General features: G+C 37.9%; 1 pseudogene; it reads right to left on the bottom strand.

The window, feature by feature from the left end:
- Nucleotides 1-43033: 43033 nt before the first annotated feature.
- Nucleotides 43034-43146, bottom strand: LOC123941051 (annotated as a pseudogene).
- Nucleotides 43147-72089: the final 28943 nt, after the last annotated feature.

Genomic DNA, 72089 nt, shown 5'->3' with positions numbered 1-72089 from the left:
GGTGTTTTGTAGACATGCAACCATGGGCAGGGGAAACTGGAGGAAGACATACTCTTTGAAGGAGAGCACTGTCTATGAGAGCAGTCCGCTCAGAGTATACCTCAGCAAGGGACTATTTGTTTTCATTTCAGCCCTCAACCACACCATATCTGGCCATTTAAGTTCCAAAGAAAATGCAATACTACAGGTGTTCTCAGGATAACAATGGCCCAAGAGATGGTATGTTTTCAGTTATGGAAGCAGCTAAAAATTCGATAGCAAGGGACATGATTCCAAACCATTATGTTGTTATAAAATTCTGGCTGATTAACATAGGAAAGTCTTCTTAACTATTGGTTAATCCACATGGGGAGATAACTTAAAAAGAATGGTTATGAATTTGGTCCAGCTAAGTTCCCTCTTGATATCAGGCTCTAGGCCCTACTGTAAGGTACCTTGGACTATTTTTCTTAGGGATATATGTAAGGTTTTAGCATATATAAGGTATTATGAACCTCTGCATTATTCTTAAGAAAGTCTGCATTTATCTAAGACCTACGTGCTACAGTTTTATGTTTATTATCTCAAATTCACTTTATAATCTTACAGTATTTTCATATTATAAATAAATAATTTGAGGCTCAGAGAGGTTATTATAATCCAAGACCAGACACTTATTAATATAACTGACCTAAAACTAGAACTGAGTTATTTTTGGTTGCATGGATATTATATACTGTATTATATACTGCTGCCTCAACACAACTACCATGAAGGAAAGCTAAAACCAATGAGTAGTGGTAAGCAGGACATTTATGAAAGGCCTGTGTTGTACCTGAGTATAACCCATGGTACTAGGCCATCACTCTTGAGACTGGTTCATTGCATTTAGTTCTAGGTTCTGTTGTGGGTTTGTATTGATGGGCCGGGGGACTGCCATATTGTTCAATGACTGCCTATTTTTGAATATACTTACTTTTAAAATATTTAAAAAATTTTTGATGGGGGGAGGGGCAGAGGAGGAGAGAGAGAATCTCCAGCAGACTTCTTGCTGAACACAGAGCCAGATGTGGGGCTCAATCCCAGGACCCTAAGATCATGACTTGCTGAGACCAAGAGTCAGATGCTTAACCAACTGAACCACCCAGGTGCCCCTGGATATAGTTACTTTTTTCCTCCTGGGGATCTGGGAACAGAGTCACTGGGCTACCTTGTATCCATCTCTAGGGACTGCCTATGTGCCTTTCCACTTTAACATCTAAAGATTTAAGTACCTCGTCCTCCTTTGCCACCACATTCTTTCATCCCCACCCAGAAGAATTTTTGCCTACATGGCTTCACTTTTCTTTCAGAACTGGAGTTTTCTATGGTGGACAGACTGGCTGATATCTTAAGATTTGATGGATTTTTTGGTGAATAACTTTAAAGTATATAAACTTGTGGTAGTTAGATTTGAATTCCAGGAGAGACTGAAGACTTTGCCCCTCACAAGTTCCCACTGCAGTCTTACCAGGAGAAAGAGCTCAGATATGGACCAAAGACAAAACTGAATTTTTAAGGACACACAATACTGCTAAATAGGATGAAATTTTAAGAAGGAGATGTAAAGCTGTCATAATAGAGGCAATATTCTCTAAGTCACTTTAGATTCTATTTTGCTTCTTTTTTTTTAGCCATGTGGAAGTGAAGGACAAAAATTGTACAGTGATTAAAAAAAGTGTGCTCCACGGGGCACCTGGATGGGTTAAAGCCTCTGCCTTCGGCTCAGGTCGTGATCCCAGGGTCCTGGCATCGGGCTCTCTGCTTAGCGGGGAGCCTGCTTCCTTCTCTCTCTCTCTCTCTGCCTGCCTCTCTGCCTACTTGTGATCTCTGTCTGTCAAATAAATAAATAAAAGCTTTAAAAAAAAAAAGTGTGCTCCAAATTGGAGGCATCACTGTGAACTCATTATTTACAGCGTATTTCTACGTGTGGATGCATGCACATGTGCTCATATATGCATATATGTGTTTGTATATATGTAAGTATATGTGTGTATTTGCGTAAACATGTGCATATATTTCCCAACTCTGTCTGCTGAAAAGAACTACAACCGAAAAGACCCCTATAACAATGAGCATGCCCAATGCTCAGATTTTGGTCCCTAATACATTGTTTACTAAAAGAACAGAGATGTCTCAGGGAAATGGATGCATGTAGGACTGGGGCATAGGAAGTTCTGGAGGATTTATGCCAGAAAATAAGGGAATGTTTTAGAAAATGATGAGGATATGTCATAAAGGTAAGAGAATGCCTGAAGTGACTTCTAGTACTCAGAGATGGAACAATTTGAATATCAAAATAAATAAGGAGAGTATGAATATAAAACCAGGAATGAAAATAGAAATCCATAAAACTATACTGGTAGTAAATAGGTAAGTAAATAAACAGAAGAAAAGGAGGAGGAGCTCTTACTTGGTACAGAATGGCAAGAAGCTGACTGGTAAATGTGCAGGCATCGTTTTATAAACATCTTAGTCAAGAATGGTTCAGGAAAAATCATCAATGAATGCTAAATCCAAGGAGGGGGGATTTTGATGAAGAACAACCTATTTTCATATTCTTAAACTGATTCCCCAGAGACTGCTTATTAGTGTCAAGGGGAATAATTGTAAACTATATGGTGTAGAAATCAGATCACACCTTGATTAGATAAACAAACTGAGCAAATAAACATTGTATACTTCCAGAATGTGCTACCATGAGAAGAACATAATACAACTTCTGCATATTCTGACCGGAAATGTGTGACTTAAATGTAATTATAAGGACACATTAGACAAACCTCAAGTCATGTATTTTCTGCTAGAAAGAGAGAAGGAAGAACTCTGTTCTTCAAAATGTCAGTGTCCTAAAAGACAGAAGCTGTGGAAATGTTTTAGATTAAGAGATCAAAGTAACATGATGACTACATGCAAACCTGGTCCTAGACTGAATCCTGTACTAGATGGAAAAGAAAAAAAAATAACAAAAGACATTTTTAGGTCAATTGGAAAAATTGGATTATATAGATTAGGTTAAAAATTTATGTTAATTTTAATTTATTGAATGAGAGACCTGTGCTGTGGTTCTGTAAGAGAATATTCCTGTTTTTAGGAAACAGGCACTGAATCATTTAAGGGAAAAAGGGCATGATGTATTCAACTTTCTTCCAAGTGTTTCAGGAGAAAAATATCATATATAGTGTCCATTGTACATAATATTTAAAACATTGTTTATATGTAGGGTGAAGAGAAAGTGAGCAAGCAGGAATGCAAACAAGGCAAACAAATGTAACTATTAACAATCAGGATCTGGGTAAAGAATACATCTGTGTTTTTGTACTATTCCTATTCTTGATAATTTTTTGTATGTTTGAAATTATTTACAAACAAAAACTTGAGAGAGAGATAATTCCAGCCTTGGCTGTTGTGGTTCCAAATCTGGTTATTTACTAGGTATGCGATTTTAAACAAGTTTTGTAGTCACTCTGTGGCTCAGTTTTCTCAACTAGAAAGTTAAAATAATAGTACCATCCCCATAGGGTTTTTGTGGGAAATAACAGAGATAGTGAGAGTGTTTATTACTATTGACTTGGATGTCTTTTCATTAAGGAGGTGCCCTAGCCTTGAGAGGTAAATTAGGAACTTGGATGAGGCTTGGGGTTTGTGGCATGAAGCAAGATACTGAGGTAGGTCCCCAGGCTAGGACCTCTGCTAAAGGTGCATGAGGCATGTCTGGGAAAGGAATCCTCTTTGTCCCAAGTTCAGAGATTTGGGGGTACAGCTGGAGGTACTGGTAAAGAGTGAGCGTACTTAAATATCTGCTTTAATTCCAGCAGAAGTGGTGGTGACTCTGATATTGTCAGCCAGTGAGATCATGAGATTGAGGAGCCTGGTGATCTTTCTAGAATATAAAGACCAGAGGACCAGAGTCTTTTGGCGAGGGAAGGTGAATGTTTCCCAATAACAAAAGCAGCAGTGAAAATAATAAGTTTGATGCGTGGAAATAGGACAATTATAAATAAACCCGGTACAAGTTCTCCCCAAACAGAGGGTGCCTTGTGAAAAATTCTGTCAGCTAACAGGATGCTTAAAGGGCAGTATCAGGCAAGAGGAGAAAAATGTTGGCAGTGTGCTGGAGAGGTGGAAGGCCAAATCTGTTGTGCCCACGTCGGATTCCTAATGTGGATAGTTTCTCTCACAAACTCCTTATTTGAACACAGCTTTAGCAGTGTTATGATTAGAAACATAATGCATTCCACATGTGCCTGGAAGCTTGAGAGGCCACATCGCAGGGATTTTGGTGGTGCCTGCCAAGGCGGCCCCCTGGAAAGCCACCTTGTGGTGACCCTGGCTCGAGTCACACTCCCCCTAGTCATGAATAATAATTCTTAGAGGGGAGCCAGGCAGGAGCTTGACCATCTTGTTTACTCCTCATCTCCCTCAGGACTGGGTGAGGGGAGGAGCATGGAAGAGGGCAGTGGTGTGTGACTGAGAGTGTAGGGAATCAGGGAGTAGGGAGAGCCCTTATGGATCCTTTCTCTTCCCTTTTGCCACCTCGCTGCACCCTGAAGCTTTCAGTTGGTGTGTTATACTGCTCAGTGGAATAACCCTACCTCATCTGGCCAGAGGGGTGTGATGAGGAGGAGACCCAGTCTTATACTGAAACGCCCCAGCTCAACTGCTTCCTGGCTTGGGACTTGGGAAGAATTAGCCTCTCTGGTCCTCAGTTTTCTCAGCGGCAGAACGAGGTAATTTCTCCAGGCTTATGAGGAAGGGAGGAGGTGACTAGCATTAAGGATCTAGAACAAGCCTGGCTTCAGAAGGTGTCCAGTAGACAGTTGAGTTGTCAGCATCATTCTTGAGCACTTGAGTAGAGGTTTGGCCTTCTCTTTCTACCTCAGTGTCTTGCCTCCAGCTCCCTGGAGTGAGCACAGATCTGTCATTGTACGTCCATCCTGAAACGTCCATCAGCTGGACGGTTTGTATTAACTCCTTTTCCTTATGGCTCTAATGGTGCTAATGTTAAAACTTGCCTCCCTTTTAACCCTCTCAAATAGCAAACCATGCTGTATCTGCTCATTCCTAGCATAATTAATATTTAGCATTTTGGTAGTATGTCTCAGCTTAAACGGTTATATAGCAAAATCATGCTTACACCTGATTTACATCTCTTTCTAGCCTTCTAAATGGTCCGCCTTCTTTTTCTAGGACTCAAACTGACCATTCTTGAACAGAGAAGAGACTTAGAGAAGTTTTAAGGGTCAATTAAGTCTGATGTTATTGTGTGTGTGTGCGTGCGCGTGCACAGATTATTAGGTTTATTTTGAATGAGACCAGACCTTGTTGTGAAGTTGTTTTCATGTTTCCAGTTGAGCCTAAAGCCTTTATGGTCTGAGTGAATTATTTTCTTATCCTGTACAACAATATGAAGCCCTATGAGTGCCTGTCTGGTTTGATATGTGGATAAAATTCCCTTTTATCAATTGCTAGTCAGAAGTGTAACAACAAAATAATTGATTTAGAGTCAGAAGATCTTGACTTAAGTCTTGGCTTCACCACTTGCCAGTTCCCTAAACTCAGACAAGTAAATTCACCTCTCTGAGCCTCAATTTCATCTAGAAAATGGAGATAAAAATATCCCTGCCCAGGCCAGTGCTGAGGATTAGAAATGGTAATATACAGGGAACATTGGTAAAGTGTAAAGAGCATGCCAATGTTCATTTATTGTATTTATTGATTTTTTTTTTCCACTGTGCAACTGAGGATTTTCAGAAAAAGGAGAAAACATAACTTCTGTTTTCAATATATGGTGATTATTAAGTTAGACCTTATGCATTTTCGTATTTAATCCTACCTTTTCTGCTGATGGCTGTGGCTTAAACCTTTATGCTTCTCTACTAACTTAATAATATAACAGTATCTGTCTCTTTTGAAAGGACAAATGAGCCAATAGATAGAAGAACATTTTACACTCCAGGGAGGAAATGTGTTCAGGACATCTAAGGTAGCGCTCTTATTGTTAGCATTATTCACCTGGATCATTTTTGTGCTGATACAGTAACATTATCACCACCCAAAGTGGAAAAAAAATAAATTATTGATGGCTTTGTATACTCATGCTGGGTTCCAGAAAAGGTTTCTGAATAGCAAGGACTTGAGCTGAAGTCTCCAAAGGAACAATGAAGCACAGTGGAAAGGAGACCTGTGGGGATCAGTTTCCAACTACATTGTGGCAAAATGAATAATTCAAGAATACAGTTTTGGGTTAGGTATACTTTTCAGCATCTTTCTAAACCTCTCTTTCTACCATGGCGAGATCGCATAACTATTCAATATCATGTCAAGGAGTCTTTCTTGATTGTTGTGTTGTATGGTAGCAGAGTGAAGTATGTGATGTTTCAAATAGATTACATTATGTTTGTAATGTAAAAATAGTTATCGAAATTGTGATCCCTAAATACTTGAGAGGTAAGCGTTAGGAGAAGGATAGGAAAATGAGATCCATATGTGACACAGCCACACAGATCATGTGTGAACATTTTGGTTAGATACACCCTTTCTGTAATTTCAGGCAATCTCATTTTTTGTAGCCAGTGATGCCCTTTATAACATTGCTTAGATAGCTTCACTAAATTTATTTATAATTTGCCTTTTCCTAAAAGGATTTTCAGAGATTTAAAAAGGAAGACATGCACAACTTGTTAATAACACATATATGTATAAGAAGTGGGAGAAAATGTTAACCACTAGGCTTTTTCTTGGGGGAGAACTGTTTTTAGAGTGCATTGATGACCTGCCCACAGGGGAAGGAGAAATCCCAAAGGCATACCTAAATAACCAAAGATGATGCTTGAGCTGCCACGCACAGGCCAAGAACAGAAATATATGTTATTCCTAAAGAGATGCAAGAGATTGAGATGAGCACAGGAATGGGTTGGTGACACAGGTGGGTGAAATTTCTAAGTGATGTGTGTTGTCTGACCTGGGTTTTCCCTCTGGCTCCATCACTTATAGACATCTGTGGTAAGAAATTTCCGAAAATGCTTACTTCTGTGTTTCTGGTGGCAACCAGTGAGGGAAACAAGCCTTGGCAACAGAAGGTGAAAGGAGAATTCTGAGCCAGAGGCTTGGAGGCATCAGCTGATGTCTGGGTTGCAGAGATACAGAAACAAAATGAAGTCCAAGAAAACAGGCAGGAAGTAAATTCCTCAGTAATTTGTAATTGTTAATGGAGGATCGTGGTTCCAGCTCTTGCTTGGAGTTTCCTGGCAGCCATTGTAGAAAGGATAGCAATGGTCAGCTCTGTATTTCTTGTTCTCAGGAAGGAAGATGCATACTATCCTCAGAAATTTTTTTTCAACTTTAATTTTGGAAGTTGTTTCTTATGCAAGGCTTTCCACAAAAGATCTCAAATGATATAAGGAAAAATGCCTTCAAAAGCAGTTTTATAGTTAATGTAGAAGCAGATTTATGTGGCTGATGCTTGAACCATCTTCAGTTGGAGTCTAGGGCATGGAACCTAGAACACAACCAGTGAAAAGAATTCTTTGAAGGAGAATTCTAAGTATATGAAGTCCAAGTATATGGCTCTCTCTAGTAGGTGCTTATGGGTGATGTGCCACATTGTCCCATCCTGGTTGATAAATCCAAGCCAATCAAAGTAATTCCTTTTCCCTTGCTATTGTCTCACCCAGGAATCAGACTATGACCTAATCCTGGCCACTGAGAGGCAAGGGGAGAAAATGTAGGGAACTTCTGGGAAAGATTTTCCCCATCTCAAGTAGGAAATACAGGAAGAGTGTCTCTCTTCTTTCATGGAACATTGTTGTCCATGAAGTGACACCATGGGAATGAAATCAGTACTCAGGATGGCAAAGTGGGTAAATAGTAAAGACTCTTCTTGAGCTACTGAGTCAGTCATCCTTGGAAATCGAGTCTTATGCAAACTAGTATGTTTCCTTCCTAGTTAAGTTAGTTTGAGTTGGAGATTGTCTTACTTGCATTTAGAAACATCTTGAGTGATATATCTTTCAATAATCTATCATCACCAAATGATAAAAAACAGTGGAAATCAAAGAAAACAAGTGGATGAAGTCATGACTCATCCTTTGGCTTGCCTGTCCAACCAGCCTCATCCTTGATCACTGTCCACCTCCAGATATATCTCTGTGCTCCAAGAACAATAAAATTGCTTGCTCTCACCATTATTTTGCTTGCAACAGACTATCCTTTTCCCAGGAGAGCTCCATTACCTCCCTTCCCTTGAGTGAGTGTACATATATATGCTCACATTCCAGCACCCATGCAACGTCTCCAGCCTGGCCTCTTCTGTTCAGCCTTCACTCTTTCAAATTCATTCAGATGCCATTTTCCCAGGATTGGGGAACAAGGGTCTCCTTTGACATGTACCCTCAATCCCTGCCCATTTAGGGTATCTGTGGTAAGAAGTCTTTAAATTGGCCCCAGTGATCTCTACTTCCTGGTATTCAAGTCCCTATGCAGTCTTTTTCCTTTGATATGAGCTGGAACTGTGAGTCACTTGTAATGAATAGAATGTAGCATAAGGGTGTGCATTTTCTCCCCAAGATGTCACTTCTAAGATTAGGTTACAAAAAGACTGACTTTTGTCTCCAGTACTCCTCTTTCAACCTCTGATTCCCTCTCTTGGACCATCAATTGCCAGAGACCCTCAAACATCTATAGAGAAGCCCACATGGTTAAGGAACTGAAGCCTGCAACCAACCAATGCAATGAGCTTGAGAACAAATCTTTTGAGACCTATAAAGAGTCACATAAGTGAGTTTGACAACACATGACACCACATCCCCAATTAAGCCTTCAAATTAGACTTGAGTCCTAGCTGACAGCATTCTCTTATGGGAGATAGTGAGTCAGAGGAAAGTAGTTAAGTCGTGCCTGGTTGCTGATCCAAATAATTTATGAGACAATAAATGTTTGCTCTTTTGAGCCATTAAGTTTTAGAATAATTTGTATTACAACATAGGTAATAAATACATTGTCCCTTTCCTGAGTTCCCACAAAAATCTGTAGTTCCCCCATTACAGCACTTATACTGTGTTATAATTGTCTGTTTATTTGTGTGACCACTCCACTAGATTGTAAATTCTTTAAAGATGGGGTATTGTCTGTCCAGTGTGGTACTGTATCTTCAGGAAATAATACTGTTTTTAATAGATACAATATGCTACCACTCACTGAATAATGATAGTAGGTTGGGACTCTATAAAATATGTGGGGCTAATATTGCTGTGGAATAGGAAGTTAGGTCAAGGAGATAAACACCTTAAATAAAGGCAATGAAATTAATGCCAAATTTTAGAAGTTATTAATTTAACAAATATGTAAACAGACTGAGCACCAATTAAGATAGTATATAAGGTAAAATAAAGTTTTAAATACCATACCCTTGGTAATATGCACTGTGATGTCTATTGTGGTAGAACCATCAGTAAGAATGATGGCATAAACAGATATAAAAACACTGACCATGTAACTGTCAGCATTGACCCTGGGATGACTGCCTGATTTCTCTGGGCCTCAGTTACCCATAGGTAAGGTAAAGGAGGCTTCATATATTCTTTTATTTTTTTTAAGATTATTTATTTACTTATTTGACAGAGATCACAAGTAGGCAGAGAGGCAGGCAGAGAGAGAAGGAGGGGAAGCAGGCTCCCTGCTGAGCAGAGAGCCGGATGCAGGGCTCTATCCCAGGACCCTGGGATCAGGACCTGAGCTGAAGGCAGAGGCTTTAACACACTGAACCACCCAGGCACCCCACATATCTTCTTAAAGATCCCTTTTAGCTCTAATATTCTAGTTTATGTATGAATCCATTCTGTAAACACCTACCTCAGATTATTTCAGATCTGTGGTCCTCAGTCTCTTGATTTTTCCATCCCACCACAGCTGAGGGATAAAATACACATCCCACTGAAACAGTGACTTTTTTTTTTTTCCAGCCTGTAGGGAGGAAAAGGATATATCACATTGTGGGCCTTTTGGAATTTCTTTGTAATGTGTATAGTGTGAAAAAGTTTCCTAGATCATTCTGACCTGCTTAATGCCTAGTTTTCAAAATCTTTGAGGTAATACATAATGACTGACCAACAAATTGTGGCCAACAGTCCAGGTATTATGCTGTTTGACAAAATGAATACAGTAGACCTTAGTGTATATTCACTAGAAGCTTAAAAGAAATAGCTGGAAAATAATCTAAGCAACAAGTGACCCATTCTAGAAGAGTTATGTCAGAATATGGATCTTAGAACACTATCACAAAGTTTCTTATTTTCCCAGGGGCTGAGGTACTTTACCTAATGAGCTTCTAAAACTGGCAATCTATCATGTTTTGACAATAATTTAGAAGGTAGTACCTCAAGGCATTTGCCACATGACCAGGAGGCTTTTATATCTACAGGAAGTTATTGTCAATATCCTGACTGGAAAACTCCATATTGCTCTAATTAGTTTATAGCAGATTCTTTTGGGATATAATAATAATGATAATATCTAGCTTTTGTTTAATTCTTTCATTTTTCAAAAAGCTTTCCATCTGTCATTGTGTTACCCTCACAGTGTACCATTTAAGTAAGCAGTGCCGGAGTCCTAAAAGTAACTTTTTCCCTGTAAGTTTACTCATTTCCTCATTCAGTATAGGCATTAGACCAGGATACAATGCTGAATAAGACGTGGCTGATACTCTTGGGGATTCAAGATTTAGGGAAGGCAAACATGTAAGCAGGTAATTATAGTGCTCTCACGTATTTGCTTTCTCTCACTATAGTAACCTGGGCATCTGTGGTCACCTGGCCCATATTTAGAACTACAGAGGAATGGTGGGCTTGTTCCAACAATGTTGGGGATTGTTCCAACATGGAGTTATTCAGTCCTCAACATGTTGGCAAGTGTTCCTTCATTCACACACAATTCCATGAGGGAATGTCATTCCTTCTCTGTACTTCTGGGTTCTGGTTCTTCCATAAAGATGTCATAAGTTCCCCCAAATTCAAGAGACGCATGGCTCACTGTTTAGCAATACCGTTTCTTACGGGTACTGATGTTGCTTTCACCCATTAGAGAGTCCATCTCTTAGAAGAAGCTCTTAAGTTCAAAAGCTCACTAAGGGAGATGTGTGAAGTTCGAATCTTCAGATGAAGCCTATGTTGTGCTGGAACCCATGTATACTGGCCCCTGAAAGCCAAATACACACATCTCTTTCTCACTTAGTGTTCCATTATAGTAGATTGATATCTTGAAATTGTCCAAGGTGTAGGAATATATTCACCACAGAAATTGGCAAACTCTACATATCATGACTGGTTTTCTCCCCAAGAGCTAGCTCTTAAAACATCTGCCAGCACACCTCTGACTGGAGCTGACTGTCCTTCACCTAGAGCTTGATTAAATTGATAGATTTGCTAAACGGCTCTGCATATAATATGCAAAACAGTCTCTTAATTTGGGTTTGAATATAATTATACAAACTGTATTAATTTCTTTTCCCATCCTCCTACATATGTGGGTTAAGACTCCCCTAATTTGGCATGTAAATTTATGCAAAATCGCAAACAATTTGTGTTTTATGGTGAGAACCCTGAAACACTAATAACACTGCAATCTTGATTACATAGACACCAAACCGATGCTCGTTCAAAACCACTCTCCTATGTTGCCACCTACGGAAAATCAACCCAGCTGAAATGAACTTTACTTCTATAATTGACAAATACCTGTCTTCCTTCTTGTTGGAAGAAATAAACCAAAAATAAAAAATAAAACAGAAAAATGCAGTTGTGCTCAAAGGATGTTGTAAATCATCAATTTAAACAACCAATTCTTTTCTCTGATACATGTCTACAACAAAATTGCTTCTCTGGAAGGATTTCCCTATTCCTGTCAATGGTCTTTGCTTTCCTAGTAAACATACTGGAAACTTCAGTGTCATCCAAGTGCTCATCACTGTCCTAGCTAGGCCCACAGAAGAGGGTCAATTAATATATGTTAAATAGATCAATTTCTTTATTCCTCTTCTTTAAAACCCTATGTAACAAATCAGCAAGTCTGCCAATACTAACATAGACCCTCACAACTTTTCCAACTACCTGTCTCCTACTTATCTCTCTCCACTTTCAAGCATTTATGCAACAGGATTTAGCTGAGGGTGTGTTTTGTGGCAAATACTAGGCTTGGGATGAAAGTGAACCAGACATTCCACCTTCAAGGTGGGAGAGACATAAATGGATAAAAAACACTCTGTGCATTATGAGAAGGGCTGTAATCATGGAAGATATAGAGTATTATAAAAGAAGTGGAAAGATGGATTGGGCTTATTTCAAGTGGGAGAGAATCTTGAACTGGGTTTTATAGTAGGCCTTGAATTTTGCTGTGGGAACAAAGTAGGGAAAAAATAATGGAGGAGGAAAGGAAAACATTGGTGTAGTTGGTTTGGGGTTAAAGCTGAGTCAGAATGCAACTGGGATTCCCTAAGTTGAATGATGCTTTGCCATTCTGAATGATCTTAGGCAACTTACCTCAACTCATTGTGCCTTAGTTGCTTCCTGTACAAAAAGTGATCATCTATCTTATAAAATTGTGAGGATTAATGGCTAATGAATATAATTTCTTAGGGTGGAGTCTACAATACTTTAAATGCTCAATAGATCCTACCTACTTTTCCCACTATTCCAGGCAAAGAGACTAGCCTTTGGAAAATTAAGGAGATGAGAAACTGATATGGTCAGGAAGGACAGGTTTGCATTACAGCTGGGTATAACACTGGGTCTTGGTTGAGGAGTGGTACAGGTGAGTCTGGAATGGCAGGCAGGAGTCTGGACTTAAAGGACCTTGTGTACCATGCTCAAATCTTTGAGCTTTAACCTGGAGGCGATACGGATCCACTGAAAGATTTTAAGAGGCAAAGTGACCATTCTACTTCTTGCTGCCAAGCTTAACGCTACTTTTATTGTCTTTCTCTTGCCCAATACTGTCAAAGAGAAAAGAACTGAATGTTTGTTAAAGATGGCAAGACAGATTTTCTGCAGTCTAGCTCAGGAGGGGAGAGAGGTTCCAGTAGACATTGAGCTGTTCTTCACCGAGACAAAGGTTTTTAAATGCTGGCATGTACTAAAGAAAAATATTGAAGGATGTTAGGGGGTGGTAGTGGTCAGTTTGATTAGGCCATCCGTGTTTGCCAACTGATGCTTAATCAAACTTATGCTCCTACCTTCCCACAGAGCCTGGACAGCAGGGACCATACCCTTCTTGATGATTACATTTCAAAGGCATGTCTCATTTGAGAGTCATTTTCCTGGGTTGTAGAAGATATATCTCAAAGGAACAGAGAAAGGATTTATAATTGCAAGTTTTCTTGAGAAAATGCTCTAAAGGAAGATTAGGGGCCTATCATTAGATTTTGACTGAAACGAACAGTAAATTCTTGTGTCAGTGTGAGCTTTCTCAGCCAGACTTAAGGGACTATGATCATCCTAAAGACAAGGGCTTGGGCTAATAGAAGTCATGCTAGTGCTTGTTTAAGTCTCTTAGATTGTGAGATAGACAAACTTATTTGTGTTGAGACTTTGCAAGTCCCATAGACCAAGGTTGAGGCCTACTTGAGAAGGCAGTGCAGAGGAACCTGATGGAAATTTGGTCAAGGAAAGAATACTCTCCAGTAGCTCTCTTCTCTGTTGTGGGGCATGCACTGGCTTACCTTTGCCTGGGAAACCTCATCAATCAGTCCCCTCCCACAATTTTATGGTCTACTCAAGTTCAGTTTGGAATGGCTACTCCCATGTCCTTTTCTCATTTTGATATTAGGACTTTTGCTTCTGTTGTTTCTTTTCTCCTCTGCCACTTGCATCTTTTTTACCTTCCAAAGCCTCACTCTGTGAAGGCCGTATCTCTATGAAGGCTTATTGGATGACTCTGGGCCCTTCTCTCTAAACTGCAATACTCAGTTTTGCCTCATAAATTAACACTGACTTATCCCATAGACTGTATTTGGAACATATGGGGGTTGGAAAGTGTACTGGGCTTCGAGTTCAGAGAGGTCCGGGTCTCATGTCTTCTACTGAGTAGCTGTTCAACCATAAGGACATCTTATCTCTGAGCTTCAAGTTCTTCATCTGTAAAATGGTGAGAAAACTCATCCCAGAACATTATGATTGATTAGAGATGTTATGTTTGTGAAAGTGCCTAACACAGTGCATAGCCCAAGATTCATGTGAAATAGATATTTATGGAAACTTGTATCACCTATGTGTATCAGTTGTCTCCCTGGTTTGATGTTAGGCTATTATAGAGCCAACAACATGGCTTATCTTTTTCTTTTTCATCTTTTTATCTTTATCAAAGTGTTGAGTGTGTAATAGGTACTCAGTAAACTCTGACTGAAGGAATTGATTAATTATAAGCTTAGAAGGAAGGGTTTGAGTCTTTTGCACAACCTGTGAGGAGTTTAACAAATGCTCAATAAAGAGATGAGTCCCCCAGACACGTACCAAAAACAACAACAACAACAACAACAACAACAACAATTAATTTATACAGTTCTAGGAAGTACTAGGTTAGTGTAAGGCACTTTCTGTCTTTCAAGGAGTCTCCAGCAGACTTTAAAACACTAGGACACACTAAGCAAAAGTCTACAAAAGAACTAGGAAATGGATATAACTATGGGTAACCCTAAAAAAAAATCTGGCTAAATTTCAGGTCCAGCATTTAAAAAAATGCAATCAGAACTGAAACTCCCCATGCCCTCACTCTCTTCGTGCTGGGGAGGCTATCTCAGAGTAATTAGCTTCTAAACATCCCTATATAATAAATGAATAGAACAGCAGACGCTGAGAGTGATTTATTATTCATCATGAATAGCAAGTGAATGAAATAATTTAACAATCACTAATCTCTAAAAGGGACCTACTCATTTTTAATCATCTTGTATGACATGTGATCACTCATTCACGCATATCCCCCTGAGCTCATCCTACTGCCAGGAAGGCTTTACGGGCAACAGAGCACTATTTATGTACTTCTGTGACATGAGTGTATCATTAGGTGGATATTGCAGCCTGTGGGATTAGGACCATGTTTTTGTGCAGTGTGACAACTTGACACAATCCATACACGTGTCACCTTTTGCATCCCATTAGTATCGAGGGAACCCACAGATGCTCACATGGTGTAGTGGTAATTATACAGCTCACAGTTCTGAGGGTAGGATTAGAAATGGCAACCATGGTGATGGATATAGATTGTGGTGGGTTTGTCACATGAGAGAGAATGCTAAGGGAATGGTTACCTGATGAAAGTCTTTGCCATGAAAAGTCTAACTGAAGCATTTCAATAGGGCTGGTAAATATTGTGCTGTTTATTTTTGAGACACAGGAGAAAGTAGACTCAGTATTTCAGTGTCTGGCATATTTAGAGAATTTGCTTTATCTGGATTCATCATTTACATATCTAGAAATTTAAGGACATAAAATCAAGTTTTGCTATGATTATAGATCCACATATCTCTAAAAAGAAACAAACAGAGAACAGAGAAGAAGATAAAATTAAATGAGAAGCCAGTTAAACTGGCCAGTTCATCTACTTGGGCTCTGGCACAAAAATTAGTAATGATGGTGACTAAGACTGCTATTATTTTTTTGACTGCCTGCCATATGCCGGGCACTGTTCATGCATTATCTTATTTAATTCTCACCACAATCAGTGGGCTGGGTGATATTATCCCTTTTTACACATGGAAAAATGCATTCACTCAACCTTTGGTTATATCCATGTCAACAAAACATCCTCATCCATCCTCATCCCACAGTGGTGCTGAGACTGCTGGTCCAGGCACCAGGCACTATGGGTGGTGATGCTAAGTGAGAGACACTGATATCATCCCCTTCTAGGAAGCAGCCATCATTCTGGTTTTGAAGTTAAATAAGCCACAGCTTTTTCTTCTTTTTTTTCAGGGTGGTGCTTGCTGTTTTGTTTTGTCCTTCATAAGTTCTGATATTAGGGTAGAATCAATATTTCTTCTTGTTCTTCAGAGATATTCATATTTCTTGCAGATTCTCTTTGGTCTTTCAAGTTAGACTATTCCCGATGAGTTATATTGGTTTCTCATTTGATTTTGAGCTACAATAAAGTAGTGATCTACACTCTTCCAAGCTTCTAAGACATGTCAGAAGACTGAATTAATTCGAAAAGAACAAGCAATATGGGCAGGATGGGAAAGACCATTCTGGTGGTGTTGACCAAGACATTTGGTTGGCAGTTTGGTCAGGGAGCACAAAGGATTATTAATTCTATATTACTTAGAATGTTTGAAGGTTATATTTAGTGTGAAAAACACTAAAGTATATAAGGTTATATTGTTCACAGGACCAGATCTGTCTTTGACTTGAAAGTTTACCTTTAATATAATGAAGGCTTTGTATGTCTCAGAATGAGAAGCAAGTGTCCTTGTCGGTGGGTATTTATTTCTATCAGTACAGGAGACTGTACTGATAGAAATAACGAAGGAGCCCTTGTGTATGCACCTTCTTCACATGAAGGCTTCTATTTTATAAGAATTGTATAAGATTTCTTGGTATTTTATTAGATTTCTGGCATTTTAAAATTTGATAAGAATTCTTCTGGTTATGCTGCCAGTTGTGTGAGGCTGAGCTTACCAAACCTTGGATGAAGTCAAATGCCCATGGGGAGCTAGTCGGGCCCATGGAGGCAACAGATTATCGGCAGAAGGAGGGAAGGTCTGTCATCAAGCCAAACTGGATCTGAGTTGTGACTCTGCCTCTATTGGCCACGAAACCTTGGAGAATCACCATTCTTGAGCTTCTGTATTCTATTTAAAAATAGGACAAAATTGCTGCCTCAGAGATTAATGTAAGGGTAAATCCTGTCTCCTGTGTAAAGGACCTTGCCCCAAATAAATGCTGCATAAGTTGTAGTTTCCTTTCCCCCTTTGCATGTACCAAATATGTGGCCATTTCAGATATAACTGCATGCCCCACTTTTCCCCATCAACCAAGGCTGATTTATGAGAGGAAGATGCTGATACACTTCATTAACAATGTTTAAACTCCATGTTCTCACCCTTGGGTTATGTCAGTGTTAAAGCAAACTGGTTTAGGAAAGGAAAATTGGACTTGAATCACAGTCTGTTTTGAAAATATAAAGCTTTGGATTTCTCCTCCTGTTTCCTCCCCTCACTTCTCTTTCCCCTCTCCCCCTCCTCACCTTCTTCCTCCTCCTCTTCCTTTCATGTTTTCAAAATCAGTCTTTATATTTAGATTAAAACTTTGGTAGACATTTTAAATTTGCAACTATATAAGTAAAGAAATATTTTTATTTTCAAAAATTGAAGGAACCTGAAAACCTTGTTTTATGTATTTAATTATATATTTTTTTCATTCACAAATTATGCCCACACCCATGCAATTCCTTACAGCAAGCAAATTCTGGCTTTCTGGTACACAATAAATTGCACTTCTCTCAAATGCTTCTTTCAGACTTAAGAAGATACAGATATGAAAAGCCAAAATGCTAGAATAAATTCTTTTCCTTCTTTTTAAGAAATTATAAATAGAATTTGTACAAAAGTATCCAAGATCATTCTTTCCATTTAAAGAACAACTCTGGAATCTTAGTTTTTCCAAGATGAGAGATTTAATAAGGTGAAAGTCCTCGATCTGATTTTGTTTTTCTTTTCCAGTGGGTTAGTCGTAGTTTTTCCCTTTAGCAATCCTTAGCGGTTCTGAAAACACTTTCAAATCCATCTTTTCCATTGGCTTTAAGTCTTTCAATTTAGGATTCAATATACTTATTTAAGAGGTGGACCACTTACGGAAATGGGAGAAGACTAGGATATGGAAAAGAAGTTAAGTACTTAAGATTTGGTTTCCTGAGGTTACTTGGAAAAGTAGAGTCAGAGCAAGAATCTGATCTTTTTTTCTTTGACTTGACAACGCAACTGCACTGCCTCTAACTGAAAGCTACAATGTGCTGAACCATTACATAGGAAAAAGGAGTGAAATTTCAGAGGTGAAGCCCAAGATAAGAATGATAAAATTACTCTGGGAGTTCAAAGACTATATCAAATCCCTTATATGTTTGAGAACCTTTTCTCCCCTGTGACATGCAACATTATTTTAGACTTCTAATGGTCTAGAACTCTTGCCATTTCTTGTCTTCAAGGTCACAAGCCAAATCTGAGGCCTTCATTTGAATGACCAGGAAACCAACTTTCCTCTCCATGTGGCATGCCCTTTGGGGACCACCTGTTAGTTGTAATGCACTTATTTGCGTGTATGAAGTCTCCACATTAGATGAAAACTTTCCTGTTTTTTGTTTTTTTTTTAAATAGAATTTTCCTTTTTGATGAGTTTGTACACTTTCTCCTCCCTAGTTCCCCACTGAGGTATGCCTTTTCTGCCTCTTTTGTAGACTTCTTGATAGCTTCGGAGCTCCCGGCTATATCTTTGAGGATGGTGATCTTCCAGAGGGAAACTGCAGCTCCATCTGCCTCTGTGAATAAAAGTTTTCTTGGAGAGGTTTCCTTTTCTCCTGTTTTTCTCAAACCAGTGTTTATCTCCTGCAAGTCTTTCCACATCCAGTCAGATCAGTGCAGGAGGGAAAATTGCGATTCCCCAGCATTGTTGTGTAGCATTCCTAGGTCCTTTGCAGCCTCTTTTCAGACAGGAGCTTTCATTGATGTTTTGTTTTTAAATCAAGACCAGATATGGATACATTTTTGGAGAATTAAAAATAAATAAAAATGTAGTTGTCTACCATAACCATGAGACCCCAAAGCCGAGGTTTGAATTACTACTAATCCGTTATTAAAACGTCCTTGGGGCTTTACCTGTGTAGAAGTTAAAGCACTAAAGAGGGTTCCAACACTGAAATTCCCCTGATTTCCCTCATTTCTGTCACAGTTATGACTTTGCAGCATTTAAGGTTGCTACTTAATACTTTAGTTTTCCAGTCTTATTGGCCAAATCTATTTAATTAATAGCCTTATCTTCATGGGAAAGTATAGTCTTTCCTCAGGCTTTATTAAGAGACCAATTGAGAAAAGAACAAAGAAAAAGTCTGCCTCAGGCACAGAAAATATAAAGAATCATGACATTACATTGAAGATGTTAAGTGGACTTTTTTTCCCAGTTCCTATTCTGTCTCACCCCCTCAACAGTACTCACTTTTATTGGATAAGAAAGAAAATACTAAGTAGTATCGGAGAAACTTCTATTTGGGCTTGATTTTTCTTTTCCCTATAGTAGCTGTAGAGTTTTCAAATAATTTGAATTGCATGAGTTTCTCTTCACAACATTTTTCCTTTTCAAATAATCTGGTTATTATAAGAGAAATATTTGGATAACCAACTGCTCTTATTTTTTCCCCTTTCTTCCTCCTCCTCCTCCTCCTCCTCCTCTTTGTCGTCGTCGTCGTCGTCTTCAAGGGCGAATTTCCTATCTAAGCAGAGCATCTCTGACATCCCTATGGGGAGGCATAAAAATGTTTATGCCAACTGTAAATTTTCCAACTTAAAATTCCTTAGGATATTATACAAAGCAAAAAGGAAAAGATGTAGAAAAGTCAACAGTGTCTTGGACGAAGATAAATAGAATTGTTCTTATTCTGGGCTTAGCCCATGGATTTCCAGGGTGAAAAGTCTGCTTACGAATTACTGGTATGATTCATTTCTAAGAATTTTCCTAGACTAATTTATTACTATAAAAATTAGCCAGTTTTTCTTAGTGATACTTGAGATTACATCTTGGATTAGTTTCTGGAAAAATATAGATTACACTATTCTTTGAAAAATTATCTTTTTGTCAATATGAACTCCATATTTTTGGTTTCTCTGTGGACCTTTATTTTTCCTGAAGAGCTTTGGCTGAACCTTTGCCATTTACTGTATGACTCTTTTGTTTACAATTTAGAGATCTGGCTGGCTGGATTGAATGCATCAAAAATATGCCTTCTGGTGATCAACCCTGTGATTTACTCTGAAGCAACAAAGCTTCTAGCTTCCCAATTAACAAGGAAACTTGTCTTTTCTTGTTAATTGGTTTGTGGAGATATTTTCATGTATTACAGATGCATCCTTAGTTTGCATGAATATAAGAAAATGTTCTTCTACCACTCATGGTAGTTTTGTGTGTGAGGATGTTTCCTCATCTCAAGGAATAAATGTAAGATTATCGATATGTTTTATCTCTGCATGAAGTCAAATTCATTATCATCTTTATTAGTGATACCAACATCATATTAGTTGTAAAACAGATTAATAATTCTTTCTCTCTCTCTCTTTAACTCATATGTACAGAGAATCCTATTGAAAAAAAAAAAAAAAGCCTACTCTTTAAGTATCAACTACCCTGTTGTTCCCAGGCCTGATGACAAAGACGGGAGCTTTATTTCACACCATTCTTTCACTAACGTGTCTTAAGAAACATTACCTAACTTGGAAGTAAGGCAGAGATGATGGTATGCCCTTTTGATGTCATATCAGAGTGCTGTTTATCAGGACCACCTGATGATTATTTGATCATTCAGGAGAATATACTTTTGTTTGACTATATCTAATAATGGATTAAAGTCCATTTTCTGTGAAGTTGCCTTTTTCTTGGTAGATTCTTATCTGGTAAAGTTACAAATGATTTCTGCCTGGTAGAAAATGTAACTCCAAATTTATGGTTTTGTTGCTTGATAGGATTTATTAAGCATCTTATTTGTGTAACCATCTTATTTATGTATCAAATCCCATCTAATTCAGACATTTTTTTTCTCCCATGCTATAACGCCTGTTCTTTACTTCTCCTTTGAAACATCTTTACTGCCCAGTTCATTCTCTCAATGAGTTGAATAACTGTTTAACACATGCTTATTTTGTATTCATAGGAGTTGTGTCTGATAACTCCTTGAAATCACACTTTGATGTGTGTCCAAGCTGTATATATCTTGCATTTATATGTGTGTATGTGTCCAAGATGCATATATATATATATTTAATGTGATAGTTTTTGTTTGAAAGTAATGCCAGGGAAGCAGTCATGAATTAGTTTAGACAAATGAAAACTTCATGTATGTCTATTTTAGGACCCAGCACTACTTCAAGGACAGACTGAGTCTCATTATTTAAACTATTGATTTTCTAACAGTATGTTAAGGAATTGTCTTGGGCTCCATGTAACAGATGGAGAATCCTTAAGGCATGCTACCCTAGTAGTGCAATTAGCAAAAGCTGAGTGAAGTGCCACCTTTATCCAGTGAGCTTTCTAAAGGAATTGTGATTACTGTGACTTGCATTAGAAAATTAAAAAAAAAAAAATCTTTTAATTTCAGGACACATGGGTGGCTCAGTTGGTTAAGCATCTGTGTTCAGCTCAGGTCACGATCCTCGGGTCCTGGGATGGAGAGTCCTGAAGGGATCTGGGGTCTTCTTCTCCCTTTGCCTGTGGCTCCCTCTGCTTGTGCTCTCTCTCCTTCTATGTAATAAATAAATAAAATCTTTTTAAAAAAATTCCCTTAATTTCTTCAACAACAATTTGGCTCCCAACTGGAATTGAGTTCATTTGTTGAAACCAACTAGTCAACCAATACATGGCAGTAACTTTTTCCTTTAACTAGTGAGCCATGGAGTCCTGTCAGCTTTCTTGTCATTACTGTTACTATTGCTTATTCTTCACATGATTAGTTTGGAAGAAATATTTTTAAGTGTTTTAGTATTTGATGATTAATGAATGAATGCTTAAGTCAAAACAATGTAAAAATGTAAACAGTAAAAAATTGTGTTTATCTTTATCTCCATCATACTACTACACTGTCTGTCCCAGAGCGAACCAGTCATTAGCTTTTTAAGGATCCTTCCAGATGCCGCTTAGGAATAAAATAGCAAATAGGAACGTATCCTTATTTTTCTTCCATTCTACATATAAGGTAGCAAGACCTACGCAGTGCTTGGCACCTTGCCCTTTACTCTTAAAATGAACATATTGGCCATCTTTTCATATCATTACATAACATACTCTCTCTCATTTTGGAATGCAGCATGGCTTTGTCAAGGTAACAAAAAAATCACTTGGGATAATTAAATCCCAAGTAAACATGTAAGGGTGTGCCATTCACTTCACTAACCATTTAATAGACCAGTCAATATTCTAGGTGCTGGAGGTAAAAAAATATCAGACACAAACCCAGTCCTTAAGAAGCTCATATCCTACTAAATAGAGCTCAAAACATCACTAAAATACAGTGCAGTTAGTGCTACAATGGAAGCATTTCTTAAATGTTGTGGAAGAGAATCCAGGGAGTGATTCATTCTGCCTTGGAGGTGTGGAAGAGGAGTCAAGGAAAGTGAAAAAACATGGTAACACTTAGACAGGGTCTTGAAATAGGGATATGAAGTCTTAAAGAAGCATTTCCTAGTCTAACTGATGGACCAAGTTCTCGATTTTTTTAAAAAAAAGAATTTGGCTATAATTATCCTTCCATTTTCTCTTATGACTCTGCCTTGGGGTATTGGGATACATCATTTTTTACTCTGCTTGGTATTTACATTTTTAAGTATTTGTGGCTTGTTTCCTTCTTCATCATCAGTGTGCCTGACGGGACGGAGATCCTTTCCTCTCCCCTGCTGCAGCAGCCACGCTTCTTGAAGACTATCATGGCTGTTCTCACTCTCTTCCTGGCTTTCCAGCCGAAATGACACTGCTCTGTATTCTGAAAAACAGATGTTCAGAAGTAGGCCTTTTCTAAATCCGAGTGCAAACAACTCCACGGTATAAGATTCCCTACCCTCCCAAAGACTCCTGTCAGTGAGGTTCATTTGCACTTTTCATTCCCAATCTACTTATCCCAGGGTAATAGCTTCATCATGGAGCTCTCACGCTAACTAACAGCTCTTCAAACGCCAACCCCGAGACCTCCTCCCGGTATGAACTGCAAGCCATTTATTTTCATTTGTTTACAGGATTTTCAATCTTTCAGCTGGCTTTTCAACCATGAGATAGTATCCATATAGATGTCAATTTTTATTAAGCTCCTAAGTAATTTTAAAGTCCCACACAAAAGGTTTTTCTGAAGTCCCTATACATCTGCTACTCTGCTCTCCCATGTTCCTTAATCATGTAATTCTCTAGAAATGACCTATCAAGTATGATGAAGTTCTTTGTGCACCATCTGCATTTTATTTCACTTCTTTCCTTTTTCCCCAACCCAGGTCTGAGCTCTGCAACCGCAACGGAACTCAGTGGTCAGGCAAGAGTTTTGGCTGGCCTTGTGAGACGCTGTTATCTTTCACCAACTGTGGGGACTCCCTGGGGCACAATATTTTTAAAAAATCTCTTTTCCCAAGATCCTTACCAGACTGGAAATTGGCTTGAGCTCTGCTATTATTCTCAACCCAGAGCAATTGGTGGAGAGCCTCAAGTACAGAGACAGGGTGCGTTGCCCTCTTGAAACTGCCGGCTTTGATTGAAGAGCTAGAAAATCTTATCCAGCTAAACAGTGCTCAAGGTTAAATTTCCCCTAAATGTAACAATTTCTTTGTGAGCTTCAAATGATATTAAAATAGCACCCTGTTAAATTACAACCCCCAACACTCCTAACCTCTTTTCTCCACTTTATTTTTATATTTAGAATTAGCTCCAATATGCCATATAGTTCACCCCAGTTTGATTTTGCTTTGCCCCCACCTTAATGGAAGCTCCATGAAGGAAGAATTTGTGGCCATTGTGCTGTATGTTCAGTGCCCAGACAGCATCTTGCACTTAGAAATTACACTCCCATACGGTAGGTGAATGGATAAATTAAAAAGTGCAGAAGGATTGCATTTCAGTTAATTAAATACTGTTGTTTTCCATGGTCTATTTTTTTTTTCTTTTTCTGGTGATGCCCTGCCTTTCCCTTCTGCATTGGTTACATTCTTTTGAATATTGCCTAGATACCTCTTCCCTTTAAGAAGTTTTTCTTAACAGACCTGAAATTTCAGAGAATAGTAGGGCTGTATTGGGTAACACAAATGAAATGTAGGAATTGCTCTAGGGTGCTGCATGGACTACCATATCCAGTGATAAAGTTCATTTAACGGGGAGATAAACCTTGTCCCTAGCCTTTTGGTCTTGCTTCTTTAAGGTCACTGGCAGTCCATTAGCTTCTGCTCATAAGTAAGTATGGCTCCTTTCCTCATTCAATCCTTTTCCCAGGCAAAGTAGATAGATAATCTAGAAATTCTAGTACTGGTCATCTCTCTCTTCTTCTGGGTCCTTTCGGACCACAGTCTGAGTGCCAGCGCTGGCCTCTTCCGATTATTGTGCAAGGCTCAAATATTTTCTCTTCTTGGATATCTTGGGTCGCTTTTCTTAACATACTTGAAATAAGCTTCTTTCTCTGACTGAAACCAAGATCAGTTTATTTGCAAATTCAGTCAAGGTTTGTGTTGAACAGGTAACCTGATAATTACCTTAATGTTGACACTGATTCTTTTCCCTACTTTCAAAGAGGAAATAGCCATAGTTCGGTCTTTTTAGTTGGTCATTGGATTGACCTGACATGAAGAGATTTTGTTCTTTGATTAAAATTTTAGTCAAACTTTGTTCTTACATTTTAAGGCACCCTTAAATATAAAAGTTATACTCTAAAAATACTTAGGAATTTTGCCATCACCAGACTCTTACACAGAGAGGTTAATAGAGAATGTTATTTAAAATTTAATAGCACGTTATTAAAGTATAGTTTACTACAGTAAAATGCTCACATCTCAAGTTACAAGTTGATGATTTGTAACATATCTATATCCTCTATATCTATATAGATATATAACATATCTCTAACCTAAGTTACAAGGTGATGATTTATAACGTATCTATCTATATCTATAACCACTTCAGATAAAGATACAAATAATTTCCATCACCCCAGCAAGTCCCACCATGCCCCTTTGCAGGCAAAGTACCATCACAGAGGAAATTGCTATTCTTTCTGCTATCCCCATAGATTAGTTTTATCTCTTCTTCAACTAAATGAAATCATGCAGTGTGTGATTTTTTTCTGATTTCTTTTACTCAACTTTGCATTTTTGAAGTTTATCTATATTGGTGCCTTAGTAGTTTGTTCTTTTCAATTTGTTTAAGAATTAAGCTGATGGTATTCCATTGTGAAGGTATACATGATACCTATCCATTCTCCATTTCATGAATGAGATTTAGATTTTTCCAGTTTTGGCTATTAAGAAAGCTGCTATAAATTCTAAGAAAAAAATTTTTTTTAAATGGACCTAAACATTAATTTCTCTTGATTGCATATGTAAGTGTGGCATTGCTGGGTCATAGGGCATGTTTAAATTTTTAGGAAACTGTCAAATCATATTCCACGTGGTTGCACTATTTTACACCTCCAGCATAATATAAGCATGTTCTAAATGATTTCCATTCTTGAGAACATTTGGTATTGTTAGTAGTTTTAATTGTAGCTGTTCTACAGGGAAGAATGTTTGTTTTGATATGCTTGAGACTAGGTACCTGTTACTGGAATCAAAGAAGTAAGAACTAAGCATCAAAGAAGGGCTTCAAGGAAAAAAATATTATTGTTTGGACAGAAAAAAAAATTACCTCTGAAGATTTTAATTAACATCTGAAGAGTCATCCATGGCATGAATTTTTCTTTTATTTTCCCCTTTAGTCATGAATTGAGACAAAGTAGGGAAATGGAAGGACAGTCTAGCACTTTTCACAGAAAAGTGTTATCTGGTGTGAGGAACATTAACTAACAAAAAGGAAAATTCAATTTGTAGTTATGTGAACAATATATTTTTGATTTACTGATTTTTATCACTCTTTTCTCTCTGCTGGAATGCCATTCCAGGCTCTCTCTTCAAACTGCCCTACAGAGCTTATGTATCATTTGTTATGGACAAATTTCTTGACTCTAACTTATGAGATGGATGGACCCTAAACAACTCCATCTTGTACTGTAAAAATGAAAGACATGTTTATAAACGTATACTTTGTAAAAGTTGTGTTATTTTTGCATAAAATAGAAGTTGTAAATGGTCTAATTTTTGGATGAGTTGACACTAAAGTATTAATGTAAGTTTATTATAGTTTGTCCTATTTTAAAATGATTTCTAAGTTATCTTTTTGAGACTGAGAAAAAAGAGAGAGTTTTCAAAAGTAATTATGAAAAAGAAAACCTAGCCTATCATATTTAGAGTCAATGATTGTACTAACAAAAATGTCTTTCTCTTGGGTCCCTATTGTGTCTTGTGCATTTATCACATACACTTAACTTATTTCTTTATGTTTCTGTCTATATGCTACATAATGACAAGCTTGATGATAATCATTTTATTCCAGTTTCCATCCCGAGGGCCTAGTATGGTATCTGTCACATATTAGTTGGTAATAAACACTCATGGTCTGACTGGATTAAATGAAGAAAGTGAGAGTCACACAAGCTACTTTCAAATCTCAAGCCCTGAGAACAGCATATATACTTTTGGAGAACTTAAGAGGGAAAAATTCTGGGTGTGGAGGGTTATTTTCTGTTCAGTTCTAGACATGGACATAATATTTGATTAAGCATTAAGAGATAACATTAACAATACTTGTAAGACTATACATACATTCTTAAATGTCAAAATATTTTAATTACTAATTATGGACTGACAAACTTTGAAACTTTAATTAATCTATGCCCATGAAATAACACATAATTAACAGAACAATGTTGCTATTTTCTTTCTTAGCTAGTCTAAGGTATGTCCAGCCATTTGGCCTATGAAGTCAAAATCATTACTCCCATTTACATGGTGAAAACCACTGAATCAGCTTCTATAAAGGTAGAGGGAAAGAGTCTTACAAATCCAATTTGTAAAGTCTTGGGAAGTTTCAAAAAATCTCTTTAAAAGAAATGAAACAAGATTCCAGATTCAAGTTAAATAATTTTTCTCTTTGAAAAAGTTGTTTATATGAGCACTGAAAGCAAAAACCACTATATGCAGTTATAGAGAAAATTATTTTTCCAGATTTTTTTTGGCAGTGTTTTAGGTGGGAAAAAAATAAGTTTTATAATATGATCCTCCTTCCAGAATTATTCATATCTGTGTATTTGGCAGGTACTGAACACTCTCCATTGTATCTCAGAGGGGATCCACAGATAATGATGAATCAGCCCAAACAGTTCCAAATTGAAATATTCAGAGAGTCACTGTATTTCCCTTGTTCTCAGATGTTTTGAAATAAACACTGGCACTGTTTATTTATAAAGGCTCAGGACTTTTTAAATGTGTCAGCAGCATGCCTTGGCTCTAGACAGATTATGTTGCAATTTTTTTCCTGATGATTCAAAACTATAAACTTAAAATTACCTAATTAAAAAGATAACAAACTACAATAAACTTGGACCTAAATTTCAGTTATGTACCTTGTCTGAAATTAGATCATGTTAATAACTCCTCTTCCTCTTTGTTTATAAACACTGTCTAAGCATTAACTGAGGTTTCTTGGTTAGTTGGTTGGCGTCATTTTGAAAATATATTTTTTATTCTTTACCTGCTTTGGTAAATCAGGGATTTGGGCTTAAATATGTTTTCCTTAAAAGTCTATGAGTAACATGGAGAAATAAAAGAAAAATAGCTGAAGAGAAATACCAATAATTTTGTTAAAATAAGAATTTTAAATAAGAATTTAAAGGTATGATTTTTATGAAAAATTCTCATTCTAGAGAGTGAATGAAGAATCTGTACTTATGCAGTCTCATGATAAAAATTTAAAATATGATGAAAAATAAAAGTACTCCTGAGAGGGACTTATTTCTCACAGTTTCTTGGTATTGATAATATATTGAAAATGCTTCAGTTGATTAGGATATATTTTGCAGGATATGCCAAAGATCTCTCAGTTGTGAGAGAGCAAGGCTGCCTTCCTTCCTCATTTTCTCTTTTCTTTGTGCAGTTGATGCCACCAAACCTCAATTTCCCCATTCGTACATTGGAGATAATGGAGCTTTCTAAATTTTTTCAGTCATTTTGACTGTGTAGGGTTCTCCCAACATGGCATCTACAGATACCTTTAAATACAATTATAAAATTATATTGGACTTACTGTTAGTGCTGAATAATATAGTGTTATCACTCACCTTCCTCTTCTCAAACAAATTTTTTACTCCTTCATTTACTCCAAATGGAGTCAAGTGGAGCCTCAATGTACTATATATGATAGCAGGAGGATTTGGAGAGCCCATTTAGCCATGTCGTTGGCAGAGGTTAGAAATTATAATGGAGGAAAGAGGAAGAAGGTTATTTCCCCTTATCTCTAAATTTGTTGCAAATAGTTGCTGCTAAAAAAGAAGGAGATAATAGTGAGGAAAGGATGTAAGACTGATTATTTCTCTAAATCTCTTTTTCAAAGAAAGGAGGGAAGGGAGGAAAGGAGGGATGAAAAGAGGGAGGGAGGAAGCGAAGAAGAAAAGAATGGGACCTATTTCTCAAAGGAAATTTTACACTAACCCACAGTATAGAAAAGAGATAAAAGGTTGAAATAGCACCTTCATTCTTTGCCAGTGACCCAAGAACTTCTTAAAAGGAATATGAGGACTCAACAGAGAATGGAATGACATTCACTATGCTAACCACATCTTCTAAGGGATTGTGGCTAAGAAGGGAGTAGAGGTGTGAAGATGGAAGGGTAGAGGATGAGTTAACACTTTAAGAACATCTGTTCTATGCCAGACATGGTGCAGAAGTCACTATGTTTAAATTATACAATAACGGTGTAGGGGAATTGTGTTTTGGTCAATATCGCAGATGGGAAAGTAGAAACTGAAGGAGGTTACATTACTAGGTTGTTCTGGATAATGGAACCAGTATCCAAATTAAGATATGCTTCCAAAGACCATGCTTTTGCTGAGGTAGAAACACAGGCATGCTCACACATCGCACATTGAGTCAAAGATCACAGTAGTAAGCTGGGAGTGTTTAGTAAACTAGATGGACCTATTTTGTATTGTTGATTGCTCTTAATAGAACCTTTAAACAGCATCCACAGGCTATCTAAAAGGCAGATATTGCATTTTATTTGTCTTTTGGGTTAAAGTGAGCTGTAAAAGGTAGTTTGCTAGGTTGGCAGCATTAAATATAAATTACAGATGAGATGAACCAAAATTTGGCTGTTTCTAAATTTGCTTATAAGAGACTTTTGGTAAAAATATATTTTTTCTTGAGATACAAAGAAGCATAATAATCTTGGTGGTGGTGTTGGATAAAATATTTGCACAAATTTCATGTATCATTGCAATGAATTTTCTATATTTAGGCTAATAATCAATCTACATTTATCTATGGCATTTCCTGTCAATGTTACAACATGAAGAGATTGCTTGGGTGAATTGAACCAAAGGTAACAATGTAAGAGAGAAGACTTTCTATTCTGACCCTAAAATCAGAGTGTAGAATTGTTCATTACAAGCTAATCCTGGCAACTTCTATTTCCATCCATGACAGAGTAACTTGTAAATCTAAATCTCCCGTTAAAAACAACTGTAAAACTGAACAAAATGCGCAAGACAACTTTCTCTAGGCATAAAAAATAGCAGAGGACTACAGGCCCTGAAAAGTCAGCCGGAACATGGGCCCAGGTTTCTGGATTAGGTATACTTTCTTGTCCCTGGCTGGGGAGCTAGAGCCAAGTAGTATGGTGGTCTCAGTGACTGATCTCAATATTGACTGGTCTCATATATATTGAATTGGAATCCTAGAGAAAGAATGGAAAGAAAGCTGAGTAGGAAACATGTTTGAAGAAATAATGGCCCAAAGTCCCCCATATTTTAAGAAACACATCAACTTCCGGATCTGAGAAGCTGAACAAATCCCAGGAGGATCTCTATGAATAAAACTATGCAAACTTCTGAAAATCAAAGTTAAAGAGAAAAATAATATCAGTACTGAGAACATTGATAAAAATGGTAGCTGCTTTTTCATCAAAACAGTAGAGGCTTGGATACTGGAAAATGCCCATACCCTAATTCCCAGGATCTGGGAATATGTTGCCTTACATGCCAAAAGGGACTTTGCAGATGTAATTGGAGTTATGGACCTTGAGATGGGGTCGGGGGGGGGGAGGGAGGCGGATTATCCAAATGGATCATCTACAATCACATAAAATCAAATATAATTTTTAAGAGCAGAAATTTTTTCCCAGCTGTGGCCAGAGAGAGAGAAGACTCTGGAAGACACATTAGAGAGATGTACATCAATGGCCCTGAAGATGGTTATGAGCCAAGGAATGCAGACAACCTTCAGAATCTTGAAAAGATAAGGATGTGACTTCTCTTCCAGAGCATCCTGAAGGAACATAACCCTACTGACCCCTTGATTTTAGCCAAGTGAGATCCACATTGGACTTCTGAACTGCAAAGTAATAATTTTTGTTGTTTTAAGCCACAAAGTTTGTGGTAATTTATTATTGTAGCAACAGACAACTAATATCTTTCAAATATGAAGGTGAAACTATGATATTTTTACATAAACAAAGGTTGAGAGCATTTGTCTTTAGCAGACCTTTATTACAAGGCATTTTCACCAAAAAAAAAAAAGATGAGAGAACTAGTCGCCAGTAGAACTAAGCTTAAGAAATACTAGCGGAAGTTCTTCCAGGTGAAAGAAATGAGATCCATGAGATGGAATAGCATTCAAAAGGATAAATATGTCCTGTGTTGCTGTTGCTGTTGTTGCTGTAGTAAGAACAGAAGCATCACTCTTTCCAACTCTGCGTCTTGAGTGGAATCTGGAAGTCAACAGATGCCCTTTCAGGGCAGTGATAGGGGTTGAGAATAAGGGTGGCCAAAGAGAAACCATGCCAAAATCCTAAGAAAGCTGGTGTGGCTATCTTAATATTAAAGTGTACCTTCAGATCAGGAGCATAGCAGATGTAAAAAGAGTACTTTTTTTCCCCTTAAGATTTTATTTATTTGTTCGAGAGAGAAGGAGAGCATGAGCAGGAGCAGGGGGAGGGGCAAGGGGGAGGAGAAGCAGACTCCCCATGGAGCAGGGAGCCTGACTCAGGGCTTGATCCCAGGAGCCTGAGATCATGACTTCAGCCAAATTCAGACATTTAACGGAATGAGCCACCCAGGCCCCAGGAGAGTTCTTCCAAATGATAAAAGGACCACTTCACCAGTAAGACATGGAAATCTTAAATGTGTAGGCATCTATTAAAACTATATGAAGTTAGGGGAAATAGACAAATCTGTAATTTCAGTTAGATGTTTGGAAATGTTCTCTCAGTGATTGCAAGACAACAAAATTCAATAAGAATATAGATACAGAGGTCTGAACATCGTCAGCCCCCTGAACGTAATGACCACTTGCAGAACACTACGCTCAATAATTTTGCAAGAATCATTTTGGCAGAATACACCTACTTTTCATGTACTCATGGTGTATGCACCTATATCATCTTCTGGGCCTTAATATAAATCTCAATCAATTTAAGATGACGAAAGTATGCAGCATATTTTTCCCTGACCAATGTAACTAAATTAGGAGGCAAGTAAACTTTCATATATTTGGAAATTTAAACCAATCAATTCCAAATAACCCATGGATCAAAGAAGTACCCACCAGAGAAGTCAGACAACATGTTAAACTAAGTGATAATGAAAAGCATCACACATCAAAATTTGTGAGATGCAGCTATGTTGGTTCTTACAGAAAAAAATTGTAGATTAAAATGCTTACAATGGAAAAAGATATTAAAAATTAACTACTTCTTGGTGCTCAATAACTAGTATTTAGTTATTGCCAAGGTGCCGTCTATATAGAAAGCTTGGCAAACAGTTTAGACAAATTTACAAAAGAAACTGATACCTGTGCAGTAGATGAATGTTACCTATAGTATTCAGTACCAATGATCATTCTTAAACTTGACAAGGAATTTCATTAGCATAAACTCTATCTCGTGGTAAAGGAAAAGAGCAAAGACTTTGACAATGCTTAACATCCTGGTCCCCACTTCTTCCTCTGCCACTTACGACTGCACTGCCTAACACTCCTGGTTTTGATTTCCTTAGAGAAAGAATGATATCCACTTTATATATGTCGTAAAGTTGCTCTAGAAAATGTGCACTATCGAGAAACGGTCTTTAAAGCACCAAGTGCCAAAATCAGTTAAGGCAATTATCATTATCAATGAATGAAGCTAGAAAATATTCCTGTTTCTGTTTTTTATTGTTTATTTTGCCAGCATAGTCATTTTCTCTGATTTTTAAATGTGACTTTGAACTCACCTAAGGTTGATATGAAAGATCTTCTATAGAAAGCATCGCTTTATTTTTTCTTCTCTTCCCCTATGATCCTCTGTTTTGTTTCTTAAATTCCACATGAGTGAGACCATATAATTGTCTTCCTCTGACTGACTTATTTTGCTTAGCATAATACCCTCTAGTTCCATCCACATCATTGCAAATGACAAGATTCCTTTCTTTTTTTCTTTTCTTTTTTTTTTTTCTGATTGCTGACTAGTAAAACAAGATGAAATCAGAGAGGGAGACAAACCATAAGAGACTCTTAATCATAGAAAACAAACTGAGGGTTGTTGGAGGGGAGGCGGTAGGGGGATAGGATAACTGGGTGATAGACATTAAGGAGGGCACGTTACGTAATGAGCACTTGGCATTATATAAGACTGATTCATCACTGACCTTAACCTCTGAAACCAATAGAACAATATATGTTAATTAATTGAATTTATATTAAAACATATTTAATTTGAAATAGAAAAGAACTGCCTATTATATATTTATATGCAAAATAGCAATATTTGTAAAACTGACATACATCATTTTTGCAATATATATGTATTAAATATGTGGATATATAATAGGAATATTAATAAGGATATTAAAATAACTATAATATTGATACTTCTTTAAAAAAGATATCATACTGTTATTTTGTATTGGATCCTCACTGTGTGCTAGATACTAAGCTAAACATTTAGTTTTAATATGTATAATCTTATTTCATTCTTCTAAGATCCCTAATAAACAAATTTTATTTTCATTACCTCCCCCAAAAGAAAAAGAAATCACTGCAAAATGAGAACAAAAGAGAGATTAGAAACTAATCTCTTTGGAGCTTGAGCCACTTTCCTGGCTTGTGACAACTTTTAAGTCCTATTCATGCTCCTAGGTATAAGTCAGGGTCTCTAGTTCCTGGTCTCTGTTCTCTAGCCTCAGTTTATCCCACTTAACTCTAAAACTTTTGTGCTCTGTTTCATGCATTTGGGGTATGTGATCATGCAATACCCTCTGCCCTGAATGTTTCAAACTTTGTTTTTTACTGAAACACCTATTTTGACTTCATCTATTTTGGGTTCAGTTATCCTCTTCCTCAGAAAGGGTTCCTCAGAACCCTTCCTCAGAAATACCTTCCCCTCTACTCCCTCCCACAGAATCCCGCACATCATGCTGCTTTATGGCCCATGACGTCGTGCTGCATTGTCTGTGTAGGAGTCTGTTTCATCTACAATGCTCTAAGTGCCACAAGGGAAAGACCATATTTTATTCATTTTTGTCCCCTTAGGGTGTAGTAGAGTGCATAGTGCATATTAAAGACTCTACAAATATCCACTGAATTTTTAAAAATTGAATTGAATTGCTCATACTTATGAATATATCGGAAGTGTCATGGCAAGAAACAAAGCTCTAAAAAGGTATAAGGAAATTATGGAATTTTCAGAGTTTTTTGTTAAAATGTGGTTTCCAATAAATAATGTAAGTATTAATAAAATATTAAAATAGATATAAATGAAAATTCAGATACATCTTTCTTTAAATGAACTTGGTATATGGACATACTTTTTTTTTTTGGACATATGTTTTTATGTGGTTAAGTGGGAAATTTGGAAATGATTCTTCATTTAACAAAGGAAACTTTGTTTTGCAAAATAGGCCACAAAATTTCTTTAAGTGGTGAACTCTTTGTACACAATAAATTGACCAAAAAAGATTTAAAATGCCCATTTGCTGAGAACATGTGATATGCACAAAATTTAAGTATTACTGTATCTTAATTGAATGTGTTGGGCATGGCTCTAAGATTTTCTCCCGACTTCAAAAGAAATATAGGGTATAATATTTTCAAAAGATTATATATTACTCCAACTAAAACTTTCAATGCAGGATCGATTGTCATGATTACTTCAACTAGCATGAGGAAGTTGGAAGGTTTCAATAGGGGAAAAGAGACAAAAAATAGAAACAGAGACTGCCAAAGCCTAAAATAAGTTCCGCAGAGAATTTGGGAGTCTTGGTCTTGATAGGATGTGGGATGGGAATTTTCCTAGCACTTTGGAACTTGGGCTAAAGTCCAAAACTGAAGGCAACTAGTGACAGTTGTTTCACATTCTAAGAGATGTACTAGATTTGTTCCTTGTAAGATGTGTTGAGAGGTGGCCCAGTTGTTAAGTCCTGTCACTTCAAAGAACACTTTTAACAGCCCAGCAGTTCATTAGAGGATAATTTCTTGAAGGAAATTTGCAGCAATAGAGAACACTGTGGAATGGGAGGGTAAGCAGCAATGTGACCTCATCTCAACTCAAGGAAGGAGACTTCAAGAAACACCTTTCAAGAAAAGATAAAAGAGAGACATTTGCTGGCAGGGTAGATGCTATCTTACAAAATGTGAGAAATGTCTTGGGAGAACTTTAAGTGTGTCCTCAAGAGCAATGCTTCACAATGGACACATACTTGGATAACATTTAATAGAACTGAATTGCTAGAAAAATGAAATTACAAATCTTGCTGATCACATATCTATCTAGTAACATCAAATTGCTATAAAAAATTTCTAAATGGTACTCTTAATTTCTGAACCTATTTTGTCAGGAATTGGTAATGGACTATTAAAGAATCAGCATGGAGTATTCAGACCTCAGATTAAGTAGCACTGCTCTAGATCTGAGCTTTACCTGGAGATCTGGTTAAAATGCCCATTACAGGAAGCATGACAGGAAGCCCACATGTCTTTATTTCTAAGAAGTTCCTTAGATGTTGATGCTGCTCGTCTGGAGCATACTTTGAGTAGCAAGGCTCTAGAGTCAACCAGCAGAAATATCATGTGAGCCACATTATAATTTAAAATTTTTTAAAACTAAGTCTTTGAGATCCCAGTTTGAGCTAGCCACCTTTGAAGTACAAAGCCATGCGTGGTTAATAGCTACATTATTTGGCCAGCAACTCTAGAGTTTGGGCAGCAGAGGAACTAGAGCCTGATTCTTTTTAAGAGAAATGAGAAGGCATGAGGAGGGCTGGAGATGTGCAAAGTGGCAGACTGAGGCTAGAAAGGCAATTGTGCCTACAGTCTAAGAGCATGGTAGAGAAGAAAGTGTTTGTTTTCTTGTGGACAGGCAGATGCTGTGCAAGATGGCACAAGTTGTTTTGACAGGACCTTGCACGAGAAGGATGCTTGCTTAGGGTCAAGGGATCCTAAGGAATTTCCAGAAGTAGGAATCAAGGATCTTGCAAGAGAGAGGCTAGAGAATGTTTTACAAGAACATCAGGAATTGCTGTGTGAGCCTCTGATATTTTGAACATCTGTCTTACACAGGGCCATTTGAAGACAAAGAAAGGTCTGTAAAAAGACCTGAGTTGGGGAGAAGGAGAGGAACTTTGAATTGAAAGAGAGATTGAAGTTTTGGCATTTGGTTAAATTGAAATTTTTTGGTTCTTGAAAAGTTCTATAGTGCCCAAAATTAAGCCAAAATTTGTGAGATCCACCCAAAATGTAACTGAGGGGTAAGGAAGAAATCCTTGTCAGCAGGTTTGAGAAAGGTTGTGAAGACAGATTCAAATTTTGTTTGTTCCCCTTCATATCAGTCTGATTTAACAGACTGGTTGTAGTCTGTGTGAGCTCATGGTGGATAAATGACAATCCCTTAAATGCTCTGTCCTTCACATCTTTTGTCAGCAGCCTGACACTGGCTGGAAACATCACCAGGAAATGCCAAAAAACACTTGCAAGATACATTCCAGAAATTATTGTTTTGATCTTGTTAAATTATCTTTCCCTATGTTTGTGGCCGAAAAGTTTATGTTAAGCAATGGGGGTAAGCAATTAGCTTTGAAATCTTCTGAAATGCCTAAGCTCAGAGGGTAGAGACAATTGAAGGAAGCCAAGAGAAATTGATTCACGTGCTATTGGCTGCAAATAATAGAAACCCAGATGCCTAAGCTCTTAAATGACAGTAATAACATCTCATGTAACTGAATCCTACATAGGGTCGACTTCAGAGCTTGCCGACACCGTGCCTCAATGATACCAAGTTTGTTTTTAGTCTTTTCTCCACTCTGCTGTTCTTTGAGTTGGTTTCATCTTCAGATTGGTACTGAGAAGGCTGTGTCAGTTCTAAGCGATCTATTTATGCGCACTATTACCAAGGTGAGGAAGAAAAGAGTCTCTTCTCATGCTTCTTCTCTTTTTCTAGAAACTCTCTAGTAGCCTCTCCTCACATTTCTCTGTCCAGAGTTAGCTCCTATTCCTGTTCCTGAATCAATTTTTGGCAACGAAAATAGAATTAGTCATATTTCTTTGGGGCTGCTGCTGGAGTTGGGGTCAGTACTTATAAATTCTTCTCATAAAGAGGAAAGTAGGTTATTTGGATAAAATTAGGTTCTGCTAAAAAGGGGGAAGAAAGAATGGATGCTGGATGGGCACCAGTACGGTTCACCAAAGACACGTAGGTTTCTGATCTTCAGGAAAGCGTGCTTTTGATGGCCGGAGATATGTCTAAGCTGAATATGGCAGTCCAGGTGAATGCTACCCAATTACTGAAACTGCTTTCTGAATGACATCATGTCACATCATAATTAAGACACAGATTATAAAAAGGCTTATGTGTAGAACTGACTTTAAATTAAAAGACCTCTCCAGGGAGATACTGCATTTCAATGGAGGACCTTTATAAAAAGTAGATTTCCCAGATACCCAATTGAGTTAGACCTGGATTAAACCACTGTGTCCACATTAGATGAATCATCTTGAAGTTTTAAAATGCTTTCCTATACTTGTGTGAAACCTTTGTGTTAGACTAGAATAGGAAAAGAAGAAATATGTTTTTATGAGAATGGTTGTTTTTCTGCCTTTGTTATAAATGGAAAGTTATGAATGTTTCAAGAAATACTATCTTTTTAAGCAGTTAACTGTCAAATTACCGTAGTTAAATCCTGAGACAGAGATGAAGTTTTTATAAAACCTGCAACAATTCCAGAAGATTATTCAAACTTATGGCTTTTTAAAGCATATATTTTCCAGCAGTAATTTATTTAAACTTCTCTTGGAGCCATGATGTGTAGTTCTTGTTTTTCCAGTATAGTACCTGAGCATAATAGTATGGTTGGAAATTTCCTTCTATCAGATCTATTTTTCTACAGAATGATATTTAATGCCAGATTAGTTCCTTCACAAATAATACTTGGGGAAAATTTTCACTTCTTTTACTGGCAGCTCATATTAATGTTCCTCACCGTGAATGCCAGATTTCGAAGAAAAAGAAATCCCAGAAGAGAGACATTGTTTTTTTTCTCTCTCTCTCTTTTTCTTTCTTTCTTTCTTCACATATTTTTGCTCTATAGTTTTTCTTGGTTAGATGGTTTTCTTTGAAGGTATCCTCCAGCTTTCTTTCTTGTTTACTCCAGGAATGCAAACTTGACCTTGACTTTAAGGTCAAAGCATTTTCAGACTGCACAGTCAGAAGAGAATTAAAAAAAAAAAAATCAATGTGAAACATATTAGGAAGGAATAAGGGTAAGAGTAATGCAGAAGTGCTGGGAAGTCACGCAGGAACTGGAAACAACTGAGGTAATACTTAACGTAAGACTTTACCAAATAGAGATTTTTATGATTCCTTTCCCTTTGGCTTCTCTTTTTTATGTGAGGGCGGGTTAGAATCATGGTTAGAATCATGGTAATTTAAAGCCTAAATCACTAACAAAGCATTTTCAGGGGCCAGTAATTACTCTTGACATGTAAAATGGAAACTTCTGCTTCAATTCCCACCCCCCGCCCCGAAACCCTTTTTTTTCTTTCTCTGTTTCTAATGAAGGTGGGGAAAATGACAAGTCCATATACCTGATATGGTATGTAAGCTTAGGAGTATTTCTTGAAAATCCACTGCTGAAAATTGAACTAAATGTTTTGAGGCCTTTTATATCCACATTGGAAGTAAATCTAACTTTAAATGATAACGTATTTTGATTTTATAAAGATACAAACCCCAATGTAAAAGCTGAAAAGAGTTAAATAGAATCACAGTGAAAACTTTTATTATAAAACTATGTAGGTCTTTCTAGAATCCAGTCACAGACCTTGGAAATAAAGAAAAAAAATGTTAGATCAGTTATCATTTATGACAAGTCTTATCTTCTTTTTCCCTCCTTACTTATCATTCAGGCCAGGAACAAATTAGGTATAGGAAAAAAAAATCCCACTATTTTTTGAAGCTTAATATTTAGTAAAACTTCCCAAAGTAGAGAAAGATCAGAGAAAACTTTAACCTTTGTATATACATGTGTGTGTGTTATAAGTGTGTATATCCTCTCTATATATGCAAATGTGAAATGACAGATTTTTAATCATATTGCCATACAGAAATCGAGTTTGGCTGAATTTAAGTAATTATTAAGACAGACTGTTATGTTATCTGGGAAATGTGAAATGTTTTCTCAAAAAGAGACTAATATTCAATACAAAACATCTCTAAAAATCTAACTTCAACATATGTTATACTTGAGGTAGAGAGAACTGTTCTATAATTCAGATTGCCAGATGTATACATTAAAGATGATTCTGTGTAAAATAAACCTTTGTTACCTAACATTCTTTCAAAACTTGTTACCTTTGCACTGACCTCATGTACTTAAATTTTATAAAAGCGCAAGAATGCACTGAGAACAGAGCTCTGGGTAGGCTCATTGATAACCATAAGTGTCAATTACTGGCCCGAATGGGTATTGATGATTTAGTCCATATCATAGTTGAAAGTGAGGAAAACTGAAAAGCTCTTTTTCTTCTCCCTTTGAAAGCATTTGAAATAATTCCCTGGAAAAGAACAAAATCTATATTAGGGGCTGAGTAGGGAAAATGAGGTTGAACCATTTCTTTGATCAGTATCATAAGTTCAAAGGTTGTTTCTACGACATCTTATCTCACATCAACATCTTATTTCCAATTTGACAGATTCTCTTAAAGAGTCAAAAAAGACAAGGACTTCCAAGCCAAATCAAATACATGTATTTTAATTCATGGAAAATCAGCAGGGAAACAAGAAAGATTCTCTCCACTAACATTGATTTTCCTTATATTTATTTTTTCAGTTGGAACACTCCAGGCAAAAATTCACTTGGCTTCAACTAATTTGCAAATACCATCATTCACTGCTGTTTTGCTACCCATTTCTCAAATCTCAATTAAATGTGATGACAGTTTACTTGCTAGAAACACACAGAAAGGTTCTTTCCCAACCAGAGGGCTTCACTCATTTCCTGCTAGTGGACTTGGCAAGAGGAGTCAAAACATCCATTACTGAGGCTGAGTTTTAATTTAGAAGGTTATCACCAGAGTCAGCTAAATAATTATAAAATCCTTTACAAATGCAAGCCACAACAGAAATGTATAGTAACGGCTGAGAACAATATCTAGATCATGAGACTTGTTTTTGTTTACAAGGGGTTTTTAAAAGGACGATTTTAGGTTCCTACTTGTGGAAACTTGGATAACCTTCTGAGGCACCCTGAGTATGGACTAAAAAGTGTCTTCTCTCTGCAAATAATTTTTATATTAAAAGCAAAACAAGCACAATAAACTTGCTTTACTAACTTCACAACAACGATAAAGACTGACTCTGCAAATCTTGGTTCTCTGGCTCAGACTCTACATTTCCTATAAAACTAAAAGCAAGGAGTGAGATGAGACCCAGTTTTGCCCTCAAGAGATGCCAACTGACGGAAAAAAGAATGTATTACTTTTCCCTTATTTCTTCTACATGCATAAATTAATATAAGTCTATGAAATGTAAAATTGAATGCAAATAGATTTCTAATTAAGTATGTGTATGGTCCTACTTTGACAGTAATAGGACCTTAACAAATTGCAGAATGTTGGGAATATCTCTGTGTATAAAATGGGTACCGACTTCATGTTAACAGCTACTCAACAAATGTTAGCTACAAAGGATAAAAACAAACTATAAGGAGTCTTTGACAGAGACCAACCCATCAACCCTCCCCTTTATAGCTAGAGAACTAAAGCCCAAGTGGTTGAAAGACTTGCCCACCTCCTAAGTGGGTGACTGGCAGCCAGGCTCCGTGACTTCTCTACCTCATCACTGTCACAGAACCTCTCTGGGCCTCAGCTCATCATTTGATAACAAGAGTAACTCTACCTGCCCAGGGGTGATCGATCAAAGGTAATAGAGGTTGTGAGAATTCCTTTAAAATTTTAATTCACGGTAGAGTGCCTTGAGTGTGGCAGGCACTCCATAAATCTCTGAGGAACGGAATTTGTCAAATAGCTATGCTGAGGGCTGGCTCTGATTCACTCACTGTGAATCAAAGCTTGCTGTGCTTGTCCAGACTCTTTAATCAGGCTTAGGCAAGCAGCACCTCTGACCTTGATCGTTTGGTGGGTGCCATACCCCGCGCTATGGGAACAGTCACAGGCAGCCTCCACCTGCTCACGAGTGCCAGGATGGGGACTTTTCTTTTGGTTCAGAAATTAAGGAGCGCTCTGCTTGACCCCAGTAAACCTCTCACCGCTGCATTTAGGAGCCAAACTGTCCCAGCCAATCTAGCTGCCCCTGGCAGCCTTCATTTTCTCCGCTTTCCCAAGACAGAAAAATCAGGTGGGAGGTATTTCTCTCTGTGGTATCTTCCAGTCTGGGGGCAGACCAAGTTGTGAGGGATGGCCCAGAGGCCTAATGGCCCTTACTGCCTCCACGACTACCTGCCTGGCCTGTGTATTTATTATCTTTTGGTGGGTTGCCTTCCACAGAAGCAGAGAAGATGTAAGAGAGGGCAATTGGTTCTGAAAATGGGGAAGAAGGAAAAGAAAATGCTAAATGCTAAAATGCTAAAAACCCACTCCATACTGAAGCATTTAAGGGGTCTACACTCTCTGCTTTTGTTTTGGCTGGCCTTGCAGAGAGCTTGCATTATCTGTGGACTTAAAACTAAACCAAACCAAGAAAAGGCTGCTACAGTTCTCTTTATCTGGTGAGTACACAATTGCACATGGTTAATTGTATTTACGCATTTTGGCTCAATGAGATTTTAAAAAGGGAACAACTGTGGGAATGTTTTTAAAGGGCACGGAGTGAGGAGAGGTAGGTAGGACTTCTGCCGTTCCACACTGCTCTCTGCGTCTTCTCATATCTTTCTTCTCTGTGTGCCTCTCCTCCCTATCCTCCTCCTCTCAGCAATCACTATACTCCAAATACAGCCACCGCAGGACAGCTTTGGTACCTGTATGGAGGAGAAGGAGAAGTAGAGTCAGAAGATCAGGGAAACAAAGGACGGGAAAAGATGTGGGCAGAGACTGCTTTGGGAGATAATATGTGAGGGGACGAGTTAGTCTCTGCACACCTCCATCAGAGTGGCAGGCTTGACTTTCCTCTGACTTGTCTCCCAACTTGAAAATCATGGTTTATCAGTACTCACGAGCTCCTAGAACAAGTGATTAGGACCTCACGGGTCAGCGGATGAACAGTACACAGAGATTGCTGATTGGTGCAACTCCATAGCCATTGGGAGTTAACATGAGCTGTGTCTTCACAGTCATATCTCTTGACCTCTCTAACCCAATTTCCTCATCTATTAGATAGGGATGATGCCTGTTCTGTTTTCCTCACAGAGCTGATTGAAGAAAGAAATGAGGTATGGTTTGTGAAACCATAAAGCAGGACGTCAGTCAAGGATATATAGCAATTTATAATTTTGTTTCTATTTTGTCTTCTGGAAGAACTTGTAAACTGAATGTCCTAAGGTTGCTCCAGCATATAGGTTATAGGTGATTTCTCATTTCGAGTTAAACTTGAATTCTGTAGTGGATAAGGACATGGATAAAGAATTTTGTAATGGTCAGTTTACTCACTCAGACATGCATGTCATTCCTGCGAAGTCCACCCCAGGTATTTCTGTGGGCCACAAATGGAAACTTATGTGGCATCACACACCCAGGCCAAGGTTCTACTCACCACAGATCCCTGCTTCTCTTCCCACCAGCCTCCAGCCATCTGAAGAGTGGATCCTTGCCCAGCTGTCTGGCTCCAAAGTCCTCTGTCCTCATGGCTCACAAGATGGTGGTCTGGGAAGTAAGAAGGGAACAGCTTCCTGGATTCACTGTTATACCCAGTTCAATGGGCCCCTCTGTCGAGTGCACGGGAGCTTTGTCTGAGTTCAGTGAAGTGCTGAGGGCAGGACTGTTGCAAGTGGCACTGGGACTGGTGTAATATCTGGACTGCTTCTTCCTCCTCAATCTCTGGCCCATGGCTGAGGCAGGCTGGTCATGCCTATCTCTGTCCTCTTGAACATTTTCCTTCACAAATTGTGTCAGAACCTCCTGACACTCTGGCTTCCTTTGCTTTCTACCACCCTTAGCTCCCCCTGCCTATCTGTATGCATTTGATCCCGAGTTGGCAATATGGCTTGGCATTTTTAGGCTATTCCTCATCCATCATATAAATCAGCAGATGAGTGTGAACAGTTCAGTGGACAGGAGTTTCTTCTAAACCTAAATGCCAGATATATCTGCATCTTAATTCCAGCCTAACTGGGGCTGTCTTATCGATCCCATTCATACTTCTTGTTTGGAAACCTCCTCTGAATGGCATCCTGACAGGCCCTTTACAGTTACATAACATAATAAAAATTTTTTAACTAACGTCCTGGAGAAATACGCTACATTTTTTAAAAATTTCTTTTCAGAGTAACAGTATTCATTGTTTTTGCACCACACCCAGTGCTCCATAAAAATATGGAATGCCTCACGAATTTGCCTGTCATCCTTGCGCAGGGGCCATGCTAATCTTCTCTGTATCGTTCCAATTTTTACACTACATCTTTTATTTTTTTTTCTAAGACCCTACATGCCTAGGATTCACTTAATGTTTCAGATGATAAAGGTTTAAAAGGGGGGCTATGTGAGAGTCTAATATTCTTTTATGTTGCTGAGGAAGTTTAAAAAAAAGCCAAATCACTCGTGATTAAGTTGAAAAGTTGGTTCCTTAGGAAAAGGATTCATGGGGTTTAAAATAAATTTTCATTATTGACAATGCTTTTACTTTCATGTGTCTTCTAGCCCATGACTTCAGCAACATAGGAACTATCTTTACCATTTACCTTAAAACCACGAAGAGAGCATTCACTTGATCATTTCTATATTATTCAGTGTTAGCACTATAAAAAGGTGCTAAACAGAGTTTTTATCCATGAGAAACTTAAAATCTATACCCAAAGAATAATTTATGAATCCAGTCACTCAGCCAGCATATATTTATTGAGTGTTTATTATGTGCTAGATGCTGGAGTGACACAAAAAAATGAACAAGATGTAGATCCTGCCTGGAGGGGTAGCAGTTGATTTCCTCAAGACCCTCTATTAGAGTATCATAACATTCAGGGCTCAGCCAGGAGTTACACTGATCATAAATCGATAATCTCATTTCAGGGCTCAAACACAGAGATGGCAAATAAAGCCCAGGCCTGCCCCAGGCAGTATTGACTGAAGCAACAAATGACTTAGAATAGCAGGAAGCAATGCATAATTTTGTGACCAAGAATGAAAGAAAATCCCCCCTTCTCTCAATCCCTTTCACTTAAATAGCATTTGGATTTTTTTTTTTTTAAGAAAAATCCACAAAGTTTATGAAATCTTACCATTTACAAGTTTGTGGACGGAACTAGAGGGTATTATGCTAACTGAAACAGGTCAATCAGAGAAAGACAATTATATGACCTCACTCATGTGGAATTTAAGAAACAAAAAAGAGGATCATAGGGGAAGGGAAAAATAAAACAAGATGAAGTCAGAGAGAAAGACAAACCATAAGAGACTCTTAATCATAAGAAACAAACTAGGGGTTGCTGGAAGGGAGCAGGGTGGGGGATGGGGTAATTGGGTGATGGGCGTTAAGGAGGGCACGTGATGTAATGAACACATTGGGTGTTATATGCAACTGATGAATCACTGCAGTCTACATCTGAAACCAATAATATACTTAGGTTAATTAATTGAATTTAACTAAAACAGAATTTTTAAAAACCCACAAAGTTTCTATTAAAGCACGGTGTGCTAATGCTTTGTTTGGCTGAGAAGGGTAGGGTCTGGAGGATGTCATCTTGGGGAACAGAGCAGGTTTCAACAGGCTGGGTTTCAACCCCAATTTTGTCATGTATTCCAGGTGTGATCTTGGGCAAGTTACTGAAGTTCTGAGCGCCTCTGTTTCTGTTTCTCCACCACTAATTGAGGATGAGAATAATAGTATCATCTCTCAGGGTAATGGTGAGGACTGACAGATAGTAGGTTCTCAGTGCAGTGCTAGCACACATAAGTGCTGTGATACCTGTGACTGCATCCCAGCTCCTGAAGGACAGAAATAATCTTGAAGACAAGCATTATCTACCTCCTTATCCTTTTTTTTTTTTGTCTATAAAGCCACTAGCCAAGTTGGAAGTGGGCAGCAATGAGGCCAGATGATTACAGAGAAAATAAAGAGTGTTTCTAAGTATGAGCAAAATTATGAATAATCTCTAGGGTGGTTAAAATGATGATTTGGTAGTAACAGCTTCAGGAAATTTATCAGTAGCAAAACTGGGAGTGTTATTTCATCAAGAATTTTACTCAGAAAATCTCTGATTTGGTATTTATTCATTTTTATTTATGGTATATATGTATCTGTTTATCTATGTTCATGAATATCTGTTTGGCTTGAAAATAATTTGATAGCTTACAAAATTGTATATTATATAACAAGATAATATTAAACTGAAATTAGTAGAAAAAATTAGATAAAGGGAAAAAAAAGGTAGGAAAAAGAGACTGCCTTGTACATGAAATTATACCTTGAAGTCCCACACGCTTCCTGGGAGTACCCCACCAAATTGACTCTAAGATGTCTATTGAACAACTTCAAGAAAAGAAATGAAAGCAATAATACAAAGCATTACAATCAATGACAAAAAATAAGCTAGTTGCTCAGGAAGAAAGCAGTCATTACTGGTACTATGATCAGAGTGATTTCTCCATGTTGCTTAGTTTTAATATTTGTCAGAAATTTGGAATATAGTAATTAATACAGTCATACAGTAACTGTTTACTTACCCCTTGCTGCACAGAAATTATTGTGTTAGGTGCTATAGACACCTAAAACCATACCTACCCTCAGAGAATATGCATCCTATAGAAAGTATAAGTAAGAGATTAATAAACTAAGTTCAAGGTAGACAGTTATAATGAGAGATAACTGTGTGGTGTTAAAAGAAGCAATTTAAGTCTCATACCAATCTATGGACCACCGCAGGAGAGGATATTGTAACAAGTATGTTCTTTGTACTTTCTATTAACTATGCTAGTTTCTATGGTGGTTTTTAAATACTTAATGATTCTTGAATGTGGATTTTAAAAGCCACAGAGTTCAGTATAATGCATAGCCAATTCAGAACTATTAAAGGTAACTGGGGGGAGAACTTGGCATAGATACCAGAAACCTGTGGATTATTTTATCCCCCGTTCCTGTATACAAGTAAGATCATGAATTTATAAACTTCCTATCAAGACTCACATCAGTCTATCATCTCAAATTGTCAAAAATTGGTTCTACAATTTTCAGAGAGAGCAAAGCAAAAATTCACTCTCTTGGACATCTGTTACATTATGGGAGTAGTACTAGGCGTGGAATTACAACAAAAATGAAATTTGGTTCTTTTTCTGAAGGAAAAGAATTCATTGTTTAGGCAGGGAGACAGGTGTATAAACAATTGATAGCAACATGACAGGTGTCAATAGACATATGCAAGAAGAGAAAAGACAAGCTCTGCCTGGTGGTACAGAGAAAAGGCCACGTTTACCTGACATTTGAGTTTCTTCTTGAAAGATGAGCATTTTGCTGAGTAGAGATTGTACAATAGGGACGATATTCATCCCTGCTAGAGGACATATTCCTGGAGCAGCTCCCAGCCTCTCAGTTTAATATTTCCTAAGTACCTATCAAGGATTCAGTATGGGGTTAGGTGGTATGGTAATTATGAAGAAATGGAAGAATGGCTGCTTGTAATGAGTAGATTAAATTTCTTCAGACCTTCAACAGTGATTAAGAGGTCATGACTATAGGTCTTAAATGGTGTGTTACAACATAAATTCTGTGGATTAGAGGAGACCCTGATTACGTAATTTAGAGGGACCCGGGCAGGCCTCCCAGATAGGGTAAGGCCTAACCTGTTCCTTGAAAACTGGGATAGCATTTGGATGGTGGTTCACCAGTCCAGCTACCACATTTAGTGAGTCCCTTCCATGTGTCAGGTTTGTGAATGAGAAGGCAGCATCGGAGTCAAAAGAGAATTTGGGTCCATGATGTGTGGATCTCTGAGAAAACCTGGTAAGACCAGAGAGCTGGGGCTGAGAGACTGTAGGAAAAGTATAGAAGGAAACAAGACTGGGCAGGATACCTTTAGCTGGATTAAACAGTGTTCAGAGAGGCAGTGGCTTTCATATTTGGAATGTATGAAAATGAGGAGTCAGAGGAGGGTTTTAAGTGTGAGAGGAAGCTGATGAAAGAAGTACAAAAAGAAAATTAATTTTCCTCATGATATGTTAGGACTAGAAGGAATTGAAGAGATCCCTTCACTTACCACTGTCTCCAGATTCCAGATTCCTACTGCCATCATTCAACAGAAAAGAAAATTAAGGGCTAAAGAGGTTATGTGATTTGCCTGAGCCCATATACAGCAGTCATGACTGCATTTCAGGCCCCTTCTCTCTCTCCCAGCAGTTTGTGTGTTCTGTAGGCTGGGTGGCTGGGCAGTCAAGGGGAGAGGAGCTTCAGAGAGCCCAGCATCCTCTCAGTGGGATCACCCAGGCTGGATGTGGAAGGGAAGGTGGGAGGCAGGGTTTGGCTCAGTCTATGTTACAGCCATTGAATCAGAATGTTAGAGCTTATAGAAGACTTCAACCTCATCTAGCCCAGCCTAGTTCTTTAGAGAGAGGAGAAAGTGGAGGGCCCAGCAGGAAAGTGATTCATACAAGGTGGCAATCCAAAGGTAGAACCAAGGCCTGATTTTAAGCACAGCTATTTTTCCTCCAGCAGGTTCCCTTCTCCTTCAGATCCTGTATTTGTGCTGGTGGGTTATGTTCTCTCTTCCCAGCTAGTTATCTATTCATGTGCCTTGGCCCCTCTGTCAAAGAAAGACATTATTATTTGGGGCCAGGATCCTGCTCAGGGACTGGTCACTTCTCCCACTCAGTTCCCCCGTGTGTGGGGTGGAAGGCACAGAGAGTGGGGCGCATAAGAAGTGTCTTCTCTCTGGCCACGTCTTTCCAGGAGAGGTAGGGAGATCAGGGATAGCTGATATCTGGGGCTGCTGGGGAAGATGTTTTTCGAATGGCAGAGCATGGCAGGATGAGAATCACTTCACCAAAGCCCTGCTTGTAACCCCAGCAGGAAAGGAGTGTCCTGTCCGCAGTGTGAGTGACAGCTGGAGTCTGAGGTGACTGAAAGAGGAGGAACCAGTTGGGAGAAGCACAGACAGAAAATGGGGGAGATGTTTCAGAAATTCAAACACAAGAATGTTGGCAAATAGTGTTTAAAGGCAGTTAGGAACAGGTATCTGGATTTGATCATTTTAAAAATAAACAGGGCCCTGTGTTAATGCACTTGTTCTAGGTGGTCTCTCCACCCCTGCCCTGCCCCCACCCTGGGTTGCCGCTTGTATCTTTGACTATGGTGAACAATATGTGGACACTCACACTTTAGGTATCAGGGATCAAATGAAACCTTAAAAGAACAGCTGGCATCTAAATAACTAAGAGGAGGGGTGCCTGGGTGGCTCAGTGGGTTAAAGCCTCTGACTTCGGCTCAGGTCATGATCCCAGGGTCCTGGGATCTAGCCCCACAGCAGGCTCTCTGCTCAGCGAGGAGCCTGCTTTCTGCCCCCCCGCCCCCCGCGAACCCCGCCTGCCTCTCTGCCTACTTGTGATCTCTGTAAATAAATAATAAACAAAATCTTAAAAAAAAATAAATAGCTAAGAGTAGACTATATAAAATTATTCCTTAGTATAAATAAACATTATATGGTTAAACAAATTTAACTGCCTTGCCCTAACTTTTGTCTTTATACTTTTGTACAGTGTGAAATTCCAGATTGCATACTATGGCCATTCAGCTATTTCCATGCTAATGTACATTTATTATGAATACACACAACACGTTTTCTCACTTGAGAGTATAGGTGTATGTTTATAATAAAGAGAGTGAGTATCCCTGAACTTCATTCACATAACTGCACAGTATTTTTTCATTCATTTAAATTGAGTTGGGATTTATCTATATGGCTTATATGACTATATTTGGAGAAGGCTAAGTTGCAGAAATATTGTAACATAGACAATGGTATTAACATATTCAGATCTGCAATTCAGCCCTTGCTGCTTTACACATGTAATTAGGTTGTTTCCATGGTAATGATCTAATTATGGGCTTCTCCTTGGCCTTGTGTAATCACATTTGCTGCATTTTGGCAGAGATGTTTTCCTTATTTTGTTGAACTGCAACACTTGACAAGATGTTCTCTCTTAAGATGAATAATGATTTTTTTTGGCCGAGAAAAAGAAAAAAAAAATGAAACAATACCTTCAAAGGTGATTTGAGAGGGATTACAGATATTTGACAAATCATGCCAGTATTAACGTATCTATTGCTCTCGAAAGCATGATCTGTTTTTATCTTTTGTGTAGGTGTCATTACTGATGGAACTCACAGGAGATTCTCATTTAAAAAAACAACAAACATGCATGCTATTTAAATATATCATTTCCATGGGGCGCCTAGGAACCTGAAGAAAATGTTAGGTCAAGAAGGAGAAAGCTCCAGAGGGCTTGGCAGAAAGAGAACCAGAGACTGTATTCAGCAAGAATGTTATATTGCAATTGACAAGGCTATTCATGAAGAGATATTTGATTATGGTTACCACGGCAGTGGGAAACACCTGAAAAAATCAATTAAGGCTTATTTCTGCAGGGATCCAAATGCAATCCTTTATTCATTTGCAAAAGAAGACAGGAAATGTAAATACTTGTAGGAAAGACAGCTTTATTGTCACGTGGTCTCCTCAGAAAAACTCTGGAATATTATGAGAATAAAAGTTTAACTCTTTTATATGTTTAAAATGCCTCTGCTTTATAAAGCATTTTATGTGGGAGACTTTATACCAGCAAGAATTCATATACTAGGTGGCAGAGGCTGCTTTCTCTGAGAGTTAGCAAGAAGGTTTATGGGCTCTGATGGTACAATGTCTGGGCACCAACGCTCAGGGCTAGGAACTGAAAGCCCTCATCCTTTAATTATAATGGAAATTTAGAATTAGTGGATCAGAGCTCTAAGGACCCAGTATATTGAAATTGCATTCTGAATATCATTTCATAGGGAATAGAGTGAGTAGATAAAGTGTTTTTTATAACCTAATTGATGAAAGGGCATAAACATAGCATAGTGCTTGGGAATAATTATAATGATAATAACTGACCTATTTCTAGCAAATCCATCCTTATAAAATAGCATATGGTTTGGTTTTAGATGTATATAGTATTATTTTCCTAGGAGGAAAATGGTATTAATGAGATATTTAGTTATTATTTGCATAGAACTATTAAGAATGTTGATGTCCTTCTTTAGATGCATTCATTCATTGAAAAAATATTTCTTTACTACTTGTAATACACCAGGCACTGTACAAGGTCCTGGGAATAACAGAAGAAAGGATAGAGGCATGATTGTTGCTCTCAAGTTATTTATTATTTTTTGGAGTAAATAGGCTAATTTCAACCCTGAGCTAAGTAGTCTAATACAGGGAATCTTAGGATAAGATGGGAGCACAGAGGGCAGGGGCCAAAGACGACATGGGACAGAGAACATATATCACAGAACTAGTGCAGGCGAGGTAGTGGGGTGGGAGCCTGTGTGGTATGAGGGGGTTGAGGAGAGATGAGGCTGGAGTTTGGCCAGGGTCCTAAGCGCCACAGCCCTTGCCAGTCATGCCCATGGCTTGGCCCTGAAACTATTGAAAGTTTCAAGCAAGGGAACATTATGGGCTGATTTGTGATACCTGCTGCTGCTACTTTTGGCAAGTGATTTTAGAAGAATCAATCCAACAAGTTACGTCCTGAAATATTTAAACTGCCAACTAGGCCTGGTCTTAGGTGAAACACTGTACCTCCCAAGGACACCATCCTATCTTTTCCAAGGGCTTTCTTAGCTCCATTCCTCTGTAATGATGTGGTTTGTTTTTCTTTGTAGATAGATGTGCCTATAGTGTGAATATACATGTATGTGTGAGTGAATTATCTTTGATTACTCAGAGCTCTGACTTGTCCACCAGCTGCCTGATCTAAAACACTTTGAACACCTTCATTCCCACAATGAGGCCCTGCCTTCCCGTAGGTCAAGCCAAGAGGGTATTGGCAGCTGTTATAGAGAAGGATGTGGGTTTGCATGAGTCACTGTGTGCAAGAGTGAATGATAGTTTGAAGAAGTAGTCATAGAGCCTTGGAAGTATGCAGTGAATGACTTTCATAGTCTCTGCTCTTTTTTGATTATACCAGGAAAGCTTTTTATTGAGTAGCATATAGAGTATGGCAGTAGTTGGAGTACTCTAAGGCCACAAGTTGAAATAAACCAGCTCTTGCTCTGTTTGGTGGACAGATCTACCAAACATGCAAAGAACAGCAGTGTGCTTGTTTTAAGTAAATATACCTTAAAGGGAAAAAGAAGGTCAGAGATCTGGTAGTTGGTTATAGAGTAAACATTCTCTTAAGGGTTTGTTGGAGAACATGGGCCGGAAATTCAGTTTTCTTCTTAGGCAGAGAATGACAATTGGACAGTATATTTTGCCAAACAGTTTTGCTTTGTTTGTTAATTATTAGCATTGGCAATGCTAATTTATAATGTAGGTAATCTCAGTGTACTGAGGAAAGGTTACCATGCATTTATTCAATACGTGTTTACTGAGTACCTAACATCTGTCAGCAACTTGGTGTGATTAGATGAAAAAATTCTCAGAAGTTTATTCTAGACTGCAGGATAGCGAGGAAACTTGCACAAGGGAACACAGGTGAAGATATACAGCCCAACTGTGGTTTGGGGCAAGAGGTAGTGGAATTGTCATCTGTGTCTCCACAATTAATTAATGTCACCATTAAGAATCCTTAATGGTTCTTAATAGCTTAAATCTCATTCCAGTAAAATTATGCCACATGAAAATCTTGGATTAACAAAGAGAATTTAAGAACTAAGGAAAGTGAAATACTTAGAAGAATCCTTTGAACCTGGTCACATTGGCTTTTGTTCTAGAAAAACGAAGGTAAGGTAATCTAGCTGACCTCTTAGCCATCCACACATCCATCCCTCCATCCCTCCATCCATCCATCCATCCAACACATGTTTGAACTTTTACATCTTGGGCACTATTCTCAGGCTTGAGACTACAGAGATAAATAAGACTGACAAAGTCTTTTCTTGGGCCATTATGGAGCTTAATTTATAGGGGACCCCAAGATGTAAGAACTCTATCTGCTCAGTTACATGGAAAGATAGTCTTAAATTGCCCCAGTTAAACTCAGGCCTTTGGTTTGAATCTTCGAACAGGAAGGACATTAGTCAAAACACTAGAAAGTGAATAAAATTTATAGTCTAGTAAATATTATCGTACCAATGTTAATGTCTTGGTTTTCAGAGTTGTACTATAGTTATGCAAGATCTTAAAATCAGGGAAAGCTGGATGAAGGGTTCAAGGGAACTTTGTACTCATTTTGCAACTCTACTGGAAGTCTAAAATTATTGTTAAAATGACTGCTGAAACTACGCGGAAAAATGGGGCCTTGGCTCTGCTCTACCTTCTGTTTGTGTTTCTCATGTCCCTTTTACCCTTCTGCTTCTTCATCCCAGTGAATATGGTGGTGAACAGAATGGGTAAAGATGAGAGTATTGTCAGTCTCTTGTTCTCATGCATTACCATTCCACTCTCTGTTTTTCCATGTCAAAGGCTGTCTGCCTTAGCATCTATGTTACATAATTATCAGAACCAATAATTACTATCATCATTTTGGTCAATGCCATGAATACCAAAGCAGAGGCATAGAGATCTTACAGAGATGATCCCTTTTCTCTGTTTCTTGGGATTTTGGTTATGGGCTTCAATGTCACTCCATATTTTGTGTCTGGATCTAAAGATGCTGGGTTTGGAAGAGTGCTTGCAGATCTGGTCCAGCTCTTTCATTTCACTGATAAGAAAACCAGGTCCTGGCCAGATGATAGGATTCGTCCACAATCACTGTTCCTAGTTAGTGGAAAAACTTGAAATAGAACCAGCTCTTTTGACTTGTAGTAAGATATTTTTCTCCCTTCTGAGCTGCTTCTTTAAACCCTGCAAATAGCTGAGAAAACTCCACAGGTGACAGTTGATTCTATTACAAACAGAATGTTACCATTTACAATGTATGATTTCAGAACTTGTTGGATAGTCTAACACAGGAAATAGGCCTGTGGAGGCACTGCACATGATTGCTAAGAAACATTGGCTGCATTATATTATTCACTAAAAATTCTTCAAAACATTCCTTCCATTTTCTGTGATTGCTTTTGTATCTACCTGCATATCTGGATTGACACCGAAAATAAAAAGTGTCAGAACAGCACTATCCTACACAATTTTGTTACCTAAGGGACCTAAGTATAGCATAAGTGTTCAGGTAATTTTTTTTTTTAACATTGCATTAGGTGAGGTTCACGTATCTGCAAAAGTCATATGAATTAGGCACTTAGGAGTCTTACCAATTTTTGCTTAACACCACAAAGAATATGTGTCAGAGAAAATGGTTGCAAATTAAAGCTGACACACAGCAGCTGCAACTATAACCAGCATCTTATCCCAATTTATTTCCTTTTTTTTTTTTCAGATAAACTCAGGGATGTGATCAATAAATCGAGATAATTGCAACTATTAGAAAAGTTAAGCAGGTTTTTTTTTTTTTTTTTTTTTTTCTTTCTTGACCATGTAATTTCTTCCAGGGTAGTGACTGTCGGTCTGGTCTTTCTACAGTACCTATTCCCCCAACCAGTGATCTCCCTTCCTTTGGCAGTGTGGTTCAGCCCTGTGCATTGCCCCTGGAGCCCACCTTTCTGCCTGTCACAGTGCTCCGGGGGCCACAGCTTACTGGGCTGTTTGGCAGAGTATCATTCTCTTCCGGAGCCGTTGTTCTTGAGGAAACACATCATTATGAACATCTTGACTTGGATCAAATCAATGAATGAGTGGAAGACTTCTCTTTATCTCCCTCTGGTATGATGCATTCCACCTGTCTTCTTTCTGTACCAAGCATCTCACAACCTTCAGCCTCTTCCCCCCTCCCCTTCCATTTTCCTCTTCTACCCTTTCTCCTGTATCCTCTTTCTTCCCCCTTTTTTTCCCCACTATATGTCTCCACAGAACCCCACTGTGCCTGGAACAACAGAGTTATGTCCTGGATATGCAAAGGTAAATAGGATGAACTCTTCTTCTCAAGTGTGTACCTCTTTGGTTCCCTAGCTGTTACCCTAAACTCACCAGACTCTGCCTGTGTCTGTCTATTGGGAGAAGATCCAGCCACACCTGTGGCTCCTGTGTGCTCTTTCTCTGCACACTGTCAACCTCCATTTATACCAGGGAGTCTCTGAGGTAACACAGTGATGAGGAATAACTGTCAAACAGCATGAAGATATCTAATGGTGGTTTAAAAAGAGCCTGGGAATAAAGTTGTATGAGAAATTTGTTACGTATTTAATTTAGGAAAGATTGTTACAATATCAGGGGAGGAAAGGAAGAAAATATATTGCTCCCCATAAAAATGCAGTAAGAGATAAAGCACAAACAGCCCCTCTGTTATGTTGAAATATAGTCATCCTGTGATTAAATGGAGGCAGCAAGGTGGTTTCTGTTTGGCACTTATGCAAGAGAGATGTGGGGGAAGCATAAGGTTTCACAGCTATAGGTTTGGGTCTTTTCTAAAGCTCTGAGGAAATTAAGATGCAAACAAAGCACAGTGGCACAGGGATTCTTAGGGTCTTCAGAGGAGAAGTTCTAGTACTTAGAGAGAGAGGTGGGCCATGAAATGAACTTAAACTTCAGGATATTTTGACACCTCTCTGTTTTCCTTAGCTTGACAGCCTTAACAAGAAGCAAGGTCACATCATTTTTTTTTTCAATGTACAAAAACTAATATTATGTCTTTTCTATCCTGGGAATCTAAGAAAAGAACCATCTTGCAAATGAGTCAGCCTGGAGTGTCCAGATAGCTCAGTCAATTTTTGGCTCTGTGCTTTAGCACATTCTGTTAATAGGGTGGATGGTGCTTATGTGTCAGGCTTCAGAAAGTGGCAGGCATTTCCTAACCTATCACTCATTTGAGCTACTGAACTTGGGATCAATAAATATTCCATTACTGCATTATTTATGGCCAACTATAAACAATTTCTATCATTAAATCTTTGCCTTTTAGTTGTCTCTCATTAGCAAGGAATCAATTTCAGATCCTAGTCTGGGTCATGCCCAGAATTAAAGAAAAACAATGTGTGAGAATGTTTATTTGTATTCATATTTATAGTTTTTGTTAAAATAAATACATGGTGGAAATTATTTCTGTATCAAATATTTTCACACTGTTGTGGTTTTAAAAGTGACCTTGAGCTTCATGTCTGATGTCGTGGTGACATGGAAGAAACATTGAATAGCACTTCGATGAGTTAGGGTTCTTATCTTATATCTGCATAGCTCTAGTAACCAATTGTGTGACCTGTCAGATAAGTCATTGCCCCCTTTGTAAAATGATTGGATTGGAATGGATGATGCCTAAGATTCTCTGTAGGTCCAATGTTTCACAAATGGAGGAGGGTCCTAGCGAGTGGTGGTAGATAATATGTGGGAATGGGATTTAAATAGCATCCTTGCTGCTGTTCAGAATTCATATCAGGACAGTGGTAATGAAGGTATGAGTGCCCTCTGGAAGATCACCCACTGGTTGTGAATGTTTGCAATGGACTCTCTCTTCCTATAGGGGGCAATTCTACCTTGAGGAACACAAATTGTTTCTGAGTTGGAGGATTGCCGGTGGGCTGGAGGCACTTGAAGAGATACTTTATTCAAAACATAGTATTATTTTGTTGTTGTTGCTGTGTTGTTTTTAAGGAGAATTTTAACACTTTCACTGGGCTTATGCTGTAATTTACCACTGTCTTCCCCACTTGGCCCCCTTTACTTTGACCTCCTTTCCCTGAAGGTATTGAAGTTGTAAGAGCTAGCCCAAGGAATTCAGAAAACAGAGCTGGCCTTCTGTCCTAAGGCAACAGTTACTGAGTGTCAACTATGTATCAGGAGAAGATACACTGGTGGCAACCAAGATACACTGGATGCAGCTTCTCCCCAGGGGAGCTCATACTCTAGTGAGGATCACTGGCACAAGAATTCTTTTTCTAAATACTTAAATAATCACGGGTTTGCTAAGTTATGAAGGAGCCCTGTGGTGTGCTGTGGATGTGTGGAGCAAGGGAATCTAATTTTCTCTCAGAGCAAAGGAAAGCTTCTCCAAGAAAAGGATTTTAAAACTGAGACCTGAAAACCAAGTAGAAAGTATTGAACAGAGAAGATATAAGAAAATGTTGGGTGAGAGATGAAGACACAGAGGTGGCAAGGGAATAACGGCTTTGGAAAAGGAGAGTTGATGTCTTGAGCAAGATGAACGTGGGCTAGCAAACACATCTCTTCACCTGTTTCCTCCAAAATCATTTTAAAAAGGGCTATATTGGAAAAGAATAATGAAAAAAGCCAGATTTCCATTCTTTTCCCTTGAAATTTGCTTCCTGCCCCCTCCCCAACCTTCTGATTTCTGTCAGTGAGTGATTCCTAGAATCTCCCAGTTACTCCGAAGGACAAACTCTGCATTGTTCTCAGCTCCATCTCTTTACTCATTTCTCCAGTCTCCAAATCCCATTCCTTCTTTCTCTGGCTCGTCTTTGACTCTTCTCTTTCCTTTGCTTTCCTTTCTTCTTGTCCCCGCCCTTCTGGAAGGCCTCACACTCTATAACTGCTTTGTCACAGTGGTGTAGGAGCTACTGTCTTTGTCAGTCCCCCAGGCAGTTGAAGAATGAAAACACTCCCTTATACAGACTGACCTTTTCAGTGGATGTCTTTGGCCTTCCATCACCTAAAGAACTAAAGCTCAACCTTTAATTTTCCACTGAAGGCTCAAAACCATCATGACAGTTTATGTCTCCTTTTACCATGCCCGAGTTCTTACGCTTGACTACACTGTAGAACACGGAGGACCTGGTATCATGAGTGAGCATTTTGAAAGAAAAAGAGTGTAGCAGAAACATACAATGAGATACCACCTTACACCAGTTAGAATGGCAAAAACAAACAAACAAACAAAACAGGGAACAACAAATGTTGGCGAGGAAGTGGAAAAGGGGAAACCTCTTACATGTTTTATGGTAACGCAAGTTGGTATAGCCTTTCTGGAAAACGGTATTGAGAATCCCCAAAAAGTTAAAAATAGAGCTATCCTATGACCCAGCAATTGAACTACTGGGTATTTACAGCAAAGATACAGATGTAGTGAAAAAGAAGGGGTATATGCACCCTAATGTTCAAAGCAGCAATGTCCACAATAGTCAAACTGTGGAAGGAGCTGAGATGCCCTTCCACAGATGAATGGATAAAGGATATGTGGTTATATGTATAATGGAATTTTACACAACCATCAGAAAGGATGGATACCAAATACTTGCATCGATATGGATGGAACTAGAGGGGATTATGATAAATGAAATAAGTCAAGAAGAGAAAGTCAATTATCATATGGCTTCACTTATCTGTGGAACATAAGGAAAAGTATGGAGGACATTAGGAGAAGGACATGAAAAATGAAGGGGGAAAATCAGAGGGGAATATGAACCATGAGAGACTATGGACTCTGGGAAACTGAGGGCTTTAGAGAGGAGAGGAGTGATTGGATGGGTGAGCGCCATGATGGGTATTTAAGAAGGCAGGTATTACATGAAGCACTGGGTGTTATATGCAAACAATGAATCATGGAACACTATGTCAAAAACTAATGACATACTGCATGGTGACTAACTTAACACAATAAAATTTTTAAAAACGAAAAAAATGAAAATTTACTTTATGTTTTACCACACACAAAAATATAAGTAAGTGTTATTTCAGTTAAAAAAAAGAAAAAAGAAACATACATTTGGAAGAATGACATGATTCTTTTACCCCAATACCCTCGTCTGATAGTGATTTTTTTTTTTTTTTTTTTTTTTTTTGGTATATTCCTTTTGCTCCTATGCACATTTATCTAACAAATGTTCATCATGGTGTAATAGATTTTTATAATCTGCTTACTATGCCCTGTGGCATTTTGTATTTTCTAAGATGACTGCAACATGCTCTCCCATCAGCATGTTCTTCTTTCAACATGGCATTGAGATTCCTTTTATTAGGAAGAAGGGATGATGTTCACTACCCTTGAATCTGGGAAGCTGTGACTACAACCGAAGTCATTCTATGAGAATTCTGATGCTAAGCCATGCAACATGATAGGGCTTCTACAGGTATTTCTTGGGGTGCTTGCTCTTGGAATGTAGGCACCATGCCATGAGGAAGCAGGCAGTTCCCATGGGAAGCCATATGGAGAGGCCATGTATACATGTTCTGGACAAGAGATCTAGAGGAGGTCTGAGGTCATAGCCAGCATCAACTGTGGATTCACCAGGCTTGTGAGTGATGAAGGCTTTGAAATTATTCTAACACCAGCTATTGGCTGACTGCAGCCACCCAAGGGATCCAGAGGCAGAACTGGCTGGCAGAGCCCAGTCAACTCCTGGAACTGTGAAAACTAATGAAAAAGTGGTTGTTATAAATTTAAGCCACTTGGTTTTTGGGATGAGTAAATGTTACAGCAATAGATAGCTGACCCATATCTTAAACTAGTAAAATACCTGATGTAATTTTAAATTAGAACTTTATCCTAAGAAAAAATTTCAACAGGCAAAATAAATGCATTATCACAAATATACCAACAGTACTTACAGCCTGAAGATAATGAGGAAAGAAAACCAGATGTCCAATTTTTTTTCCATATCTACTCACATTTGTTTTACCACTGAGCTTATCAACACGTTGAAGGCAGGGATTTTGTTTTAAACATTGCACACAGTAGGCTTCTCTATTGCATGTTATTTTTTGATAGGATGATGTAGTCTATAAATATTTTTATGATTTATTTTAATGAATTTTCAAAGTCTGTCCAAATGATTTCATTTTATCCTTTCAAAGCCTTGTCTCACCTTATAAGGTGAGGCTAGGAGTCTAGCACTGCATTCTCTATGGACTCACACCCTCTGATTTTAATCCTGAGACATGCTTTACTCTACCACAGGGGATCATTGTCCTGAATTTTCTTTCTAACAAAATTTGTAGAAACATGTCAGATCATCATGTGTCTGGGCAGGGAAGTGTCTTTGTTCTAGAGCCCTGATGTGTTTTTGAATATCTTTGCTGAAGCTCTATGGAAACCAGTAGCTTGGAACTTGAGTCAATGTGGGAAGAGTGCCCATTAGGCTCGCTGGGAGTTGCAGTTTGGCCTCAGTGATAATGTGTCAGGAAGGTTCCACCCAGGATCACTCTAAGTTTTCTTGTGATATACCAAGATGGTTACTTGCTCTTTTATCTTTAATAACTGATCTTTGCAAAGGTTGAAAATGAAAGAAAAGATCACACAGAGAACACCAGCTGTGGTGTCAGACTGGATTTGAAACTTGGCGGTGCCACAGTTCTGTTGCTTTGAACCAAGTTTACTGACCTCTCAGAGCCTCACTTTTCTCACCTCCTAAATGGGAACACAGTAGTTCAATCCTCATTGGGGTTTTGACAGGAAATAATGAGATGGTATATGTAAAATGTTCTTTAAAATGCACTTATCTTGGGATGCCTGGCTGGTGCAGTTCGTTCTGCATCTGACTCTTGGTTTCAGCTCAGGTCATGATCTCAGAGTCCTGAGATTGATCAAGTCCAGTGTTGGGTTCCACACTGAGCGGGGAGTTTGCTTGAGGATTTTCTTCCTCTGCCCCTCACCCCACTTGAGTGTTTGCTCTCTCTCTCTAAAATAAATAATCTTTACCAAAAAATTTTTAAAATGCATTGCTCTTAATAAGCATAGATCAATTAATATAACAACCTAAACATTCATTTTGGTTAAACTGTTTAAAAATTTAAGAGCTCCAGTATCACCTGGAACTGTCTAGAAACTCTCAAAGTTTTTGTGTGACCTTGGGCAAATCACTTTAGAGCTCTTGGCTCCAGGGAAGATTCGGCTGGAGGATTTCCAAGATTCTTATCTTCTGAACTTAAAATTCTGACCTTTAAATAGTAACTTAGATGACTTTAAACCATTTTGGATTTGTCAATCTTCTAATTGGTTTCCTTGTAATTACCACCTCGTTTGTCTTTTAAATACTAGGTGACCTTCTGCCATGCTGGTATTTGATTTGCTAACAGCTGAAATATGTTTACCCTTTGCAGACATTTCACTAGAAATGACCACAGTCTTTACAGTGACATTGCAGTTTTGCTAGGAATGTAATTGTTCCTCCATCCTCATGGTACAACATTCAATTGAACAGTGCATTTGAGGTGTCAGAGCTGTTCTTAAGGCCATGTAGGCTTTCTGTTGGTGGTGACCAGCCTTGTCTACCAAATAGTGTGCCCATTATCTTCATTTATTCAGTCAGAACTAAGTAAAACTAAAATCACATAGGATATTTGTGATTTGTAGGGATAATCATTTGCAAAGGGTTGCAATATCGATAATTCTATAAGGTTTATCTTATCCCCATGTCCAGATGAGAAACTAAACCTCAGTTTATGGCTTATCACTTGAATATAAATAAGCAGAAATACCTAATTTCGGAGTTGAGTCTCTAGGCCTCGTCTTGGTTCTGGAGATTGTTCATTATACCACATAGTGTGGTTCTCTGTTGCAGAGATTCAGGGTCATTCATGCTGCATGGGTTGAGGGAAAAATTGCTAACTAATCTTTAAATATTTCCTTTCATTACAAATGAACATATTTCATACAAATGAACATAGTCGCAAATTAGAAATGGGGATACACCAGAAGGATAGCTAAGAGGGGATCAAGGAATGTCTCTTAAAATGGTACACTTCAACAATTAAAAAACAAAAAGAAATAGATTAACATTAGCAGTTGTCAAGACTACAACGAGGAGATCTCAGGGTCCACACTAGCAGCAACACCAAGGGCATTAAGAGAAGGCAGGGAACATATAAGGCCTTTTTGCCATCTTCAGACCCTGCAGACCCTGGTCTCCAGATTGTTCCTTCCCAGTCATTTCATGGCTAGATCTAGGCCACCTAGCTACACCTCTTAGGAAGTGGCTGGAAAATGAGGAGTTTAATTATGGTAGTAAGGTAAGTCAGAACAATAGTACAGGACAGCAAGAGGAGCTAGTGTGCAGGGAAAATTGCCATGGCCCTGAGGTCAGAGCCCTCTCTGAGCTTCAGTTCCCTTACATCTCTTTGCATCTCTAGTAGTCTGTGACTGTAGCAGTAAAAGTTTCCTAGTGATATTACAGGTAGAATAGAAATCTGTCCTCAGATTGAATTAAGACCCAGCCACCCTGCTGAATATGCTCAATGTTTGACATCAGATCTAGGCCTTACTTCCCCATTCACTTAACTGGGAATTAGAAGTGAAACAGCGAGTTCCATAATCTGTGTCACTTACAAAACCCAAATATATAGGATGAATATTCTGCCCTCTCACATATTTCTTCTCAAGAAAGAGCTCTGGAATGCTGCATGGACTTGAGAGTCCAGAGAGGCATGGATAGAAGGACATGGAGTTAATTGAGAAATGTCAGCAGAATAAACAATGGGAAAGCAGCAGCAGCTTTTTTTAGTGTTTGATGTATGTAATGTGCTTTACATACATTATTTCTAGTTTTCATAATAGCCCTGAAAGGCAATATGATCTCCATGTAACAGACATAGAGGTTCAGACAGATTAAGAAATGTTCTTAAGGACCATCAGTAATAATCAGGAAGACTCTTTTTCCACTAGAGGCAGACAAGGATGAGTAGAGGGATTCTCTTGGCTAGAGAGTGGAGATGACATCTTTTGCCTTCCTACCTTTCTGGCAGGCCCTAGTAGAGCAAGGAAAAGATTATGAAACAACATTTTGAAGGGTTTGGAAAATCTGAGAGGGTGGATAGAATTTTGGCTTTGGGGGATTTTTGACCTCATGACATTTTGATCATGGATAGATTGGAAGCTCTGAGGTTTCTGGGGTATGAACTTCTTGAACACATTTCAGCTGAGATGATTGATTTCTTTGGGGCGAGGGAAACATGGGGCAGGGTAGTCCTACTTGGTACTGTAGACCAGAAAAGATCCAAAAGCAAGGCAAGCTGGAACATGTATTTGGGGCATTTTCTGCTCAAGGCAAAGAGAGAGAGAGAGAGATATCTGCTTAGTTCACCAGGTAGGAAATCTGGGACTCAGGACAGATGTTTTATGTAAGAATAGAGCATTTGCTTTAGATGTGTTTGTTGAGCATTTGCTTTTCTATGCCTATAAAAGCTGAAATGGGATGTGGGCTACATAGAATGAGGAATCCCAGCAATAGCCACATTTATTTTGAAGTGTATATTTAGAAAAGTAAGTATGTACAGAGGTTATTCAGTTATATAGATTCAGGACATATTGATTCATGTACATTCTTTATGGTATAACCAATATAACAAAGCTGGTATGTATACAGCCATCAGTTAAAAATAATTTAATACCATTTGGTATATGACATATCATGCATATTTTAAAGTGTGGAATATTTATTCAATTATGAAAATATTCTCAAGAGAATGAGAAGACATGCTACAGACAGGGAGAAAATACTTGCAATAGACTATCTGATAAAGGTCTGTTATCTAAAATAAAAGAATTCTTAAAACTCAGTAATAAGAAAATGAACAGTCTGACTAAAAACTGGGAAAAAGATGAAATCAGACATCTCACCAGAGATATGCAGTTGACTAATAAGCGTATAAAAAATATTCCACATCGTAAGTCATTATGGAAATACAAATTAAAACAACAGTGAGATACCACTACCACCTATTAGAATGGTTCAAATCCAAACCACTGACAACACTGAATCCTGGTGAGGATGTTCAGCATTAGGAGCTTTCCTTTATTGCTGGCATGAATGCAAAGTGGTACAATTGGGAAGACAGTTTGGAGGTTTCTTACAAAACTAATTGTATTCTCACCAAAGATCTAGCAATTATGCTCCTTTGCCCAAATGAGTTGAAAACTGGTGTCCACATAAACACCCGCACATAAATGCTTCTAGTATCTTAATTTATAAATGGTGGGATGTCCTTCAGCAGGTGAATAGATAAACTGTGGTACATTGATACAACAGAATATTATTTAGTGCCAAAAGGATATGAACTATCAAGCCATGAAAAGACTTGGAAGAGCTTTATGTGGCAGAGTGAAAGAATCCAATATGAAAAGAATGTATACTGTATGATTCCAATGAGATGACATTCTGGAAAGGCAAAACTGTGGAGACCATAGAAAGATTAGTGGTTACCAGGAGTTAGTAGGGAAGGAGGGATGAATTGGTGGGGCACAGAGGACTTTTAGGGCAATGAATCTATTCTGTATGAGGGTATAATGGTGGATATATTAGTTCATTAGTTAATGGTTATTATGTTAGTCTAAACTCACAGAATGTACAACACCAAGAATGAACCATAATGTAAACTATAGACTTGGGGTGATAATAATATGTGGTATAGATTTGTTATTTACTAAAAAAAAATGTGCTACTCTGATGGAGAATGTTGACAGTAGGGGAGGCTGTGAGTGTGTGGGGTCAGAGAGTATATGGGAAGTATATATGTACTTTCTCTCTCTCTCTCTCTCTCTCTCTTTTTTTTGTTGTTCAGTGATTCATTTGTTGTGTATAACACCCAGTGCTCATCACATCACATGCACTCCTTAATGACCTTTCTGCTCAATTTTGTTGTTCTCCTAAAACTGCTCTAAAAATTGTCTATTAAAAAATGTATGTACAAAAGAAGGAAAAAAGTCTCAATTCTATCATCTAGCAATAAGTAGTGCTCACTTCAGCATCCATCTTTATCATTTACTCAGTGATTATCAGAGAGCACCTATTATATATCAGGTATCATCCTGGGCATCGTGGCTATAGCAGTGATTCCGACAGACAAATATCCGTATCCAGTGGAGCTTATATTCCACCTGGGATGGAGGAAGACTCAGAAAATAAACAAAGTGAATGAATGAATAAATGATATAGTATTTTAGATGGTAATAAATGCTGTGAAGGGTTACAAGCAGGGAAAGGGGAGTAAGGAGGACATAGATGAAGAGAAAGGAATAGGAGAGGTGTTCCTATTTTTAAATAGACCATTTTGGAAAGTTCCCATTTTTGACATTTGATGAAAAACCTGAGGGAGGTGAGAAAATTAGCCATGTGAATATGTCAGGTATGGCATTTGGGGCAGAAGGAACAGCAGATGATTGTTATGCGTCCTATGGAACAAAAAGGAGGCAAGTGTAGCTGCAGGAGAGTGAGCAGGGGAAAGCCTGGTGGAAGGTGTTCATCACGACAAGGGTTAGCCACATCAGGCAGGACCCTGGAGGCCATCTGGATGTCTCATGTCCGTTTCTTTCTGAAGTGAGATTGGAAGTCATTGGAGAGTCTTGTGCAGAAGAATCAGGTGTTTAGGCTTAGGTTTTAATAGGATCAATCTGGTTCCTCTTCAGGGAACAGACAGTAGATTGAAATGGTTAAAACAGGGAGAACAGACAATATAGGGAGAGCATTAAAATGGGGATATTAGGCTATTTTAATAACCTAGCTGAGTCACAATGTTGGCTTGGACCAGGGTGATGGCAGTGGAAGTGCAGAGAGCAGTCAGATTCTGGGCAGATTATGAAGAAGACCTGCCAGTGCTTGCCAGTGGATTGGATGTAGGATATCAAAATTAGTGTAGAGATAGGAGACCTTCACCTTGTGGTGTCTCCAAGGACGGAGTTGTCATTAGTTAAGATGAGGTAGACTTGGAAAGATTTTACGGGGACCAAGACCTTGGGAGTCTGATTTCGTACATGTTCAGTTTGAGACTTTTTCCATGCAAGTGGAGATGTGGACGTAGGTGTTTGGAGCATAGGAAGAGATTGGGGCAGGGGTATTCGTTTGGTAGCTGTTAGCTTATTATATATGGTATTTAAGGCCATGGGTCTTGTTGAGATCACCATGAGCTGGTACAGAGGGAATGTTGACTTAGTGAGTCCTTGAGCCCTCCAACAGAAAGATAGCAAAGGTGCAAGGGGAATTTCTTCATCTATATATATTTTAACGTAATAATCTTCTTACATGGTGTTTTAGCTTTCTCTGTTGTAGCAATTATATCATGAACATTTTCCCATTTTAGTATATATTCTGCAATATGATCTTTTAAAAAGAAGTTAGGAGTTTATTTTCTTAACAAAGAGTTGATACGATACCACTTTTAATGGCTATCTTATGAATGTATTATAAAACATGCAACCAATCTTCTATTGTCTGACTTTTGAGTTGCTTATAACTTTCCCACATTATAATATATTTGGTGACTATTCCTACGCACATATATATTATATGTCTTCATTTCTTTCGGATAAATGTCTAGAGTGGAATTGATAGATCTGTTGTCGAATTTTATCAAATTTCTTTCTTCAGGAGGTTATAACAAGAGAGGAGGGCATGTGATGTAATGAGCCCTGGGTGTTATATGCAACTGATGAATTATTGAATTATTGAACTCTATATCTGAAACTAATGATGTACTATATGTTGGCTAATTGAATCTAAATAAAAATATTAAAAAAAAAGAAATTATTAGAAGAAAATGCTATCTCTTTGTACCTTCCCCAAACCATTTGCTGTCAAGACTTGTAATCTGTCAATCAATAGGTGAGAATGATTGGTGAATAAACAGTTTTATTGTATATAATATAATAAATACATATTTATATTATATAATATTGTTATATTACTTTAGTGTTTTTATGATTAATAGTGTAGTTGAGTATCTTTTCACATTTATTGGCCATTTGTAGATTTTTTTTTTGTTTGTTTGTTTCTTAGCTGTGACACAGCTGTGGTATTTAAGACCAACCATGGAGCACTTCCTACCGTCTTGTCCTCTGTCAGTGCAACCCAGTTTGGGGTTGGTTTCCATGGATATAAATACCAGGATCAGATTCACTATCTTCACGTTGTATCACCAATGAAGGTTGTTGGCTTTGGACAAGCTTCTCCTCATAAATTTGCTGTTTATCAAACCTGCCACCTACACAGTACATAAAAGAGCAAGATAAATTTTCTGCTAATATTCTGCCCTGAGTTCAGAAGTTCAAGAAGACAGGACCTTTGAGTTAGGTCCAGCCAACAATTAGTCTATAGCAATAATATTGTAATTCTAAACTCCTTTTTTCCATTTAAAAATTTATCCATTGTAATTGTCTTCTTGTTAACAACTAGAGTTCATTTCAGGAAAAGTTTATACCATAACTTTTACTTAGTGAAGAAACAAACCATTTTTGGAGCTTAGAGAATAATTTCAACTTTTATTCCCCCCCCCCTAAATATTTCAGGCTTGGGCAAAGCCAAAGGCATTCTGTGTCAAGCCTCTCTCCCTTCATTTTCTAAGCCCTATGCATTTAAAAAGAAATCCAGTCTACTTGGTTCTGATTCCTTTACCCTTAAGTCGTCAAATGTACTTTATTAAGACATGCTTGATATTTAAAAGAATTTGGGGGCTTTGTCTTTTTTAAACAACTAGGAAATTTCATTTTGTTGGCTGTGAATAGAACTTGAACCTCAAGAGGATAAAATTCAACCTGAACTTTTCAAACTCATGAGCTAGGAGAATAATTGTTCTCATATTTCTCTTTTTCTGGCTATTGTTTTCATTTGATTCTCAATCTTTATTTAAAAAATAGTCAAGTTCTATAGGAAACATGTTGGTCATTGTAGATTAACTCAGAATGTTTTGATTAAATTCCAATTTTTCAAGAAGCTTCTGAGAGAATTGCTATGATACTATATTGTTCATAGCATTTTCAAGGGAACTATTTGAAATACTGGCTGACATTTTGTTTTAGTACAAAGTGACAATCTTTGGGTGATCTAGTCTTTATGACATATCTCCAGATAGGCATGATGAATAAACAAGTTTTCTTAAGTGTCATTGCTTCAAGTTATCAGCAAGCCTAATACACAATTAGATTTCTTAATAGCTTTATATTTTTAAATTTAATTATTACTTGACTGTGGTATTGCTATTCCTTAATAAATTCATACTTGAAGAGTCAATCTTTAAGTGAGGAAACTTCACTTGTTAACCAAAAGGAAAGAAAGGGAAATTCTCAGAATGAAAAAAATCATACCACCAGAACAATATGAAAAAACAAAACCTAGGACAAGGTAGTGGTACAACTTTTGTTATATCTTCTGAACTTGATGCCTTAGGTATCAATTAATTTAACTTTCTATCTTTATTTTTTGACTTTGAAATTTTATTTTATGTGGTATGGATATTTAATATGAGATCTACACTCTTAACAATTTCTTACATGCATACATAGTACAATATTGTTAAAATAAGTATAGTGTTGTACAACAGATCCCTAGATTTTATTAATTTTACAAGTTGAAATTTTATGTCCATTCACTAGCAATTTCCCATTTCCCCATTCTCCCAGCCCCTGGTAACTATCACTCTTATGTGTGTGTGTGTGTGTGTGTGTGTGTGTGTGTATACACATTCAGGGCTAAACATTTGTATTTTGTATAGACATTTCTCTAAAGAAGACAGACATACAAATAACGAGGCATGTGAACAAATGAATGACAAATATATGATACTTCTTTGATATTTCTTATTACTAACCATCAGGTAACTATAAACCAAAATCACAGTGAGATATTACCTCATACCTATTAGGATGTCTGTTTCAAGAGAACAAGAGACAAGTGTTGGTGAGGATGTCGAGAAATCGGGATCCCCGTACACTATTGGTGGGAATATAAAATGGTGCAGTTGCTATGGAAAACAGTAATGGTTCCTCAAAATACTAAAAATAGAACTAACATATGATTCAGCAATTCCACTCCTGGGTATTTATCCAAAAGAATGGAAATCCAGATCTTGAAGAAACATGAGCATCCCAATGTTCATTACACCACTGTTACTGTTTTCTTTATTTAACAACAACAACAAAAAATTACTGAAATGGTAGTTTTAAGGTAATACTTAAAAATTGGTATTTGTTTACTTTTTATGTTTTAAGATGGCATACTAAATACAATTTGTGATCTGCCTCTTCAGTCCAAATATTTAGAAAAAATAGGAAGGATTTTTGATTGTTAGGGATTAAATATGAAGCACATAGTCCAAGCAAATTTTAGTGTGTCACAAAATAGGAATAATACCAGGAGAAGGGAGACATAATCTATGGAGGGAAGTGCTAGACAAAGAGGAAGCAGACCAAAGATGCTACATAGTGGAGTTTGTGGAGAGGACGGGTAGGATAATCCAAGGACAGCAATGCCATAGTCTACCTCCAGATGAAAGCAAGAAGTGTAGGACTTTGTGTGTGGAGACAGGGCATTTCTCCTAGAGACTAGAGAGAACCTGGAAAGGAAAGGAACCTTCATTCTAAAATACCAACCATAAAGGTATGGAGCCCAGTGGCACACCTACCTTCCCTGCCACCCCCACACCAACACATAATAGAAGACAAACCCAGGCAAGCTTGCAACAGCTCCAACCTCTCCCTTTAGACAATCTGGGTGAATAGATGTAAAAGATAATTTAAAGGACAGGCATCCACAAAATACAATCAATTTATATATATATATATATATCCAGAGAGATATAAAGGATAATATTTTAATATAAAATAAAAGTAAACCATTAAGAAACAGAACTAGAAATATTCAAAATAAAAACTGTAACTCTACCATGCAGAAATTACTGCTGTTAATGTTTAAGCATACTTCATTCCAGTCATTTTCTCTTCACATTTTTACAAAATTCTTATCATATTCAATATACTATTTCTGCTTGCTTTCCCCCACTAAAAACAGTTTAGGAAAAAGCCTATTTAATGTGATTCTTAGATATTTTTCTACTAATTAATATATTTTACCTATTAACTTTTCATAAATTGAACTTTTTGGAACTTTTTATTATAGTGCCTTTCGTTAATAAGGAGTCCACATTTAGGACTTGCCCTTGGCTCTTTAGCCACCTGGCACCTTCTTCATTGTCTCCTTATTCACATTAAGTTTGGCAAAGAGGGGAGCACATACTTTCCCTTTAAATGCAGAGTGTTACTTTCATACTTAATATTTATGACTCTTATAATTACTCTTATAAAAGATCCACTATAACTAGGAACTTCAGCTCTTGGGTTAATAATCTTGCATTTTAATGAGCTCTAGGTAATTATACTTTGAAGTCCAAGACTTCTTTTCAAAAATTGTAAATCGAAGTTCTTCTTTTTATAACTATGTAATTTTAATTTCATGTTGAAAAGCAATGAGAATTTGCACATTATAGCACAACTGTAATTTTAGAGGGAAAAAAATCAGTAATAGACCAGGTAATTTTAATTCAGATCACTGCTACACAAGGGTAGTGAAAATAAACAGCGAAAAATTTTCTTCAGAAGCTAGAGAATTAATCTCTTACTTACCTTTAAAAAACATCATGCAAATAGGAAGACCCATGGAACAAGTTGGTTTCTGCTTTATGAAAGTGGTTTTGTCACAGCCAAGTGTCACTAACATAAAACAAAAAATAGTTTAATTGCTAGCTTTCCTCTAACCAGGTCATATAGCCACACTGACACCACTAGGAGTGTAGGCATTTGAGTTGTAAAGTAGACACATTCTGCTCCCTTTCCCATATTAAGCTAATTCCCTGCTGCCAGTTGACCTCCTTTGTGGCAAGCATTTCCACTTCTGTCTTCCAAAACCTTCATTGTATTCTCCTGAATCTCAAGTTTAGTACAAGGTGGTTTCTGTGTACGTAAAATTTTGTAATGCTGGTCCTGGCAAATTTTGCTTCTCAACATGGCTCATTTTGAGGGTAAGACAATTGAATGCCTCTATGCTTCCCTTCTCCAAGTATCCAGGCATCTGGCCTTGGAATGGGTGACAGAGCCTTGGGACAAACTCCTGAGGTGGTTCTGTCTTGTGGTATTACCTCCTTCTACTAGATGTGAGATTATAAACTTGAGGCAGGTTGTTAGGCTTAAGATCTTTTGTCTGTCTCAGCTTTGATCATAATGTCTTGTGTATAATATGATAGATAAGAACAAGCTTGCAGGTACAAGTTCCATAGGTTAGACTTCTGCCTTTTAAACTTGATTGTGTGATCTTAGGTAAGTTAAGTTCTCCAAGCCTCATTTTTTTAAAAGATTTTATTTATTTAATTTGACAGAGAGATCACAAGTAGGCAGAGAGGCAGGCAGAGAGAGAGAGAGAGGAAGCAGGCTCTCTGCTGAGCAGAGAGACCGATGCAGGTCTCAGTCCCAGGACCCTGAGATCATGACCTGAGCCAAAGGCAGAGGCTGAACCCACTGAGCCACCCAGGTGCCCCGTCCAAGCCTCATTTTTTATCTCTGTAAAAGAAGGATGATAATTCTCCCCATATAATTGTGATTAGACAAGTAACAGAATCTACATAAGGGCAGCGGCTCTAAGTGTTTGATAGTTATTCTTGAGTAACAATGGTATTGACTCCGCTTCAAAATACTTGTTGATGTATTGAAAAGTTTATCTTTCTTCAAAGGATTTATGCTCCTAAAGGGTGAATGTAAATCAGAAATAATCAGCAGTTACCTTTTGAGTAGCCAGTGTTATTAGGATACTTTCCACATGTAAGTATTAGAAAGACTAGTTATCAAAAGAAATGTTTGGGGAAGTCCACTTATTAGAAAGACTAGTTATCAAAAGAAATGTTTGGGGAAGAAATATTTGGGGAACTAGTTATAAAAAAAAAATGTTTGGGCAAGGTAATTGATAACATTCTCATCAATGTCTGCAATGTAGGATTGGATGAAGATCAGTTTCCTAATAAATAGATCTTACTTTTCCTATATGAAGCAACTTAAATCTTTAGATAGTTTGCCAAATAAACATAACTTTTTTGAGGTCAAATTTTAAAAGACATATTTTGTTGTCTTCTACTGAAAACATATGTTTCATTTCCTTGAGTAACTTCACTATAAGTTCACGGATTATTTACCTTTTGGGGTAGTTTTTGTTGGGGAAAGGAGATTTGTTTTATGGAGAAATTAACTAAACCAAAAAATTCTACCTCAACAGTACTGGGTTTATAAATTGGCCTTTTGATGAAAACTAAACTCTTGTCCTTAATTGTTATATTTTTGAGACTTAAAACAGGGTGATTGTAGCTTTGTGGCTTTCTTAAACATTGAGAAAACCAAACAAAATCAAACAAATACATACAAAAACAAAGTTACCCTACTCCTTAATCTCTCTGATGAGTTTGCAGTTCGGATGAGACTGGATAAGGCTGTCACACAAATATTTGAGATGGTAACCTCTTGAATCAATACTCTCAAGAATATTTTTTAGGCTTTAATTAATAATGAACAATTTCTAATGCAGGGGCTCCTCTTTCTAATTGTTTCTATGTTGATTAGGTCCATTTAAAAAATAATTATTCTTATAGGATACAAGGGAAAGCACAAACATGAAGGTTTGCAAACTTTAATTAGGCATATGGAAACACACGTCAGCATTTTAAAAAGGGAAATGTACTTAAGGAACAAATAACACAATTTCTTAAAAGCTTACTCATGTTGACCCACTAAGCAATGTCAAGAGAAAGTCAAAACTCAAACCACCAGAAAATTGGGTCTGTGCCACTAGAAAATTGGTGCAATTCAAAGTGTCAAGCAAGCAGCTATGAGCAAAATCTGTGCTTCAAATGCAATTACACCATAATAATAATAATAATTACTTGTTTTTATTATAATGTAACCTGAATTTCTCTAGACCTCACCAGTCTATGGATATAAATGAGGTCACCTTATTAGTCATTATTCAAATTACTCTGGCTCATTGCCTCCACCTGTGTAATAGAGTTCTCTGAAAAGTCTTCCTCAGTTATTTCTCCAAGTCCCTAGATGTACTCACCTACAAACTTGCCCTTGCTATATCCTGCTGCTACTCTGCTGTTAATGATTTTCTAAGGGCTGATAGTCTCTTTCACCATCCTTGTCTGCTGCTTTTCTCATGAGTACTATGGGTGCCTCTACTGTTCTATCTAATTCCATTATAGAGCCAGCACTGTGCCCAAGGTCTTTGCTATTCAATGACAAAGTGTAGGGAGAAGGATGGCTCTTTTCCCATTAGATTATTTTCTGTAAGTGGGTATCTACAGTGGCCTAGATAGGGAATAGCACTTCCACGGGATTTTACTGCTCAATATAGAATGAAGTCTGATGGGGGCAGGGCCAGGACACATGCCCAAGTAACAAACTTCTTCAAGATTATGAATTTCTTCTAAATCATGTTCTCATGCATACTGGTCCTCAAATGATTGAAGTTTAAACAAGCCCACTATACCATTTTGTC

The sequence above is a fragment of the Meles meles genome, chromosome 4, assembly GCF_922984935.1.
Source record: "Meles meles chromosome 4, mMelMel3.1 paternal haplotype, whole genome shotgun sequence".
In the NCBI taxonomy this organism is placed as follows: domain Eukaryota; kingdom Metazoa; phylum Chordata; class Mammalia; order Carnivora; family Mustelidae; genus Meles; species Meles meles.
Note: the sequence above shows the minus strand (reverse complement) of the source record. Positions and strands in the feature narration are given on the sequence as shown.